The 72,089-nt window shown below is 38.0% G+C and overlaps 2 protein-coding genes across 5 annotated transcripts; one reads left to right on the top strand and one right to left on the bottom strand.

Annotated features, from left to right (window-relative positions):
• The first annotated feature begins 16,032 nt into the window (after positions 1-16,032).
• On the top strand, positions 16,033-49,526 carry LOC110465435 (fibrinogen-like protein 1). 3 transcript variants are annotated; one of them, XM_021521237.1, is made up of 5 exons: positions 16,033-16,321; positions 26,688-27,389; positions 43,607-43,726; positions 44,052-44,189; positions 47,425-49,526. In XM_021521237.1, exons 2-5 carry the CDS (start codon positions 26,819-26,821, stop codon positions 47,862-47,864), a joined length of 1,269 nt encoding a protein of 422 aa, XP_021376912.1. In that variant the 5' UTR covers positions 16,033-16,321; positions 26,688-26,818; the 3' UTR covers positions 47,865-49,526. The 3 variants fall into 3 exon arrangements, with proteins under 3 accessions (XP_021376912.1, XP_021376911.1, XP_021376913.1); XM_021521236.1 differs by lacking the exon at positions 16,033-16,321 and adding an exon at positions 17,605-17,899; XM_021521238.1 differs by lacking the exon at positions 16,033-16,321 and adding an exon at positions 23,256-23,439.
• Positions 44,346-62,542, bottom strand: LOC110465437. 2 transcript variants are annotated; one of them, XM_021521240.1, is made up of 3 exons: positions 62,490-62,542; positions 45,781-46,496; positions 44,346-45,358 (listed from the first exon to the last, which is right to left on the bottom strand). In XM_021521240.1, the coding sequence occupies exons 2-3, from the start codon at positions 46,445-46,447 to the stop codon at positions 45,273-45,275; spliced, it is 753 nt and encodes a 250-aa protein (XP_021376915.1). In that variant the 5' UTR covers positions 46,448-46,496; positions 62,490-62,542; the 3' UTR covers positions 44,346-45,272. The 2 variants fall into 2 exon arrangements, with proteins under 2 accessions (XP_021376915.1, XP_021376914.1); XM_021521239.1 differs by lacking the exon at positions 62,490-62,542 and adding an exon at positions 60,099-60,218.
• Between the last annotated feature and the right edge of the window lie 9,547 nt (positions 62,543-72,089).

Genomic DNA, 72,089 nt, shown 5'->3' with positions numbered 1-72,089 from the left:
TTGGATGGTCAGGTGGTACAGTGGGTATCGCACTTGCCTTTCACCAAGGCGGCCGGGGTTCGATTCCCCAATCGGACGTAAAAAAGTATTGTGTCACCTGCCCGATCACGAGAGTTTTCTCCGGGTACTCCAGTTTCCTCCCACACTAAGACCCCCGTGCTAACATCCGGGCCAACAAGAGTGATTAATACAAGTTGAAATAACTTGTTTCATAATTGTTGTAAAACAAATAAAGTTTATATTAAACCCCAACAAACCGATTATAAGTATCTGGTTACCTCACCTTGCCCCCGCCCCCTCCCCTGCCAACCAAATTTTAAAATAAGTTATGATTACAAGTCATAAAGACATCTCAAACCAAACGCACCAACATCACCCGCTCTCCCCCTCTTCTGCTATGGGATCACGAAACTGATCAGGCAGTATTCATCAGCACCTGGATATGAAATTTAAAACAAAATGTATGATATATACGCCATGGTTTAGGGTGGATATACTGTTATCTCCATACACCCGTAACCCCATACACGTGTGTTACACGGTCGCGTGTGGGAAGAGATGAAGCAATGAAATAAAACGAGATTCATTTTAGGAGTTGTCAGCAACATTCCGCAGCATTAAGTATCAAAATATACTATAAGTGAAATTATATCAATAACACGCCCAGAGTCCATCCGATACGTTATATAGGGTATCAGTGTTACAAAGGTCGTACGCTACAAGTACCCGTGACAATAAGGAACACACTAGGGAGTACACAGCTCAGCGTGAAGAATTTGTAACAAATATTGCTTTCGTTCTTAAGATGTTTTAAAAACTATGAAACATGATGATGCTACTATGGAACACAATAGTTCGCCTCAACCTAGTGTTATATTGCCAAGCAGGGCGTGACTAGGATACGTCCGCAGGTATCGCCAACCTCGAATCCGTCGTATTATCTCATCTCATTTACTCACAGCTATATAGTGTGAGAATCGGCTACGATAATCACGTCAGCTTTAGCACTATTTCACTGACATTTATTACTCTAGTTCACAGATCCCTGTTTTTCCATCCTACTAAAACTGTATTTATGAATGGAGTTGTCAATCAACTTGTCGAATTTATCTCCGAAAAAGACCGCATTAAAAAGAACTTAAAACTAACCTATTTGCAATTCATGGTAAGTCTCGTTTGCACGTGAGTTACGTGTGTGGTTTCGGTTCATTCATTCAACGTAATGTGCACGCTTTGGCCTCTGCCCCGCACGCCAAGCGTTCATTAGACGTTGAAGAGGCGGCAGACACATCAGAGGATGTTTGAGGTCAGATTTCAAGGTGCGCGTTTTATCGGCGACAACCCTTTGACTAAACGCTAACACGACCAGACAACAATAAAACAAATTGTTTATGAAATGATATTAAAGCCATGACACGGGACGAATTTAAATTCAACCATCAAAGAGATGAGCATGGCCGAGCCTGGATGTCGCACGGGAAGTAACTGTATCTCTGTGACGGCGTGTTCCGGTACCCACATGAATGGAGGAACGCTACACACGACTCGACACAGCGAGTGGCAATGGGTTCTATAGCTTGATTGTTGATACGTTACACAGAATGAAGGGGATACATATAGGAAGTTGTGGGATATTTGAGGGTGTGATTTCTAAATTTAGTCATCGGTCAAATAGCTGGTGCCCGATATCGTGTACAGTTCAAGTTCTTTATCATCAGAGTTGTTCGACAAAACATTAAAAGTAATTTAATCCCAAACATCCACCACACCGCCACACACTATACCACAAAGTGGATATTTATCTCAGCAAGTTAAAACCATACTCATGGATGTATTTAATTCGTTAAATACCATTACATTTTGCTAAATTTCATTTTCTCATGTCATAAAAACTTCATTTTTGAATAGACTTATCTACAGGGGTTCGGCAAGAGTAATTCCCCCTAATGGTGGAAACATTCCAATGGCAACTAAAGGAACTATTAACTGCTTAATTTTGTAGATTAAGCATCAGTCCTAATCCTTATAATGAACATATGATGGATTAAAATTATCGCTAAATACATTCAACTCACTTTGTTTGCATCATTTATATATAAAAACTTATATCATTTACATAATCAAATCGAATGACCACCGGCCTTATCAAGTTCCGTTCTCTCTGATTTTTTACTATGACGTCACATTCTGATTCGTTTCTTACAAAGTAAACAAAATTGCAATTAGTTTTTAACCATTGTATAACACGGGTAGACCTGGTCTGGGAACCGAGCCGGAATGTTTAAAGTACAGTGCTGAACTGATTAACTCGTCCCAATAACAATGTACCCTATTGTTAACAGACACTTAATACAGCTGTGTACCAGTTATTAGAGTTCCAGTTGTAACGTATTTGTGTAACTATGAAATACAACTATGCCGTTATACATATTTTAATCCGAGTAGATTAGGACTGCACTCGATGGCCGAAGCTGACCGCGACACCTGAGCTTTCATAATCACGAACGAGTATTCCTTACGTCTGTTCTAAATACCATTCTGACCACTCGTCTGACCACGGCGAGTGTCCAAAGTACCCCCATGAAACCGATTTATCAAAATATCCAGCTTAATGATTGGTTTTAGTATAATTTAATACATGCCAGGTAATCGCACGTTACGAAAACACATTCATTATTACAAATATACCTTTTCTGTTTTATCCTGATGTGACTGAAAATTTAATCTGTACACATTTTCAAAGTAGGGTTTTATTTTCATAATGTAAGATAAAATATACTCGATCTGGTCGTTAAGTTAACCAGACTACCACAGTTGGGCCTTGATATTAATATGTGGTTATTGTAATCCGATATATATAATTGTATTCTGTAGTTCAGTCGTAACCTCACCACAAATGTTCAAATTATACATATGTGTGTGTACTAACACGCTCTTGACCATATTCTGACCAATCCCTGTAACTTAAGTGACCACACCAGCTTAACCTTTGAATTGACAATTACCTTCCGTAAAACCGCTCCATCATTATAATACAGGGTGATTCACGTCCTGTGTCATCGCTTCCCATCTCTTATCTTGTCAAATCATCTAACTGAAAAATGTCACAGCTGATTCACGATTTATCATGAAAAATACAATAAACAGTTTTTGATATTGGAAAATCAAATCATCTCAGTTTCTGATATGTTTTCCGTTTTTTGACTACTGTCACTGTATAGGAAAACTATTATCCATGTGTTGTAAAGTGCCTTAGAGTAATTTTGCAAATTAAATGAAATATTATGATAATTATTTTTATTTAAAACTCACAATATGCCCATTATATTATTACCGGCATTCTAAGAGCAACATATATTCAAAATTCACGTGTATGAAATCCTGAATTCTCGTTATAGTGGGCTATTTATGTAACTATTATGTATGTCAAGATAATTATTACTATATAACTAAACTATAGATTTGTTTGCCCTTCGCTGGTCCCCTTCAGGTTCGGGAATGCATATGTCTGCTGTATCGATTCACTATTCCCTTAATGAATCTGCCAGAAAAGAATATTTCCAAATATGCATTCCTAATCACAATGATGTTACCTTAGATACCAATTATTTGACTTCAATATTATCTACAAACAACTCGGAGTTTGTACTGGACTCTTGCTTATTCATTCATTAAACAGTCTCTAGAACTGAGGAGAGTGGGCTTGCTGACAGTATAAGGTATGGACTTTGCAGCTAAAAATGTTGAAATCAAATTTTCTTTTTGAACTATGTAAATTTTGTTCATGTTAGTGTATATTAGAAATATAAGCAATCACTTTGCGACTTTTCTACATGTTCATGTCTATGTATGTATTTCACGGTTTTTTACTATTTTGCCTTCAAACTACTTTGTAGTTACAAATGTGCAAATACAATTTTGAATTTGAATTTGCTAAGGGGACATAGAAGGAACAACAATTGATCTGCTGCCCCCATTGTAACATTTTGTATCATAATATTATCTCACTGTTTCCTGAAAGCTTTTCCCCCCAAGTGCCTTGCTTGGCAATACTTCACTCATTGGGCTTAGTGTTGAGCGTTCGCCGAAGTGATGTAGGCAACGGGTTCTGTCCCCAGGCCGGGACATACCAAAGTCCTTGTTATGCCCTGCTTAACGTTCAGTATTTAGGAAAATGGTTACAACTTGTTGACCCGTTGGCAGCTTAGCGTGACTTGCTGGAATACTGTACCGTGTGCCTTCGGCATGTTCTTTTCAGTGAGGTAGCACTCTAAAGTCGATATCTTACTAATAACAACAGATACATTGTTTGTCTGATAGCTGACGATTAACAAATTGCAATATATATAATGTATGAAACAAGCTACTGTTAATTTATTTTAAAATCCCGATAGTTTGTCATGACAATTGTTTTGAGTGAATACAGGTCGAGTCTGCGTTCAAAAAAACAACGTTGTTCCAGAAGTTATCTTGGCCCGATCTACGCAGCAGATACATTCGCTCAATCATAATATTTTTTCTTTCTGTTCAGTTGATAAAAATGGACCACATTAATCGCTTAAAGCTTTACGACAGCAACATACGTTGACCTGACACCAAGTGTAAAACGGATCTCTATTATTCTAGCGCTAATTTGATTACTTGATGGTATTTATGGTATTTATGGCAAAGTAACCATGAAGTTTGACATATTTCAAATAGTGAAATTGCCATTGAACCCATCTTTATGTCATTCTATATGAACGTGTATTTATTTTGAAGTCGAATTATCCTCAGAGATATCTAAAGCATTAAAGGAAAGGTATAATCTTTATGGTTAGTTTGTGAAACAATTTTCTTTCTTGGGATCTAAGGACAATAAATATCACAAAGATAGAAAAAATGCAACTTTAAAGTAAAAGATGTGGAATGTAATTTTGAAGTTGCATGCAAGTGTAATTAACTGAAATCATTGATTCCAATTACAAGGTATGGCTACTTGATTTAAAAATGGGTTTTGAAGTAGTTGATGAAAGAAGGGGTAGGGAACGTTCTCGTTGCAAACTGTCTTCTTTAATAACACATGAATTGTGACGAATTCATAAAAATAATTTAAAAGAAATTTAGCATTAATCATTCACCAGTAAAGACAAGTAAAGTACATATCCATGTATAGGTGCCAGTCTTTCAACCCCCTGCCAGTGGTTTATATATAGATATCAGTCAAGTGTCAAAACATCTTTTCGAAATAAACCTGGCTGCCAGTTTTCTTACATTTTTATGTACTCTGTGTAAACATGTTCCCCATAGTCTAAATTATGTTATAAATCTATGAGTATATTTCATTCCATTTCCCCTCCCCCCCCCCCTCTTAATTGCAAAATAGAGAGACGAAATAGAAATGCTTTCTAAGTAAACGTAGCGACCATGTGTGGTGAGCACGTGACTGAGCATTATAGTCAATGACGAAGGGAGCCGGTTAAACTGCAGTTTTCTGGCTCGTGGAACATTCGATGTTTACAAGCTTATAGCAATAAATTTGATAATGTAACAGTCAACCACGAAATATAACGTGTACGGTCGCCTGGTAAAACAGAATTTTAAGTGGTATGAACCCTCCGTAATTTCAACTTCAAAGTGGGATTGAGACGCAACATAAACTTCCGGGAATGTTTGGAACGGCCCTGTTATATAACAATCAGGGCTAAGAGCTACAGCGACTCTGATTATACTCTGATGTCATCGACTCGTTTTGACTTTTAAACTTTGAAGCATATTCCGTTAAATTATACAAACCGGAAGTTAATAAGCTTTTGACCTTGTGCTAGAGAAAATAAACTGTAATATGATGTGTAAATTAGCAGTATGCGAATGTTCTGATAAATAAATGTGTCATGCCTTACCGAGCATATAAACACTTGTAGTGTATCGCACATCTATCTTTGAATCGGAGTCGACAAGATGCAATAACAGACATGGACGGTCTAATATAAATATCGTTCAAGGTCAAATATCATTCAAGGTCAAATGCTATTCAAGATAAGTATTCTTACGGCTCAGATTCGACGGAATCCCAACACGATTCCATTCTCATCGATTTGTAATTGAAACCGGTCGGGTTGTTCGTATCGGTCCGTTCATCCCGAGGTAAGTGCACGTTACGGAATATACAGAAAGCCGAACAAAAAAACCCATTAAACTGCTCCATATGGCACTGAAGTTCACAACTTCGGAAAGAAAACCATGCTTAAAGTGTTCCGGGATATATGTAGAGTACAGCGAATATGGAAAAGTGTCTATTACACTTTATAACGTTACAAAAAAATGTTTGGCTCATTCACTCCTGAAATTTCATAATTAACTTTTCCAACCAGACTGGCCCTAGAATATTTAACAATTAATAATTTTGATCACTTGGATGTCTGGTTCTAGGACTTAAACTAGGGGGAGATAAGCTAGTAGTGAAATGCAGTCGAGAAATTCTTCATTAATATTCCAACTTTTGAATTGGAATTATTCAAATGTGTCTTCTGGGGTAAATGTGTTAAAGTCGTATTTTCAGAATCCCATGGACTGACGGTTCAATTACAGATTCAACCACCTTGTTAGGTAAAATATTACCAGAAATACGAGGTAAGATTGCAGCAATTTAAAACGTAGTTTGTAGCATTTCACTACACCGTACAGTCATTTCACTACACCGTACGGTCATTTCACTACACCGTACGGTCATGTCGTCCACCAATGACTCATCAGTGGCACCACTCCTCAGTTGAAGCGTCCCAGAAACAATTAAATCTCTAAGGTTTCTGCAGGTGTTACCTACAAATAAACAAATGTTAAAAATCCAGTTTACCGGTCTGGGTTTCGAGAGATTCCCTGTCAATACTGACTCAGATATAATAGGTGCCACGTAATGAAAGCAACCTGGAGTTAACATGTATTGGATTGGGTTTCACTACTAACACTTCACCTCCTTAATCTTCTGGTCGCACAGTGAATATTTATATTTATTGATCCTGGGTTTACGTCCGCTTCACTACCGAGTAGTTCGGTTTACGCGGTTATCCAGCAGACGATCCGTTGGGTCGCGGGTTCGAGACCTACGTGGGGCAGTCGTCAGGTACTGGCCGTAGGTCGGTGGTTTTTGCTACGGGAACTCCGGCTTTCCTCCACCACCAAAACCTGTCCTTAACTGACAATAGCTGTTAATAGGACGTAAAACACAAACAAACCAAACCGCGGCCTGGCGCGGTTCACCCTTGCGTAAAAGAATGCGTCATTTAACAGAACAATTAGATACACGTTACAGGGTGTATGTAATGAACAGTTATTAAGTAAGCCATACGGTTATGCTTTTTCAAGATTTCTTAAATTTTCTTACATGTTTATTGCAATGTGAGTGCGTTCATATCATCGGTATTCGAAGAACAAGTTCCCAAACGGAAATACACTTGATTTATATATAAAAGAACTGAAATGTCGGTAATAGTGTTGCGTGCTCCAAGTTCAAATATGCAAAATATGACAAAAAGATAACTTTGAATAACCCATAGACTTTCGAAATAGCAAACGTGATGTTTTTTAATTGCAAAAAAAGAACGCATGCACGTTTCGCCGTGATGTTTTGAATGAACGTGCACGTGAGACCGTGTATTGTTTGCCCCATACAGAACGGTATGTGGCGGACATATATTGCCAGAGAAATCGATGATGGATTTCGGCGAATACTGTCAAATTCTATACAATCTCGGCACGAATCCATGACAGGTCTAGGCTTTTAAACACAATGGAATGTCGAGAAGATGCAGACATGGAAAAAATAAGCAATGACTTTTTTTCGACTTTAGTATGGAAGATTCAGAAAATTCTGGTCGTCTGGTGTAACGTCTGAGAGCTTCAATATGTATATAGCCTATCTGGTTAATGTAAGTACAGAACCACGTGGCTGGCACTTTGGTGATATCCTGGCAAGTCCATGCGGTGCCAATGTAAAATACCAACCACTTCCATGGTGCAAAATATCAATTTTTTATATTCATGTTGACTTCCCTTTATATTCGATTTCAGCTACTAGTAGTAAGAAGTTTGGGTTGTGGTAGATGTGCTATATGATAACGTACTCTAGTAGAAGGGGCACAGTCTGAGACAAGTCGACGTCAGCTAGATACACCGTACTACCAAAGGACCGTACATATTTTTGGTCAGCTTGAACACATATGCGCCATTTCGCAAAGAAAAGACGAGTATTAATAAAACTTATTTTAAAATGTTCAATCTCAACTTTTCGGGAAATAACAGCATCGAAAACAAGAGATTTCTACCTCGAAAAAGTAACCCCGAAAATTATCGGTCGCTATTTAGCGTTCAGAACTTTTCGTCTTTTCACGTGGAATTGTGTATCATTACGGGACGAAAAGACGAATGAACAAGATTAAAAATAATTGAATGTCTTCCGTTTGCCGACGGCCTCGTGCAGTGTAACACACCAGCACCGACGGACGTTGGGACAAACTGGAAATCCAAGGGTGACGTCCTCAATCTACATGTGTTATATAAATACTTGTGCCCTCTTACTACTTTCATTCAGTTCCATTACGGATTTTATGTACGAGACTAGGCGATCTTAACCGACTTTGTTTACCCATTATGCAATATATTAACGTTAAGAAAGAAACATATGAACTTGTTCACACCGTAAGCTGTCCACAGGAGTTTTCCTCGCTGAAATGTATCCGAACATCTTTTGTGTGTTGTATCCAATGACAATCATATCTTGTTTAGAAAAACGATAAAAAATCTAGATTTCCCGATGAGGTCCTTGTTACTGGACACGATCGTTTAGTAAACACGTCTATGTGAATTTCTCAAGTTAGTGGCGTGCTTATTTCTCATCAATTTCCTTTTACGACCCGCCATACAAAACCTACAGCACCCGTGACGGTGTACGGTAACCGCCGAGCGCTGTAATAGTCTCCGCTAATGATGGGGGTATCGGGTACCCGCCCGGGTGGTCGGGCGATGCCTACCCCACAGGTCTATACGGGACTCTCGCACGTGCTCACGTGCAAGCGGTGCCCTTATTTATGGCTTTGTCCCTTAGGGGTTGTAGCTGAGAAACGACAAATTGCAATATAAATACGATATTGTAATTATAGGTATACACAGGCATTTACGAGATTGTTGTATTAGTAGAGTCGCCTTGTAAAGTATGTCCTTTAGTGGAGTTTTAACAAAACAGTTGACAGTTTTACTGGCACCTCAATCAGGAACGTGAAATACACGAGCAACAACACACAATTACCGCTAACACACAAACCGACAGTTATGAACACTACTCGAGTCGGTAGAGAGTATTACTGGTAAATTTAGTAGACGTTATTGTAAGAAGATAGCATTGAACTTCATGTACATGTACATGTATGTATAAGCCTGACGGTGACGTAGTCAGTATAAACCAAACACGTTTCGCCGTCCTGTTGCAGATGCTGAACGGAAGTCGTATATTTCTATACCAAACCACAGAGAAAACAGAGGTAAGACTTGTTATTTGGGCTTAAAGGTTATTCTTTGCTGAATAGTACTGAATTTATTTTTACCGATATGTTTTTCAATCCACATAGGGTGATTGACTTTACGTAATCATTCTACCGGTGCGTTCGCTTCTACAGTCAAATCGAGTCCAAATTACAGAAGTGACATGAATGGTAACTGTCCCGTTATAATTAAAACTATAGTTAAAATACATTATATTGGTCCGTATAAAGGTTGATAATGATTGAACGGGTCTTGCGAAAGAAACTGATGTCATTATATTTATGATATCATAATCAAATTGCTCGCCAGACAGAGAATTTGGCAGGTTTATTGCTTTTCAACAACATGTTTAGATATTTTAGGCCTTTATTCTAAATCCATACCATCAAAAACAAAATGTCTACTCAATTGCGTCACATCCAAATTGATATCTTTGTTTAATGTATTGTGAAATAATCCCAATTTAGTAATAGTTAACTGCAAAGATCGATATCTCCTAATCTGCCACGGATTTCACACGATAACACTGGTGAACGTTGCACGGTTGGTTTCGTGGTATCTGGTTTGGAAATATTTGCGGTCAGTTTTGCGCGAAATGAGCCAATTTTTGAAACCAGCAACTAATTTTATTGTAGTTGTTTCTTTTTATCAGATTTATTTCTGTAAATTACGGATGTGAGTTGTTATTTCTGAGATATCATTTATAATACAGAAAGATCAACGGCTTCGCGAGCAATTCATGGTAAATATCAATGTAAATCTGCTTTCACTGCGGTTTCACTATCGCAAAAACACCAACCAATCCAAATACATTTATATAAATATGCTACAGTCACAGTAACTGGTCATTGGATCGATTTTCTGATTATGAAACGTTATTGACGGAACAAGACTCTAACAATCTTTGCCTTACATTGATTCGAAGCTATGTACATCAATTGTTATAGATTTTCCCGATACAGTATTCATAATCAATATGAATGCCAATTATATTCATCTCATAAAAACAATTAATCAAGGCGCAGCTTTACTTCAAATGGGTGTGTTAATCGTAAATAATTTGTTTAATGATTAGAACATCCATTTTCTTGTGAGAGTCAGTGGTATCATTTTTTATGATGACGTCATTATAACGATGACGTCAATCATTTGACTATAACATATATAGGTAATATTATATATTTCTTTGTACAACTCTTACACAAACCTATACCAAGTCAGAATGTTCTTATAGACAAAACATCATGAAATATTACACGTAGATATTCTCAGATCAGAAACTATTCCGGGTCTTTCGTCATACTTTTTGAGTAACCAGGGACCAACTAAGGCGTTACGTCAAATTAAATTATGACGAGAATTCCCGAATGGCTTTCGATTGACGTTCATCTCCTGTCGCAACTGGTAACCGTGATAGGTAACAAAATACGTGTTTATCGTTTCCATAGAAAACCGGAGAAACATCTGATGGAGTGTGAGGGAAAACATCTGAAATGAAAGAGTGTGAGGGAAAACATCTGATAGAGTGTGAGGGAAAACATCTGTTCTACAACAGACTTATCTAGAGATAAATGTACCAATGCCTTGACTCCATTTTGCGTAACATTTTGTTTCCAAGACGTTGTACAAATAGTGTTCTAATGTAACAACAGACAGGTGTCTGGTTTATAAAGGAACCAACTACCTGTTACCTGTAAGTATACCTGACACATTTAATACAGCAAAAGACATCCCTTTTCTAGTGATTAATGTGTAATTCAACAATACGGAATTTGAGACATCTAGACAAAGGACGTTCTGAGCTGGTTACCTGGTATATACGGGAGCGGCTGACAGTGTCAACCTTTTGTTCGCCATGACTAACGATTTCAAAAATATTTAAAGAATAATCTGATTCGTCATTCTTAAAAAACAGTTCTCAATTATTAGAATGAATTAGTTTATTTATAGCAGCGTTTACTCACAATCATTGGTGTTTTGAAAAACAATTGGCATTTAAAGTATAAAATTAAGACTGATGTAAGATGTTTTTATGGACTAGACCCAATTAAAATGTCATAAGTTTGGTAACGGTGCATACATATCAATCGATTATGGCAAAACATTGTGCCCGACTACACCGTGTGGTTAGGTTAAATTGAATTCACAATAGGCCGTATGTGATAGGAATGTCTGTGACAAAGAATTGGAAGAGAATTGTCTAATTTACAATCTTTGGATATTAACCCAATGCTTTTATATCAGCTGAAGAAAATATGTAGGAATGAAAAAAACAAAATGTTTTTCGCAATATATAACGACGTTATCGGGCGTTTATCTTTCCGACTCAATGCATGCCACCCAATTTTTGTCACCACGGTCAGAGCCTTCACAAAAGACCGGCATGCTGTCTGTCTTTAAACAGTTCCCATCGCGGTTTTGTTCTGTCCACCAATGAAATTGTTGACATGAGGCACCAACAAAATTAAGGAACCCCACCCTGTTAATTTCGCATTTACGTAAAAAAGGGCTATTGGCCTACATTCAGTGCGAGATCAATCTATCTAAAATGTCTCCGTGTCGTTTGTTTGTTTGTTGTAGTGTTTTTACGTCCGCTTCACTACCGAGTAGTTTGGTTATCCAGCAGACGAAATAGTAAGCGTGAAATATGTTAAGAAGCAACTAGGGTTAATTTGTCTCCATGTAGAATTGACGTCATTGCTTCGAGGGATTACTTCCCAGTGTGCTAATGCCTATTTGTACAGCTGGGTCAGCAGGCTTAGCTGTTTTGTTTAATGACACTACAATAACAATAGCTAACTGCATGTTGCATCTCAGTTCGAACCCATGACCTCTGAACCCATGGCCTTTCGTTTAGCAGACCACGCACTACCAACATATGTTTGTGTTTCTCTTTACTGCCATTACGTATTACTGCTAAAGTACAGGATTCACTTTAAAAAATACTCCGCTTCTTCACCTACTGATAAATATGCCAAATCATTGAAAAACAAATCAATTGAAATGTGGAATAATTCAAGTACTAGTTAACTTCTAATTAGAGGATGGGACTCCTTTACTTATGTTTGGGAAATTCAATGGCGAGAGATTATGAAACGTAACAATACCTAAGATTTTAACAACCAATCTTTTAACGTCAAGAGAGTTGCACTTGCTTTATCAATAAATCATGAAGTCATCTTTAATCTTTATATTGTGGATTCAATGGTTTATATAAACTTTATTTGATTTTACAACAATTTTGAAACAAGTTAGTTCAGCTTATATTAATCACTCTTGTTGGATCGGATGTTAGTGTGGGAGGACACCGGAGTACCTGGAGAGGCAGGGGATCCCATACCTTTTCACGTCCGATCGGGGAATCGAACCCCGGCCACTTTGGTGAAAGGCAAGTGCACTATCCACTGCGCCGCCCGACCACCATGGTTTCAATGGTTTATATATCAGTACTCGTCAGTACTCAGTAACATTCCCCATCTGTCCCCCATCCCCATTAAATTCTAAGGAATATGTAAATTCAGCCATTACATTGTTTTTATAGTGATATAAAATAGACAATGTACAGGGTGTCTCGCCCTAGAGAGTTATACAAGAAATTTCTAATGCGGGAAATCCTGGACAGACCTGTCTAGGGTAAGAGAGTACGTGTATCGCGAAAATCCAGGACAAACCTGTCTAGGGTAAGTGAGAAAGTGTACCACGAAAACCTGGACACACCTGTCTAGGGTCAGAGAGTAAGTGTACCACGAAAAACCTGGACACCTGTCTAGGGTAAAAGAGAACGTGTATCGCGAAAATCCTGGACAAACCTGTCTAGGGTAAGAGAGTTAGTGTACCGCGAAAAATCCTGGATACAAATGTCTAGTGTCAGAGAGTAAGTGTACCACGAAAAACCTGGACACACTTGTCTAGGGTAAGAGAGTTAGTGTACCGCGAAAAACCTGGACACACCTGTCTAGAGTAAGAGAGTTAGTGTACCGCAAAAATCCTTGACACACTTGTCTAGGGTAAGAGAGTTAGTGTACCACGAAAAAACTGGACACACTTGTCTAGGGTAAGAGAGTTAGTGTACCACCAAAAACCTGGACACACCTGTCTAGGGTAAGAGAGTAAGTGTATCACGAAAAAACTGGACACACCTTTCTAGGGTAAGAGAGTTAGTGTACCGCGGAAATCCTGGACAAACCTGTCTTGGGTAAGAGAGTTAGTTTACCGCGAAAATCCTGGACACACCTGACTAGGGTAAGAGAGTAAGTGTACCACGAAAATCCTTGACACACTTGTCTAGGGTAAGAGAGTAAGTGTACAACGAAAATCCTGGACACACCTGTCTAGGGTAAAAGAGTAAGTGTACAACGAAAATCCTGGACTCACCTGTCTAGGTTCAGAGAGTAAGTGTACCACGAAATTCCTGGACACACCTGTCTAGGGTAATAGCGTAAGTTTACCACGAAAATCCTGGACACACCTGTCTAGGGTAAGAGCGTAAGTTTACCACGAAAATCATGGACACACTTGTATATGGTAAGAGCGTAAGTTTATCACGAAAATGCTGGACGCACTTGTATAGGGTAAGAGAGTAAGTGTACAACGAAAATCCTGGACACCCTTGTATAGGGTAAGAACCTAAATTTTCCCCGAAAATGCTGGACAAACTTGTATAGGCTAGGAGCGTAAGTTTACCACGAAAATGCTGGACACACTTGTATAGGGTAAGAGCGTAAGTTTACCACGAAAATCCTGGACACACCTTTATAGGGTAAGAGCGTAAGTTTACCACGAAAATGCTGGACACACCTGTATAGGGTAAGTGGGTGGGACTAGAAAATCCCACAAATGTTGGATATCTCTGTCTAGGCCACGAGAAGAATCTTACTATCTCTACATTTAACTGCTTCCAACCTGTGATATTTCACTTTCCTCTGAAACAAAACGAGCGCCGTCCATGGTTCACATTATCAACATGACAATGAGGACGATGTGATTCTTACAAAGAGAAACGTCTCACAATTCTGTTCGTCGTTATTTTAGAGGTGATTGTAAGAGTAGATCTCTGAACTGCAGAAATTCCGTAGAGCGCGAGATAGCGTTCACGAGCTCTGCACAGTTTAGAATCCGTTTAGTTAGATTGAAAACACATTGAAACTATACAGTTATAATGTATAAATTTCCCATTCTTACCAGAGACGATTTTATAGCTGTTTGTTCTCTAGCATAGTTTACTTGCTTTGTTTGCTGAAACGGTCCTAAGTATAAGGTTTACATGCTATAGTCGTGTCCGTTCTAGTTATTGGGTTTTCGTCAAGGTTTTTGTTATTCATATAGATTGTATTATAGAGACATATTTTCAGAAAAGAATTTTAAAAATAGTTAAAAATAACCAAGGGTTTCAATTAATGTTGAACTCTATTCTAGTGTACTAGAAGAGATCAAAGAGACATAATAAATTATTATGATGATCGATCCCTGCGCAGGGTAAAGTGTGTTTTAAAGTACATCCTGTAACAGGGATGCAATCTTATCCTGTTCTCCGGAGAGCGCATAATACATCTACTGTTACAAAATACATTCCATACATACAACTAATTTTTTATTTTTGAAATATAGGAGTTTAATCACGGGTCGAGCTTCCTTAACTAGACAAAGATCGTTGTAACCGAACCCGCCGTACGATCTTATCGCCAACAAACTTATTACTACAGCCCCGTAATGAATAAGCATTCCACAGGTTACGTGTTTAATCATATTAAGTTTTCCACCTTGGGGTTCGTAAGGGACACAAACACAAGTTGTCACCATTTTTTTTTCTCGGGTCCATTATGAATTAAAATAAACCAGTGTTGGTATATTTCCTTAATGAACCCGAACGCGCTGATTAATTCAATTATTTGTTATATTTTATACTTTATTGTAGAATTTACTTAATAATAGTTTTATTTTACATATTCTATGAATACAAGGCATGTGCTAGTTGTTACAACAATCTCATTTATCAATGACAATTTTGTTTTGACTATCTATATTCAATATCAATAATTTGTAACTATAATTTAGTCAAAATATGTTTTGTAATGATAATATGCCGTGTATTTATAATTAAGTTTGTATACGTCGTCAGGAATCACTCCTAGGTCCTCGAGACATAATTATCAAATTCGTGATTATTGGCTTATTTTCCTAAGATTTTAGCTAGATAATCCATATTACCGCGGTGACAATTTATATTACCATGGTGTAATAAATGGTTAATGTTAAATTACGTTATCATGTTTTACGAGAAGTATCGCTGACACCAGTGCCTCTTTATCCCCAAACTGAGGGGCCGCGTCAGCTCCCTAACGATCTACCCCAATAAATCCATGTGTCAATCACCGGCCAACAATAGAACCGATAATATGTAGCGATAAGGCCAACGAGCTGGCATTTAAACATCTACCCAGCGCGGGTATATCGGGGGAGGCCTGCTCGTAAATAAAGCTTGTATTTGCCTGTATAAAGAATACTACGTCCCGAAATCACACGTACACGTATAGTAGCCACTGGGAGGACAGGTACGTCCATTCACGGCTTTGACGGTGCTTGTGTGGACCCGGACTTCAATTATTACGTAATTGATATACATGTGTGGACTGCTGACAGGTACCCGGGTTTCTTTACATAGGTGTTTGTATATATGTATGCTACCCGGAGTCTGACTGACACGCGTTGTGGGGCTAGCAGGCTTACGACATTAGGAATACCTATAGTGTGTGTAGCGTTCTTACATGGATTTCATGCCAGGTCGTCTACAGATAGCGAAAATAAGGTGGGTACATTTCTTAATTTCCAATCAAATTAATATGTAAGTAATTATTGTAACGCTGGATCGTATGTCAGAGAAAAATGTAATTTGTTAATCGCAGTGTTAATTTAACAAACTAATACAGCAACAAAAAATTGACTTAAAATGTAAATTAAGTGACGCCATTAATTAATTAATTAATTCCGGAACAAGTATTGGAGGAAGCATTTTGTTGAAATATGTCAGTAATTCTTACCTAGGTTATAATAGAGACCTGGAGTTTTTTGCGAAAAAAATACGTAAGGTGAGGATTGTCATTGAATGTAGATTCATGCTGCATTTTTATTTGTGGAAGTTATCGCGAGGGATTCTGATATAACCTGATATTTAAACTACCAATATAAGCGAGTTAAACACTGATTCAGTTCACTATGGATAGCTGGCTCACTTATGTCTCTAATTCGACAAACAGCAATAATTAAAAACTAAATACCACGTACCACAACAAGGTTTTACCAAAAATGACATAGTGCGATAATTCACAAGTTAATCCGACATACTGCAACAATTTATAAATAAAATCGACACACTTCAATAAGTTACAGTTAAAATCGACAGTCTGATATAATTTAAAAAAAATGACATCATGCAATAAATGATTTACAAGTTGAACCGACGAACCGTAACTTGTTTTGAAGTTTAGCAACATACCGCAATTATCTAAAGTAGCATCAACTAATTGGTTTTCTTTGTATATCTCAATTGCTCCATTTCCCAGTGAAAATATGTTTTGATTCGGAAAAATATACACGATGTTTGATTTCAGGGTATATTGCACTTAAGAATGTTGACATTGATAAAAACTCGTGCAATTCATGGACTGTTGTCTAATTGACACTTTTCATAGTCCCATTACTTCTGAAGATGGCTGAAAGTTAGTAAATAGTCACATACGTCACTATACATAATATCTGATAAAATACCACACTTTTCTTACGACAATCACGTTAAAGTAATTTCTCTCTTTCACATACTTATATGATAAAAACACTATATGTCATCATGCCTATAACTAACACCAATAATACAAATTATTTCCTAAAAGTTGTGATATTTCGAGGAAATGCTCTGGTAAGAAGTGATGTTACTATGTGTTCGTGACGGTATTGTGTCCGAGTCGGGGAGAGCAGGAGATGGAGGGGAGGGGGTCGTAATTCGAACCTTCGTAGGGGGGTAGGTGGTAGTCTTGTCTGCCAATGGTCTGTCAGTGTGTGATAGACGCAGCCCAGCCTCGTTTCAATCCCTCAGTTACAGCGTGTGTTTAGTGGCGGGATAGCTGCTTCAACAAACGCACTGCTCTAATACTTATTAATACATATACACACTCGGAGTAGCGAACTCTCCGACAACTTGTCAAGAACGCCGGCCAGTTTACCAGGATGTTGTTCATGAGTTGTTTCCGTGTGGTGAGGTCTACTTAAGTGTATACGTGGATACAATTTCCTCTGGAAAGCATAATACTTGGTTTTCTCACAGTTCGTGGTTGTAAGCGTGATACATTTGTGAAATATCATCTTATGTTTCTGGGTATGGACTACGAAGGTGAGTAGATACATCCGCATACTCTACGTTTGTGTGAAGGTTTATTTACTAAACCAGTTATAACATAAATATAAATAAGTTGCTGGACAGATACAATTTTTTTTATCTTCTTCTTCTTTTTTTTATATAAATTAGAGAAAACAGTTACATGTATGTCCAAGGAGTTGGATACTAATTTACATCTAAGTCCGTTGTATATGCGTTTATCAAACATTTATTGTTCTACACGTTATTTTTTTCTTAGTGTTTAATTTGCATGGTTTATAAGGTCTGATGTTGAAGAAGTAACTAATGTCTTTACAAAGGGGAATTGGTCTTCAAATGTATAACCACATCACTATAGGTTACTGAGGGTGCGACAGCGCGTTGACTTGGGCAGGACTCTGTGGGTGTTTCGTTAGGGCGAGATTAAGTAAATATTTCTATGGATTAACATAACCATAGGCAGATTAACCTGCTTAGAATCTGAGATTTACAGCTAAAATCTGTTGTTTATTTTTGCGTCACGTTAACGTGAACGCATTCCTAAGTCCGATTAAGGACCTGTGTGTTTTAATGGTTACACATTAGGTAATCGTGTTGTAATGACCTTAAGATACTGTAAGAGGAGATCAATGACTATACGTGTAAAACGATAACACATATCGGTAAAATGATACATTAATTACAAACACCAGTTAATACAGATTTTCACATGATAAATAAAATATAGAGCTTCAGCTTTCGGGGTGGCATATCTTAAGGAACGTAGACCGAAAACCTCATCATGTAAAATCTTAGTTCTCTGATTTCGACAATTTATAAACTGAATTAAAACATAAACCTTAAAAGCTTATATATAAGTTACTTTAAAAATAACTTATATAACTGTAGACTGTTGAAATTGGACACTATCATGTTAACTTTTTCACGCGGGACTGAAGTGTTAGGTCTACAAAGATCGACCATAGCACGGACTTTGAGCTAAGAAGTTGTTATGATCACGTAAATCTCATTATTGCTAACTGAAATAACAATCTCTGTTAAACAATTTTATGACATGAAAAAGTCTACTTTTAAAATAAAACTCAAAGTTTTAACACTTATAAATATTTTTATGTAATCCCATCCACGCTATTATTCCTGAAACTAAAATATTTTTACTGTATGTATTGCCATGATAATTTCGAAAGATACCTGTTAGTAAACTGTTTTTGTAAAACAGTTTCTTAAAACATAATATTTCTTCAATGGTGTTTCAGGTTGTATGCTTCTCACAACTTTCGTGGTATAGTCAGTGAGTAACATTGATTTATAACTTATATACCGAGAGGTCGGACAAGCTAGCATAGTAAGATGATTGCTTTACGGTCAACCATATCATTGTTAAATTGTACTTTATGATGACCTCTTGTTGCGCACAATAGTGTGCCTGAGTGATGATAAAAATCTCTGAATCTCTGACAACTCGTGGTATAAACATGTATTGAGAATCAGACACGTAAACATTGAGTCGGTTTCACATGAAGAAAAAATTAAGTTGAGATAAGTCACAGGTGTTTATTCATTAACTCAGTCTACCTACCGGGCCGCTAAGTGAAATTAACCGTACACTTAAATATCTCGCTGCTCTTATTAACTACAACTTTCCTTTAATTGGAAAATGTTGTAATTCATTTATGAATGTGGTGTTTGATATATTTCGTTGGATATTAGCCTAATAATTTGAATTCCGTTTTTTTTTTCTTTGAGCGTTTATTACATGTATATTACATAGTAAACGTGTTGATTTCGTGAGTAACCCCCGTCAAACATTGATAGAACAATTCGGAGCGTTTTATTACCACTGTTTGTTGTAAACATCCACTGGCGTAGACTCTAAATAAAAATGTATTTAAATCTTACGACAAAAGTTTTCGTTAAACATATTTGTTTAGTCAAAAGTATGTTCTGCACGCAATCTTGAACGATCCACCTGTTTCAGGTAGTGATTGATGATTTAAAATTGCATGTAGAAAACATCAATTGATAAAAATGGATGTTTTTATATAATTGTATATATTTCCTTTGAAAACTAAAGATTCGTTTGTCTGCACGCTACGTTTAGGAAAACATATACGTTACACATGTGCAATTTCTTAATTCTTTTCTTCATACCAGTCTGCATGAGATTAAAACCCCTGTCTAAACGCCTTTAAGATATATATGAGCCAGACACATTGATAAAAAGACACATAGAAAAACACACATTTCCGTTTTCCTTACAAATCCTGGCTTTTACCGAGTCTGTACCCTAACACTAAAGAAAATTGCGAGTTAATTTCACAAAGTCGCTGTCCAAGTCTTTAAGACAGTCTATATATCATCTTTGTCAAAATCCTTTTTTTTTCGTGAGCCGGAAGCATACATAACTTTTGTTCTTTTTGGCCTAAGAGGTCACAATAGAATCCTTGTCATAAGATGGTTTGTGCCACAGGAATACTGAAGCACACTCCTATAGCCTTACGGACACAACGCCTACATACGTGTCTAGTACTAACATGTAAGGAAAATAAGGTATTTTTCAATAGCAATAGTTTTAAAGACACGAGTTTCAATATTTAAACCGATCTCGCAGGATCTCCTGATAAAGAAGATATTCCGTCTTGGGACCGTCAATGTTTCGTATTTGTCCATCAGTCAACTTTTATCTGCGGGTTAGTGTACTTTCAGAACAAAATAAATTTCGTTTTATACTTATCCGTTGTATAATTTGGCTCAATATATCAAAACATAGATGTTGATATGTAAGAACGCGTCGGGTCCCTCACAACAATTTAGGAAAAGTGACGTTAAGAAACGATATAGTTACCATAAGTCTGAAAAGTTGACACCACAGGGACGTCTATCCGCCATTACGGTGGTATATAGGGCCCAAATCGGTACACACACAGAAAACGTGCCAGCTTTTGGAGGAAAGTGCACTCACGTTTGTGATAAATCACGATATTATCCAATATCAAGTGATCTTTCGGGTGATACAGCGGTGGAACCTTCGCAATCTAGACACACTCTTTATCACTCTTGACGATAATCAGTATACTGCAGTATCAGGAGAGATAGAGCGTAAGCAACATGGCTAAAGTAGGATTCAGAGGGGCCTCTGTAAATAAACTGGCCTAGTGACTTCATGAGAGTCTGACAGGGACTTGAGCAAGTCTTGTGACGTCAGCGATTATTTAGGTATTTATTATTGATAAATGGACAACGGTTATTTCAATTTGACATTCATGAAATCTTCAAAGCAGTAAGCTTTGTAAGAAGGGCTTCTAGATATTTCGAAAACAGATTTCCAGATATTTCGAAACTAACACAAACGAGTTTGGAAGCTGAAACTTTTTTTTGCTATATAAAAAGATATTTCAAAACTGAGTTCAGGGACTGGGGATACTAACAGCACTGTTTATTATACTTTAAACTGACTAGATTACTTTTATTGTACCGATTTTCCCCGCAGCAATAAATAGGCTGTATCCCCCAGAGGCGGGATACTTTAAAAATAAGTATTAAAATACTGCATGATCTAGCAAATTTATTCCATAATAAACTTCCTTTCATTGTGGCTGTCCGCTCCCTTTGAATCCAAACACGTGCGGATTGTATACACGACAAAAGTAATCCATTACACGTGCACGGCGTACTGCGCCAGCCATAACAAACCTTTGAACTCGCAGAGCCTTAGGGAACTGGCATTATGACACCCTTATCAAGTTGGCACACATCACCGGTCTTCCCGTGTACGCGCTAACCCGGCAAACACCAACATAAGGAACCGTAGACGGACGAGAATCCCGGAACGATAACAACGACCTTCAGATTCGAACGTAAGATATTTATAAGGCAGCGCGTGTCATAATTATATAATCATAATGCTGAGGGAAAAAAGATGTTAACGACAGGAATCTAAATATACACACCTGTACTAGTGTGATAGTAACCACGAACACAGTTTATTTCGATGATTTGTGCAGCTTGAATTTAAAGATGCTGAGTATATTCTTGACTGAGCTGTCAGAATTATTTGTAACGTACGTGTAGTTATAGATCATACTACCCACTAAATAGGTCCCGAGACTTTTGCAACAAATTGATTTCACAGGAAGATTGAATTATTTACAACATCCGAAGGTCGCGTTTAAATATTAACTACTCCCTTAGCAGTCGCTGATATTAATTGTCTAAGTGTCTGAGATCGATCCTCCAGAGTCTGCAATGTTGAACCTGTCCGGGGTTCAGCCTGCTGTCTGCCGTCGTACACACCGCGTCTTTCGACAGTTTTGATTTTTTTTCTTGTTTCAAATCACCATCTGAAGTTCATAAAGCCAATGACAAACAACCATTCCTATTCGCCTCTACTACGATACTGGAGGTCGTGTAGGCTAGTTATATGTCTATTCCATGGCATGTTCAATTTTCAAATATATTTTTGGGAACAAAAGCTGGTCACAGGGACGCTGATGCTCAACAAAAAGCTGCTTTGTAATACTAAAACAATTGTACCCCAGTTTTATGACAATGGGTCAGGTTTGTTCACCAGTTATATAATTGGAATTTGAGATAATTGAAGTCTGCATAGCTATGCCAGTGCACTGTTTTTGTGTCTATGTAATAGGTGTTAGTTACGACGTGTGATGGTCCCCCAGACATCAACCAAGTCATAAATGCCGACCCCACTCGACATGTAACCACGGGCGTCAGGGCGCACTTGTCCTTTGACACGTGTAATGACACAATAGCGTGTCGGATTCACAGACCCGCCACTCACCTCGAGGTTTAGAACGTATCATCGCTGGCACTATAAGCCAAAACAAGTCTATTTCTACCGAGACGATAATTTCACACCAACAAAAACGATGCAACGTTACTTATAAATGCGTTACGTCTCACTCTTGAATAACTGCAACCTTTTACAAGCGTCAGACAGGTCGAGACACTTTCAAACGTTCGCATCACCCGGTGTGCCACAGCGGTTAGCGCGGCGGTTGGTAGACTTTTTATTGATTAATTTCAAATCAAACCCCAGTAGACCTATATATTAACACTAACGAATAGGTCTTTAATTTTCTCCGATTGGTTTAGTCATCATCAGTTTATGTCCTTTTCTGTGTTGATCTATCGGTGTGATTCACACATACAGACTATGTTTCCTAATGGTTATACCATACGTACGATCAGTACACGTGCCGAGTATGGGAGCTGCAGAGGTGGTTATTTTATTGTATGTATGATTCATACACAACAGTTTAAATAATTTGCACGCTGATGGTATAAACACACCTATAGACGGTATAGAAGCGGCACCATCCTAGGCGTGTAGTCAGACGGGTAGCACCGACCCATTAAAAGTTGGCACTCTGGAACAGTAAAGGAGACATTTAGCTACGGCACACCCTAAACACTAAAAGTTGGCACTCTTGGACCAGTCGAGGAGACGTTTAGCTACGGCACTCTCTAAACACTAAAAGTTGGCACTCTGGACCAGGCGAGTCCCGAAAGGAGACAGGTAGCACCGCCACACTAAGGTAGGCACTGTCTGCGCCGACTTAACTCTACTAATGATTGGCGGTCTGGCACCTGGACGAAATTTTCTTTATTCACTATCTTCAGAATTGCGTATGTATTTCAAAAGGTCAACTCTTTTGTTTACTCTCCGGGAACGTTCTTTCGATAGAGTAGACAATATCTGTTACTGTATTGGTAGCTCCAGATGGGTTGGTACGACACTCTATAACGCTGTCGATATTATCTCTGCTCATTTTCATAAAAACGTTATCAAAGTTAGTTTTGAGATTGTAACTGAAAACAATATTATCTATATTCTAGCTTGCACTTTTGGTTTTTAGGGCTGAAACGGGAGCTTTACGCACATGCAAGATACTTTAAAATACTCAAAATTTGCGAGATGTATGCTTATTTCGTTAATTCGCAAGAGCCTGAACATCAAAGAAGTACATACTCCACTACTATGGCTATACGTCTCTGCGTAAATTGAGACACTTTCTATTGCAATATGTCTTTGTATTCTACCTGAGCACACATGTTGTTTTAAGTACGCATACTGTGTTTTGTACGATATAATGCTTATGATATGCCCAGACTCGTATCGACATAGTATATAGCTTCATCGCAAGTTTTCGTGCCAAGACATGACACAGATTGAAGCCCCGGTACAGACTGCACGCGGGCTACCTCCTGCTCGGCCCAGTCGGGGTAATGACGGCGGTATACTTTCCGTCTTATGTTGTCTGACGATGGGACATCATGCAGCGCGTTCATGTCTTGACCAGTTGGTACTTACATGTCCGAGGTTATAAGTATGTGTGTGGTAGAGAGATAATGAGGTATGGGTCACTTGGCACGTGCCGTACTCTGATGGCTGACCACCTTATGTTCTATCTGCTGAGAACACCCTGGTCGTACGCAATGCACCTGTGCCAACTCTTCCCATGTTGCCATGACTATTGTTCAACGGCTGCAGCGTCACATCATACAGTAATACAAGTTTATTAACAAGTATAATAAACAAACAGATGGAATCGATAGTTTTTCAATTTTGCATTTCTTTTTCAGCAATTGGGTGAAATATCCCACAAACATAATTGCGTTGTAGACCCCCTCCCAATCTTCTTCGACCCCGCGTTATTCGTTAAAGTCCAGTCCCACTCGGTGACACGACGGGGACCCTATTGGCCCACTGAGTACCACATGTGACTCTGTAGGTAACAGTGCCGTATACCACTTGTTAGTTCTGTCTCCACAGCGTACTTTATACCTTACCCACTCAGAGTTTGATGGGACTACTAGTACGGCGTTTAGTTCTCGTGTCACATAACTGACAGTCTAGGGGTAACAAGCTTCAGCTGGTGGTATCATTCTAAAATCAACATTTTAAATCAATGTTAGATAATAATGGTGAATAATTAGTATGTACCACTTCTTCAAACACTGTTGCAGATAACAGCTTCAGACAGGCTTTGGATTGTTTTGGGTTAGACTGGCTTCCAGACCTTCAGTTTTTATGAAGAGTTTACTACTAGATTATCTTGGTTTGAAACTGAGGATAAGACATCCAAGTGATCAAAATTATTTGTCTATTTTTTCAAAATAATTCAATATTCTAGACGCGTGCCCAGTCTATTAGATTGGAGCTTCGAACGGTGTAGGGTAATGGCGAAGAACTGCCACAGATGGGGACTTCAGAACTTTGTTACAGGGTCAGTAGGAACTTTGTAAGGCGGTAGATTATTAAAAAAAGTAAGTTTTTAAACTGAGCGTACATGACTTTTTAAAGATACTGAGGAGCTCAGATCTTCGGTAGCTTAAAACTGAGACGATATCATAATTCGCTGCCCCTCCCCCCTCCCACAAGCTACCAGAACTTTGACGACTGTATAGGTTGGAGATGTTCCAGTCCCTCCGAGTACACGTGAACTAGTACTGGTCACCATGGTGAAATACAGGACTTGGGTGCATCCGGTGCATCATACTTCGTCAGCTAAATGTTTAGAAGATATAGCCTGATCAGTTAGGTATGAATAACGTGACTACGACTTGATATTACCGACAACAAAAGACGAAATAACACACAAATCGTACAAAGTGGATGACCTTCGAACTTGTCTCAAAATGTTTATTAGTTCTAACGAAGTAGACTTCTGACTTGCTCCATCCACGGTTGGATTCTTCATCAAGCTCAGACTCGTGTGTCATTGTGTGCTAGTTCTGTAGTACATATTGGCAGCTTTTAATTAGTCATGTACACGGGTGTTGTGCCTGAGTACGCCATTGATCAAATATTTAGTAGTTGTATGTAGTAGCATTTAAAGTGACTAATTACCAGGTAAGTAAACCCCAGGTGAGGCGGCGCTGCCGATACATTGTTCACTAAAAACAATGTGAGTCATTCATTGACATGTATTTCTTTACATGTAATAGTACATTTCTCCACTCATTGAAACAAACCAATTCATCAAAAGCAATTCATTTCGAAAGGCAATCCCATTTAAAGAATACAACTTAACAAATGTCAAATGTTCATTTTTTAATTCAATATTAATCATCAAGTAAATGTATTGTATTTCCTTCTCACAAATTCCAGACCCCTTGGTCAGCTCCTACTGTGACGTAATCCCTGTAACCGTTTGAGTATAAATAACGGACGGCATTGTGGTGTTTGTATGTCAAGTACGAGATGTAAATATTCTCAGTAACGGCTACCTGCTAAGCTAATCTCCACTTACGTCACGCTGTTTTCTTCAGGTACCTTAGTATAACCACTCGAACTCGCCCTGTGTGTGATCTGTCTGCCCGAAATTATAAACCCTGGAACAAAAGACGGACATAATGACCGGAACATACGAATATCAATCGACGCCACGCATGTTGATCTAGGTCTAAGCAATAACAATAAGGTGTGATGATAACGTCGACTTACTCAGGTTGGAGATCAGCCGTATCCCGGGTCGCTATCAGGGCGGGTGCGTTCGATTGTTACTTTTAATACTCGTCTCCGATCACATAACAAGATGAACAGCGTGTTTCTAAACATCAAAGGTCTCTGTTACAATAGATTTTCAGTAGGATATATAACGTATTTAATAGTTTTGTTTACTTACATTAAAACGTATAGGTTCAGTTGTTTTCCTGTGACGTCACTGTGAGTCACAGCACCCGACCCGACCTGCGGACAGTCGACTATTCTCCATCGCCCACGGACAGGCGGGTCTGATTACATTAACTATTCAATTTCACTGTTTATATTTTTTTCCAGATAAACTTGTACCATGCGGAGGACCGCCAGAGCAGGACGATGTGCTGTGATGAAGTAAGGTGTGACATATAGAGACGAAAAATATAAGTTAGCTTCATTTAAACTAAGAAGAGGACACCATTTTATTCACTATGGATTTACGGCGAGTGTTACAAGGGATGTTGTGTTTGTCTGTGTTTGTTACGATGTTCTCCACAGTACCAGTACCCAGGAACCGGAAACGGAAGATGAGGCCGTGTAGGTGTAAAAAGTTATTTAAAGATATTAATGACGTTATTGATTCTAAATTTAAAACATTAGAGGAAAAGTTTGCGGAACGTTTACCAATTGTGAATGACTTGAGTGTTAATGATACGTTAAGTTTACAAGAAATGAACTCAAGAATGAGTCGATTATATCGGGACGTCCAGGCGACGGATGAAGTGTTACGGCGCGAAAGTCTCGCGCTTCGACAAGTGAAAGAACATATGCAAACACAGAGTGACACTATGGGGAACATGAGTGAGGGTCTTAGTGCTGTCGAAGCGATCGTCAGAAACTTAACAAAAGTTGTGGAAAATTTGAGAGTTATCTCTTCCAGTTCTATAAGTAACGCCATTGTGCATCAAACTACGACGATAACGGAAGTTCCTACTACACATGCGCCGCATCAACCAGAAGTACCATCACAAGTTGGTCCAGCGGCGATTGTTTATCCGAGACGTAAGTATAATTTCTTATTTTACAGTTATATTTTGTTGAATGACAAAATCTATGTTTCCCACACTGGTATCATCCGGTTCTTGGCTGCTGGGAACACTTTGACAGTGTTACATAACCGATATTATGATGGACCTATTCGCCACCCACAAACAGGAGGCTCGTGTTTCCTGTAAGCAATTAACCTCTATAATTACTTTACATTAGTCTTTCTAATTACGCCCCACGGATTGTACGCGTAACTGGTGAACTGGGGTGTCAGGACCAGAGCGATGCCAGTGCTCTGCCTCCTCTTAATCCCACAGCAACAGTAACTCACTCGGGGGATTAGGGTGCACGGATAAGCACCGGTTTATTGCGGTCAATGTTTGGATTACGAGCCCCCTGGCAAGTGTTGGATTTTGCTGACACCACGGGGGTTGTAGATACCAGTGGTCTGGAGTGTGTTTTAGTTGCCAGTGGAAGTCTGTTTACCCCCAGTTATCACGTCTAACAGGCAATGACTTTGGATATAAGTGCTGGTATTTCACTGACTATCGCCCAGAGTAATTGACTAGAATTTTTTAAAGATTTATATCTTTATAACATTTAATAGTCTTATTTGAAGATCTCTTTTGTCCTTCAATGTCTACACGAATTGTACTACACGTCACGTAAGGCTTAGATACAATTAAACTTTTTGGATATCTATACCAAAATATGCGTTGTCTTGTAAACTATTCAAACTTAAAATGAAAGTGTTTTTTTTTCTCTCTTTATGTTGTAAAACACGCGCTAAGAAGTTCATTACTATACACTATGTTCTCGACGTCGCTATTTCATACGCTCTTGAACCGATATGTTCATGTGGAATTCTGCAATACCGTGATAAATGTGTAAGTAATACGCCTTGAAGGTCGACACAAACCTCTAAACAATGAGTGTTTTGACCGACGGTCAGTACGCCCTAACACGTTTTATTGGTACTGATTCTCCATGCTACAACCGTCCAGCCTGTAATACGATACACACACTTTCTCTAACTCCGTTTTTATGGCAAATAACACACATCGTTTGCTCCACTTCTGTCTTTTCTCTCGGTTCTGACGGACTAATAGCATCTCCCCGATAATTACCCAAAGAGTCAATCGCGCATGTCCCAACATCTGCTGACACGCTTGGAACAGTTGTCTGCCTTTTGTAACCTTTCCTTTAGCGCTTAAGTAATCTGCATTTTGATTGGATGCAGACAACTTTGAAGGTTGTTCTGGTTGGTTTATTAGCATCACAGACCTACATGTCTTTGAACAACGATTATTATTCGGAAGGCCTCGCTGTGCTACCTATGACTTTTTCTCGTCGCTGTAGGTCCTCGTCAATGTTGTAATAACAGATGAAAAGTTCAAGTATTATTGTTGATATGCATTCATAAAAACGTGATTAATATGGCCCGACCGCCATAAACAGTGAACTGAGGGGTGCTCCTTTACGTAATTGTATGAATGGCATGAAGGATGAGTCATTCTGCTCTGATAGCATCCGGCGCAATTTTCTGTGTCGGATATAAACAAAACCTGGAAAACAGTCCTTACTTGTGATTTACAGAGCATTTCATTTAAACAAGTGCTACGATGTTTCGTAAACGTTAATCATATGTAGTTTCATTTTGGAAAAATAAGAGATTGACGCAGAGACGTATAATACGTATTATACATAATATACGTCTCTGATTGACGTTACTAATATATAAATTAACACTAAGATTGCCACCGACTTAAAATCTTCATTACTCATTTCTATTACTCTACTAGTTTGTTGTAGTGTTCCTAAAAACAAAAACAGGCGGATATGTAGAAAACGCTTTGGTGTAAACATTTGGATTTTAAATCAGAATCTTTAAAACAGTGCCAATTCTGATATTCGAAAAGCCGGAAACGGATGATTACTACGGACGGGAGTCAATTATTCCGGAAACCTATCGTAGGGAATCTCTGTGTGAGCTGTATGGGTATATGGGTCTCTGCCAGATGAGATAGGGTCAGGCTCGGGGCTAAACTTAGGCCTTGTACTGGAGTCCTTATCCTCCCTGATTCAGGCCTATCTCGTTGCCATCAGGGTACAGTGTAATAGTTTTAATTGACATAGTTGAAATACCCAAAGGTGTTAAGAGATAACAACGGTAATGTACATGTTTGATGTCTGTGTTGACATCTAATTTACAAAGTGGGTCTGGTCCGGAATGGTTTAAACTTCTTTATATATTTTTATCTCTCTGTGATTTCAGACATTTTATTATGAATCAAAATCAGTATAAGGCGTACTGAGGTACGCTAACTTATCAATGTGTCAACATATCCTAAAAATGGAAATTATAATCCTGTCCAGATTGGGCTAGTCGAGGTTTTTCTTGACGTAAAGGCAGTGACCAAATCTGTACAGGGAATATTACTCGGTTGAACCCAAACCCTAAAAGTTAATTATAAAGGGAATGCTTCTTCAGTAAACGATTTTATGTCCCTAAAAAGGAAATTTCCCTAAACAATGTTCTGGAGTCCGAATAAAACGATTTATAACAAATTAATTGATTAACTCGTCTTCAAGTTAACAAATGAAACGTACTTGTAAATTACTATCAATTGGAGTTTATTTAACTAGCCGTTAACCGAACAACTGTTATCAGAAACGATATCAGTACCGTGTTAATGTAATGTTTCCGGAACCGAGTAAATAGGAACCATGTACGTCAAGTATGGAGCTCGGGTTTTCACTTCTCATTTCAATGCAGAATAACACTACTTTGTATCTTTGATCTAAATTATGTGTAAAGATACGGTAGTGATATGTGTTACTGGGCGGTTGTTCAGTTTTACGGCGCAACTGCGGGCTATCTACTCTGCGTAAACAATCTGATAAATAATTGATATTTTTAGACTTTTATGTTTATAGTTTTTTGTCGTGCAGATCTGCTGAAAGAGAAATTAATGTTATCGAGTAAATCTTGTTTAAATATAGTTGTATTATTGTTAAATGAAGGGAGGTAGGATTTCGTTTACACAGAATAGCTTGAGGTAATGAAACTCTCCGGAATTACAAGATAACGGAACTCACGTTGATTCTAATGTTATCATGACCGATGTTATCACGCTGCTTCGGCCTGAGGGATCGAAGGGATATCCGGGCCCCTCTTCCCCAATTATGTTGATGAGATGGAAAGCAAAATACAAATTAAATAAATTTGTGAAGAAAATGGTTGCTATATGCACCAGTGATATGATGGTATCAGTTTTTGCTACTAACGACCAATAATTCCTTATATTTTTTTAAACGAAATGTTCGCGCCCTCTCCCCTCTCTTGAATTTCGTGAGCTCTCCCCTTCCGTCCCTCAATTGTACATAATTTGGAGGGTGATGTTGCTTTAGGCGTATCAATTCGCTGACGGCTGTAGCGTGACACACCTGATCGGGACAAATCACCGTTCTGTAGAGTCATATCAATCCGCAATCTTATCTAGTACCACATCTAACCGTCCAATCAGAAAGTTTAATGAAGCTTGCTGATTACTTGACGAGAAGGGTAACTTTTCCTCACGCTCACGTTTACTTGTATTGCACGTAACTAGCTTTATCGTTATTTTCTGAAACGCCCCTATTTAGCTACCCCTTCTGTATACCCACCCTTAGAATAGACACTCTGTTACGTTGTTGCTACTCTCAAATAGCTAATAGAAAGAAGGTATACCACCGAATCACCAATCAGCTACCGTTCTATACTCACTTCTTGCAAATGTAAAGAGCTTGTCAATACTTGGTCGCCATGACGACTTATTTTATGAATCCTGAAACTCTCAAACCGCTTGGTGTATTGACGCCTCTGTTTACTTTCAAAATTAGTTAAAAAGTTGTGATAGATATGCGATAGGCACTTGTTTTTCGATGATAATGTTTTATTCTGTCACTTTCATCAGACATAGTCATAGTCCTCGAGACGTAAACTGTGGTCACGTTTAATGAACTTGCACTGTTTAAAAGAAATGTGTCATTTGTGTGCTAAATTTCGGCCTTTGCAATCCAAAAGTGCATTTCAACGGAGCAACCACACATTGTATAATACAAACATGGATATCGGTCGTAACAGCTAAATACTGTTTTCAATGTGTTGTATACCGTTGGCCTATTACTCACACGCAATTACCCGAGTACGCAAGCTCACACAGGAGTATATTTACGAATGTTGACTAAACAGTAAAGCTGTTTTTATACATTGATATATAATAACCTGTTGCATGCCACATTAAAACTCGACAAATTGTAATCTCCGGCCGATCAAGGTTATGATACACCCGATCATATCTCAGTAAACGGCAAGTCTCACTCCCATGTCAGAACGAGGCTGGGGCATCCACTACAAGGCGAACTTTGTAACCAATCACATGAAAGAAACAATCACAAGTATTTCGAAATAATTTTTATTAACAAAAACTTAGCTATTAAATTGTTTACTTTACTTTGTTGGTGTATTGAAGAGATTGTATGTGTTAGATTAAAGATGATAGAAGAAGACGTTCCTTCTATTTTCTTAAACATGACATGTCGTGTCTAATTACATGGCTAAAAACATATACACCGTTTACTATAGGAACTATTCATAGAAAAAGAACCACAACAAACGATTTTATTACCAGGAAGTTACTCAAATATACAAGTAAACAAAGATATAAGCAGGAAATAATTTACACCAGTCTCTGCTGAATGCCATGTTTTATGATACGCGAGGGCAAAGGGAGGTAGGGGGGGTTGCTATCCAGACAGAACCTGTTGAAAGACTACATAAGTCCCAACACCTGTTGGCTAGCTTAGATCCTTGTCTGAATCAAACGCGCCGTGATTATGTTCCCTACTGAATAAAAACGCTCTGTGCTGTTTTAAGGTTTATTTCATCAATAAGTTTCCGAAAATACCTACTTGTATACACGAGCAGGGTTAACACGATACGAACACGGCAGGCCAATCTGGTGAAATTTGTTTGGATTTTCGCAATCAGAATCTTAAAATACTGTAAGGTTTATATAAGGGCCACATGGTTTCTGCGTAAAGTTTAGATATATTATGTGTAGTTGAAACTCCTTCAAGTAATAATATTCATAAAAAAGTAATACCAAAAAATGGTTTGTATTGAGATGTGTAACTTTTGTTGTTGTGTTATTAATACATAATATGATGAACAACTAGTCGCGGAACACGTGTATTATTAACACGATGGTCACAGGGTGAATCTTACTGACAATCGGAACACATGGCTGACATTCGGAACTGACATTCGGAACACATGGCTGACATTCGGAACACACGGCACCGTACATGAGCTGACCATCGGGAAAACATTGATTTAGTTTGCATACATTTTGTTCGCATGCTATACATATACAGGTATTTTAGCGCACAGTTCGCTAGAAACAAAGGCACGCTATTGACGACCATTCGAGATTGACGTTCGGAACAAATTAACCCGTACATGACTCCGCTACTCGGAGCACTTCATCAAAGCATTACATCATATACTCTGCTGACTAATTGATAAATAAACATTGACACATCAAATAACATCACACTGTGACTATAATCACCGAATTAATATTTTATCTTCATCGATGACACATTATTCGACAGTTAAAAAGGAAATTTTGATTGACAAAACGTGTTTTTATCTGTCCCTTTGGTGAATTGGTATCACAATCGATGACAAATACATGAATTGTCTCATTATTTTCATCGTTTATCATCTATCTTTAGGTTTATGTAGATTTTTTTTACCGTGTATAGGTGATTCATAGAATACATCATTGCGGTTTACGTGAGCGATTGTCATCTGTGTGCGCTTACTCAGTCGGTAAAACGGAACGATTTGCGAGCGATAAAGGTAACAAAATGGTGATTCTTCGAGCTCTTATCTTGAGCCATAACGTTTAGAACCTTCGCTAAAACTCATTGTTAGTTTCCCCATTGTTTAACAGTTTATGCTTTTAGACTGCTTCTTATTCATCTATCAATAGCCATAAGCTGTCGGATGCGTTGTACCGGGACCGATATTTTTTATTAACACCAGGTAACTGTATCCGGTATTATCTGCGCAAGGGTGACCGAGGATTTGTTAATGTTTAAAATCCGGACACGGTTTTCGATCCGGAACGGGATTGAATAAACATTTAACTGATCTAAGCGCAACACCTGCCTCGGTATACTCTGGTCTGTAGTTGTGGAAAACAAAAGGACATTTATCCGGTGAGAAATCTTTTGAAATACATGAGAAAATCCTCGAAGCTTATCGCGAGCGTCAAATACTGTGGTTAGAAACAGTATACTTCATTGACAGTGCTTATCATATATACTGTGTTCTGTGAACATGATTTCTTAAAAAAAACACGTTTCCTGTGTTGAAACTCGAGATAAAATCAATCTCTTCGTTCGATTTCATTTCTTTGAAGGCGTTCACCGGTTCTTGTCTCGTTAAACATGAAAATAAACTCGTGGTTTTTCTTTTATGTAACTTCAGCGGTGTATAAAATTGCAGTAAAACGCTGGTTAGGTATTGTTTTGTTGTACATGGTCGAAAGGGAATGTTTCAAAAAGTGCACCTCACCTAACTTAAGAGTTCAGCTGTTTGTAGCCATTTTGATATACAAACTTGGCTTTGTATACAGTATTGATAGTCTTTATGCTCACAGATTTCAAATTTTGTTGAAAAGGGACTTAAGGCAATAAAGCGGCCATTATCACAGATTGAAGTAACAGACGAGAAATCACAGGGTGAAAACATTGACATTTACTGATATTTGAACTCGTGGGTCTGAGCTTCCGAACGGACACATTAACAAATACGATACTATTGAATTAAGAGCACCAATTACACGCCTGTGCGAATTAAAGTAAGTCGCGAGTACTTCCTGTTTTAAACTTCAAATGTAAATGTTCATGATAACAATCTCTAACTTCTGGTGAATTTACTTGATTAATTCGAATTGTCCTACTCAATAGGCCTTCATGTGGAGTTTAGTTGTTTTAGGCAAAGACAAAAGTAAGAAAATATGCGTGAAAAAAACATGCTTTGTGGTTCTTCTTCACATTTACACCATTACACAAGAATAGGGGGGGNGTGATAATTAGTGGTCATGTGACAGGACGTTAAGCCGACCCATTTAATCACACACTAACGAAAACATTCAAGCTAATTTAATTAAGCAATTATTCGTACGTTAAATGAGATCGGTACATCACAGGCATAACTAGCAATAAAAACTACTATGAACTTGACAGAACATTGCGTATCACTGTCTGTTCGGGTATAGGTCATAGATTGTGACTTGTTGCGAAATGATTGGCTGCCTAGCACTTAGTAATTTCTTCCGGTTATCTCCCTTTTATCCATTATCTCATGTAGTCGTAATACTTTATGATGTCAGAGCCGACATACTACACAGCTTAAAATAAGTATACCAAACATAATATATAGAGCATCGCTTTCATTTAATCATAAACTCAAAAATGCACCACATTTCTCACTGTTCTGACGTAAATAAAATGACGTTACTAATAATCAAATCGACGCTGCGTGACCATGCAATTTATCCGGAATGAATGTTTACTGTAAACGTAGGAAACGTTCCCTGTGTTTCCGGAGTGGATTTTGACGAGCTTCATAATAAATTCACTAAATATTTGTGGTTATGTGAAGTATACATTATTCAGAATGTTACCGACCAGTTTCCTGCGATCACCACTTACACCATGAACGTGACGGAATATTTACAAAACTTCCTCTTCGTTTTCTCATTTAGTCACGCCGAGTGAAAAGAACAGGATGCGGTGTAACGTCTCGTGTTAGTATGGATTTTTATAAAGTAGTGTGATTTGTCTAATTATGCTGTATTTGTATTTAATTCATTCTTCCTGATGTAAATTTTCATTCGTGGCATCAAATAAGTACATCTTACTTAATGTCCCTTGCACGGAGGAGGTTCAACTATAAACGAAGTTTTGATACATCGTTCTGATATTTTAAAGACTGACAGCCTGGCTGGCCTGTAACTCGGACTTACACTCATATATTATGTTTTAGTCCTATTACTTGACAGGTTAATGGGTCGATAACGCAAAATTTTCGAAACATATTTTTGAGAAATATTTGAAAAGCTAAAAGCCGTTTTTGCGCCTTTGGTCTCCGGAAGATCACTCTGGATCCACCAACGGTAAATGAAATATATATATTGTTTGAGATGTAAATTTTGGCCCAAAGACATCACTCGTCTTCAGACTATAATCCTATCTTATCGTGTCTGCAATAGTATGTGGTACGCAACGGTTACAAAACAATCGTGTTATTAAAATAAAGCGATGATAGATGATAGCCATCCAAACCTTTGTGATTGATGTCCTATAAACATGGCTGTCGGGGACGGTACACATATGCTATACATATTAAACTCTCGCTGGGATGATATAATACAACACCAACCCCGTGTTAATCTTACAGACAGAAAACATTTAAAAGTAATAGAAAAAGGGAGCGATATTGAGTAAAAGTTTGGATGACTTTGTACCCTATGGAGTTGTACGTATATTGATTTTGGCGGGCACGCGTATGCCCCACGAGGGACAGCGTTGTAGTCGATAGTGGATCGCAGCCGATTCTAGCAGTATAACATGACATTTTCTGTTCCGCTGAAGGATATTTTTAATTCATTTTCTGTGACAATTAATGACGGTTGTTTGTCGTTAGGGTTACGTCTGGCGAGATAACTCCGGCGTGGACAGTTTGTTGTACTCAATACTGGTGGCGGTGTGCCAGTCCTGTGGACAGTTTGTTGTAACTCAATACTGGTGGCGGTGTGTCAGTCCTGTGGACAGTTTGTTGTACTCAATACTGGTGGCGGTGTGCCAGTCCCGTGGACAGTTTGTTGTAACTCAATACTGGTGGCGGTGTGTCAGTCCTGTGGACAGTTTGTTGTACTCAATACTGGTGGCGGTGTGCCAGTCCTGTCGTTATACCGATTACCTGTGTATTTAATTGTTGTCATTAATTAAGATTGCAAATATTGTGTCGTCTTATTTGTTACCCTCGTCTGAAATAATTGATGAAGAATGATCTATTGACACAGTACATTGCACGGCCTATACAATCACAGTTCAACACGTCCGTGTCTACTTGTTTCGTGTTGGAGCCACGGTACTTGCCCTGTTCTTTGGTATTTCCGAGAATGCTCCCACTGCTACACGTGCATCTACCTCGTGATCCCCACTCACGAGCATCCCCAGCACGCGCTGTCTACCGGCGGGACTTTGTTTACTTACAATCAAAAGGCTCCAGAAGCGCCCTCTACGCGGGGCCCCAGGTTGTTTTTCTTACGATTGCTGGCGGAGAGGTTTCCAGCGATTGTTAGACTTGCTGTCATTACATGTGGATATGGAGGCCGTTTTCTATTATGAGTATTCAGTAAGTAAAACACACTGATTCAGGTTTAACCCTCCAGCCGACCGGATTTAACAAAGAGCGAATTACTTCTAATGCCTGAGAGGTTTACACTACTTACGGCGGACGTCAGTTTTGGGTCACACGGTGCGAATGCTTGCCCGGTTTACGGAAAGTGGGGAGCAATGACGTCACAAATTATTATGCTACTTAATGTGAAACGGAATAGTAACAAGAGGTGGTGCAGAATGCACGCATTCACCCCGGCTCAGCCCATCAGGCTAACGGACAGGCACACGATATACCAACATGATGGTACATTTATTGCCACTTCTCTACAAGCCAATTTGAGGGGAACATTGTTGTGTAACCTGGTAGACACAATATGAACATAGACACCTGCTGCTGTAGAGAGAACGTTCAGAAAAAGAGGTTTTCGGAGTTTTCTTGCTGCTCCATATTATAAAGGGGAGTAACTCTCCCTGGTTAGCGAATAAATGCTCTATAGGTGACGATAAAAAACCTCCTTATAAAATCGTTAATCTCATTACCCTTATATTTGTATTACTCATCGGCCTTGCCTTCCTAGGGAGAGTTATCCGCCCTTAACGCAAAACTCAGGTGCTTGTCGAACCAGAAAGATTAAACAATGGCGGCGATAAGAGGGGAGATAACGCAACTCATCAGGAATCGGAAAGGATGAAGTCGGAGATACACGACGCCCAGGCGATGACTGGAGAAGGACTGGTAGATTAACAGATACCATTTTAATCCTAATCTTAACTACATAATTCGCATAGCCGTTTATCGTGCAATGCCATTCGATTTAAAGTAAGATTAGAATCGTATACAAATTAGTTAAAAATCTTGAATATGTGGCAGACAGGCAAACCGTACACGCAAAATAGATAGGTTGTTTCATGTAGTGGAGATAGTATGTTTCATGTAGATAAAATGTCGCTGTTTATAACAATGTGAGGGAGGGGTACAATAGTTTACATTCTGTAATGACAAACTAACAGGTAGCCACTCCATGACACATGTTCTCCGACATGCAGACACGCGCGCGCGTACATAACATACGTGTACATCAATTAGCAGTAACCAGTCTGTCGTGCATACCTGTCTCGCAAATCGGGAATACACACAGAACACCAACAATACCAAACATACCTGCTACATATGTTTCATCAGTCAGTGTTAATACCGCAACTTTGTAATAAGATTTGGCATTTTATGTATTTTTTATTTTCACAGGACACTTAATTGCATAAAAAAACCCCGCAAGAACGTGTATAAGATCACATCTTTATATATTAGTCCTGTTTCCCAAGCTGAGGGCCGATGTTCCGTACTTATTATGGAACATAGTTGCGGTCTCGGCCTCGACGAATTCCAATATTCCTCATGCTTTATCGTGTTCGGAGTCCACTGTGACTCAGCCTGTTAGATAACATGAACGGTGTTTTTCTCGATCATAATTAACTCATAACTAGCCGAGGTCGTGAGATGGTACCCTCAGTCAGACTGATACCGGTACAGCGCTGATAAAGCAAGATATCGTTGACTAGGTTGACAAAGTAAAGTAACCTCAACCCAGGAGGTTTGGTTATCCGGTGTATCATAGGAACGAGGTTGACTTCGAAACCTCTTGGGAAGAGGTTGACGGTTATCATTTGTGATGTCACCACGTGGGGTAATGTCACGGAAGTCATAGACCAGGTGGGGTAGTTTTCGGGGAGGAAATGGGGCGGAACAGGTATTTCATTATTACAATCCAAACATCAAAAGCGATGCAATAAGACTTCAAGGCAAATAATGAACACCCCCAGACCGCAACACATGTGGCGTAGGGACAGCAATTACACAATTAACCGTTATTGGCCAGAACAACTAAGCTTGTTTCCTAATAAGTAAACTTCTGTTTGTAAAGCAACATTGAACAGGTGCGCTGGTCCTCTGTACCTCCCCGAGTAATGACTAACCACTGTGTCTGATGATGTATGCGTGTACATGTCCTCGTAACCCGATAATACATCGTTTACATTAGTTGAATACTTTGTTTAATCAGTGTTGCTTATTTCGTGTGTGTGGATATTTTCATGTATATAATCCCACATCTTAACATTATTGAATTATCTCTGCTACCAAAACGAACATGTATAACACCTGTAAGTATCGGGTTTGATTTGGAGTTGCTGCAAGGTGACGCTGTCGGGAGCGACGTAGTGCATGTCTTTGTTAGGACAGTGTGTCATTATATTTTTAGTAATCAGAATTCTTCATCACTTGTGGAAATCTATAAAAGAAGTTTTTAATCATTTTTCATATAGATAAATTCCTATCTGTGCAAATTCTGTGAAGATGAACACATAGTAGAAATCGCGTGTTTTAGGATGCATGAATGCCATTACGGTATTGCATCCTGTACAGAAAGCAGTTTTTCCATACATTTTACAGTGTGGCAAATAGTTGGGGAATGCCACGAGAACACGAGGAAATATTTCCCGAACAAACCACCTTGTTGTACCGGGATTGTTTCGTCTGAAGCCATCGTCTGCTGTTCCCATCAGCGGCGGGATAAATGAGTAAACCTCCCTGTGCTTACTGAACCGTGTCCGGCGGTAGATACTCAGAGTGCTGAGTGATTCTTTGCCATCATATATCGTTTCCTATTTTTATCAGCAGAACAGCAGAACGAGATAAAGGCGAATGAGCTCGAAACCCGTTCTCATCATCATCCATGATCATCAAGAGTATGGTCATGCGTGCACCGGAAGTGAATCTTCAGAAGGTGCCATCTTGTTCTTACAGAGGTCACTCTCGTGCCTTTGGAGAATTCCGATACATTCCGAATGACATTCCATCTGCAAGTTGTTATGTAACACAATGAAACATCAAAAGAGAAACTAACTTCGGGACAAGGTTCGAATTACCAACAACTTAGCAAGGCCGCCATTGTGTCGGCACTGAAGGGTGTATGGAGGGCCAGTGACTGCTGACTAACCATGATAGTCACAAAGGGCGATATTTTGGAGTATCCAGTGGACTTAATGTATAATCTTAGGGTTCCTAGGAAAAGGAATCTCCTCTTTATATCAATGAATTAGTTGATATGATACATTGTGTAATGCGAATTTTTTACAGTTCCTTTACCCATCGATATTAGATACCATTCAAGAACACAGATATCCTAACACAAGTCGGTCGATTCAACACGTTACATTGGTGTCCATTTCTTAAAGTTAATTTCAGCTTTAGTGCACTGCGTTATAAAAGGGAAATGGGTAAGGTCAACACTTACATTATAGTGATATATTACAACAGAATCTAATGAAAAAAATCTGCTCCGTCGAAATCACTTAGGTTTTATCAACCGTAGGACACCTTCCTGTAATACCAGGGCCCGTATTCATGAAACCGTTCTCATGCTCAAGACAGTCTTATTTGGTCAATGATTTGGGAAAACATTGAAGCGAATTAAAGCAGAATACTGTTTTCAATGTTTATGTTTGACTTTTGATCGTTTGACATGATTTTAGCGAGTTACAAGAAAGTTGGTTTGAGCAGAGATTGTGAGCACGGGCACGGTTTCATTAATAGGGCCCTAGGTTTTTATTTAATGTACGTGTACCAGCCTCTGATGCCACACAACGTAACACCGAGTGTAATGCCATGTCGAAAAGTAAACTCACGACCTTACCGACCTTTCATGAAGTTTTATTTGAAACCACAAGGTATTCAAATTTCACCATTTAATCATCAAGACCTAATTATCTATACATAAATAACATCACCGTCTGTTTTATGCACTTTATTTATCAGTACTGTACACTCGATCCATCTATGGTGCCCGATATTAAAGTATGGTTAGCTGCAAAGGTTGCAAAACAGCACTAAAAAACGTGGAAGTTGAAATGCAAATGTTAAATAATTGCCAATGACGCCTAAATTCTGATGCGTTTTGTGTTAAAGTGTTATAAATATTTTGAATTATAATGTTGTACATTAAAGAGTAATCTTTATTTCTAATAAAATAGTAATAACGTTTTTTGTAAAGCTGACAGTACTTTGAACAGGTGGTCCCCGGTTGACGATTACGAGTTTCAGTGGCTGGGTAGATAACGATAGCGAAGCCGACAACGAGGCGAGATTTATTGTGGTCATGACAACATATATTTCATTCATTATACAGATTAGGGGATAAATAAGGCGATGAAATGAATCATATTTTTGAATCACTTTTTCTTGCCCTCTGTTTTGAATGGTCATATATTGAAAGGTTTTCTTTCATATGTATTTCGGTGAATTTTATTTTGACAAAAAAACCCAACTAAATATTTATTTTATCAAAATGAACTGAATCTATATACATAGAAATCAAAGTACGGGACTTTTAAGCGGTTACCATAATATTTACTATAAAAATAGCACTAGTGATGAAATATGAAATAATCACCCGTATGGTTCAATCAGATAGCTCCTCCGCGCTTAGATAGGCGACGGACAGGATCACGTTCGGTTTAGGCCTAACAATGGCCTCCTTCAAATTTTACAAATATCAAATTTCAAAATCACATCAGAATTTAAAATATTGACGATGAGAACCTTCCGTATCTCAAACAACTTTACTAAAAATAGCTGGGGAGGGGTCGGGGTGCAATCCCCTGCGGTTCTCCTACAGCGTCTACCAGGAGTGGGTGGTTATCGTGTCTATTCAATTATCTTCAAATTGTATAAAGACCGGGTGTGTTTAATAAAGAGTATTTCCGGCATAGGATACAATTTGTCTTTACAATTTAGAAATTCACAACTAAGTTAAATAAACATGACAATCAACCATCACGACTTTACGGGCATATTTTCTTACATGACAACGTTCATGTTTTATCCGAAAAAAACAAGTTTCTGTTGGAAAATCTTACATTTCCTATATGCGATAGTGTAAACAATTGCCACGAACCATAACGTCACAGTAGAAAAAAAAACATTCCTGTTAAAACAACTATTAATCAAGGTCCACTCAGTCGATTTAGTCATTGATTAGATTTTTCTATATTTATTGATATTTTTAGTCTTTTCAGCATTGTATCGTCCGGTCAAAAATTTCAGCGATCTTACATATTATGGTCATTTCGTTGTTAGACCAGAAAAGACACGATTTTATAACAGGAGTTGGCTACTGAACGATGTAAGATAAAGGGAGAGAACCCAGTGTAAAATCATGTATGTATGTGTAATAATATGGTGACATAATACTGTAACGCTATTGTTTATCATTTCGTTACACTAACGAAGCTGTGAAAATAATTGCATCTCATTAACTTATTACCCCAGAGCTTGTAATCCTTAAAGACAACGGTACGTCACAATAGAGAATGGTGGCCCAGCCAGGCACCCTGGGCCAACATCTGTTAGGCCTATTACCGCCTCCTCGAGTCTCTGGCCAAGTTCCAGTCGCCTTCCTCACAACTCAATTACCCTGGAGTTGCTTGATTCTCATCAGCTTGCCAGATCCACAAGTTGTTTATTTCTACTTTTCTGTGATCATCTCACATTGGCGCGTGTCAACGTGATGGAATAGCCGCTCCAGGTTATTGTGAATAAAGCTGGTCTTGGTTGATAAAGCGCTTGTTCACATTATGTTTTCCCGGCATAAACAAACTTAATTGTTTAGAAACTCTGTCAATGAAGCGTAATCAAAGTGATATTGCACCGGCGTGTAGTCGGTCAATGTGCATGGCGAGGTGCACGTAATCTGGAGTACAGTATGACCATGTATTGCAATGCGATTCGATCGAATTACCTCCCGTTGTATGTAGGTTAGTAGGATAACTTGAAAAGAGTTGTTCACAGAACCGAACTAGATAATTCAAAATATTCGCGTCACCAGTAACGGTTTGTTTTGTTGCCGACATATGTTGTAACGTATTTTGTATTGATTATATTTATAACGGTGATAACAGAATCGCTATATTCTTAAAGACATTAACACATATAAAGTGTATAGCCAGCACTGGTGGCGGTTCTATCAGCTCTATCAGCCTTGCCGAGAGAGAACTTTGGAGTTACAGTTAGGTTGTTTCATTATGCAGAGAAAGTTTCTATAAAACTTCTGAATGCTGAATTAAATTTGTGTGATTTTTTTCCAATAAACAAGCAGTATCGCAGAAATAGAGGCTATGTAATCTGAGGAAGGTGTGAAGTTTATGAGATTCTTTCGCAAAAACATCGTCAAATATCGTTTTCCAAATATAAACTCCCGTTAAACAGCCTCATTTTACCGCGGTTTGATAAGGATCGGGAGTTTTTGTATGAGACTATATTACTCCCACACCTGTCTGCAGTGTCGGAAATTAAAATTATACAAGTAAAAAAACAACGAGCTTGAAGATGTGTCTTGCCAGCTAATCTAAAAGCAGTTCATAATTCATTTAACGCAACTGCAGAGTAATCGTATTACTTTACTACTGCAACAGGTTCCGACGTCTGAAGGGGAAATGAAAATAAATGATCGCTATTTACCAATAAAATGAAAGCTATAGTCGATGAGGTCGTTAATCAGCGAGTTCAATAACAATATACATGTATCATTGTATAGTTTCCGTAGCCATAGTTATTCTAAAGTAATGTCATAGTTACAAAGAAAACGTTTTTCATAGTTTGTGTATCTGATATTCAATGTTGTCATGGTAACGACGTTCTGTATGTTTGGTATTACTGTCACAGTTACACCGTGTGGTAATTGTAAACAATCTGATGTGTTGCTGTGTTACAGATTGTCATGACGTGTACCGGAGTGGTGGACTACGTTATGAGGGCGATTACTACATCATGATCCAGCCAGAGAGAGCCCCCGCCCCGTACAAGGCACTGTGTAAAGCCAGGGAGGACGGAGGTATGTCTCAAATATCTTTAATACGAACAAAATATACCTTTAACCCTGATTAGATTATTCCTGTATGAAGAATCAAATAATGTATAAAACAGGTAGCAGTTAATTCTTAAACTTATTTAGAACGGTTGTCTCCCTTGTCGTGTTACGATTTTACGTTTGTAGAAATTGTTTACAGGCTATTGCGTAGACGTTCGTTTTTGAAGTTCTTCTCCAAATATGACAACAGGTATTAGAGTCAATAAACAAAGATAAGCAAGCTTGGTAGTGTTAACACCTGGTTGATATTCATATCACCTTTGACCTTTCCGATGCTCTATTCGTACAGGCTGGACAGTGATACAGCGCCGACTGGACGGGGCAGTGGATTTCTACCGGAATTGGACGGAGTACAAAAACGGTTTCGGGAGCTTATCTGGCGAGTTCTGGATAGGGAATGACAATATTCATCGTCTGAGCAGCCAAGGTACGTAGTCAGAAAAATGGCCGAAATAAAACATATATGGGCAGATAGACAAATATGTGAACCAATGTCATCACGAGATCCAACCCAACAAAACCTCTTGAGTCTCGATAGCGCTACATATAGGTAAAAAAGGCACATACAGACAACACATCTGCCTTCTATTTTAATGCTTTATTGCAATACATTACATAAATAATAAAGTTCGTGATTGGAAATACATGGTTATTTCCAAGGATAGCTGTGTTAATAGTTGTGATGAGTGACGCCTCACTGACACAAAATGTCACTGAAAGAGCTTACCAGACATAAAATCTAGTAGCATTGGTAGCTCCAGTTTGTTTATCCATGTTTTTTGCTTATTGAACTACACAACATGCGTTGTTTTTTTTTGAAAATAGCAACAATAAAACAGTTACTGTAACAAAATAGTAAGCTACACATAAAACATGGCCGACTTCCGGTACAGCGCGTAGTGATACAGAACTAAAATAGTACCGGTATCTAGCGTATTTAGATAACGAACCATTACCAGCGTGTCTGAACAACACTTCCCGTGTAGATTCATACGCCGTTCGTGTCGGAATCTGGGGAAACATAGGTGTACACTTCAAATAGGAGATAAATTTAAACAACGTTAATTTAACTACTTTGTACGTGATCAAGTCTGGCTCAACTATATCGCCAGCCCTTACAGCTAAATCAGTATCCCAACATTTAAAACGATTGTATCTAGACTCCACGTACATACACATAACATGTTGCATAATTCAAAAGCAAAATCTATTTATCTATAATTCTGGAAGTGATAACAAAGAACCATAATTTATTTTGGGGTACACAGCCACTTTAAATAGATATGTATCTATAAGGCTTGTTTGTGATATAACTGTATCTGTGTAACAATTGGCAAGATGAACACATTCTCTATACAGTCACTACTTATAAATAGTTATCTACACAAATTCTTTTTGTTCACATTCTTAAAGCATTAAAGAACTTAATGGTTTTTAATACTTTTCATATTATCCGACTTGCAAATTACTGTGATCTAATGTGAGATTTATCTCCCCTTTGGTTGTGGTTTTATCGATAGGTGTTATCGTGTTCTCGTGTAGCTTGTATGTCCCTTTTACCATACTTCACGTTAAAGTTGTATACCCGACCGTCTTCTGAAATGGAATAAAAAAATATATAAAAAAACGAATTACGATCATTTTAAACATCTGCATACGTGTTTGCTTATAATAAAACGTGAAATAAATGGTCTTCACATATGTTGCGAAAACATATTGCCTATTTTTAAATTATCGTAAAGATTTTTTCAACACTAATGCCAATGGGAAGCTTGACCTATGGTAAAGATGTACCTTCCACTTGGATACATCAAAACCCCGGAGTATCAACTGAGATTAATAATCTGCAAATTGAAAATTCATAAAGAAATGTAGGAAGTGGGTTGAACAAATACGTATTATGCCTGTAATAATTAATATTGTGTGTACCGTTAGGAAACAGTCAGAACAGTTTAAAACAACACCACAAATGTCACTTTAAAATAAAATACTATGATACTTATATTTTTATAACTTACTCTGATCCATATAATGTCCTTGGAAGTGACGAGGTTTATCTTGTATTCCCCCGCCTCGTTCTCTTTTGTCTATAAAAGGAGTAGAAGGTTCCGCTTGCTGGATATTCGACTTCCGGTTTGCCACATGCGTCTGTCTCTTTGCTGAAAATCCGGTAAGAGATGGCGCCGATCCAAATTGGCGAAAATCTGTTCCTTGGATTGGTCTATATTTGCCCTGTGGAATATTTTCCGCCGGCACGGGGGCACTGTACGGGGCCCGTGCTGGGGCCGGAGAGTGCGTGGCAAAAGGAGGGGCAGTGCGCGTGACATTGTTCTGCCACTCGTCATCGTCCTCCCCTATCACACTTAGTCCCGACTCCTGATCAAAGTCACGGCGCGCCCTCTGACGGCCGTTGCCACTACTGGCCGACCAGGGGTAGGTAAATACATATTGTTGTGCGGGCTGGATGTGTCTGTGTTCCACGTGTGGGCAATTTATATGATCATATAACATAGAGGGAATGGTCTTCTGACTGGTGCGCGGGAAACATCGGCAAATGTCGGGGTCAATGTCATCGTCGTACACACTGTTTCCGTCCGCATCAAGTTTTAGGACATTGAGCTCCACCCGATTTTGGTGTGTATCCCGGAAGGAGTAGGGGGCGCCTCGGTAGCGGCTGGTGTACATGGCGCTGTTTAGAATATAGGTCTTACAGCACCTGTTTTACGTCACATGCCTGCAATCAACAAAACATTAGATAAATTAACTAAACTAAACTATCGACATTTTCTTACAAAATTTATATGTTTTTAAATATATAGGGCTGGATACATTCAAACAAGTAGCCTTTTTGTAGCCAACACAACAGAATTACAAAGAATAGTATATCCTACCCGTCAATAGTGTACCATTAGCCTCCTCATGTGACTGGGCACGGAATGGTGACGCACGGCCGCCGTCCTTTATATGCTATAAAATCGGGCTCTCTATCTACGAATTCTGTTCAACAATATTGCACGAACAGAAGATAAACATTTAATTGATAACGTCTGTCTACTTTTTACACAGGTATGCGTACCTCAGTGTTGAAGAGGTCACGTAATTTACTACTGAACAAACTAACACTTAGATTTTTATTATACAATTTTATTTTCGCTGGTATAATGGTGTATTTGTGTTTAATGTTTGTCTCTCAGCTGTGATTAATGAGGGCGTTGAAGTCAGTAAACACGATTCTGTGTGTCGAGGTGTAGCCCTGACACTGTTGACTCGGCCGATACTTGTTACGAAAGTTTAGATTTAAATCAATATAAAATATTAACGATACACGTTGGTTTAAACGTTGATAAAGATACATACTTGAGTAAATGTATTTTGTTGAGTGAGATTGATAAATTACACGTAACGGAAATTGTCCTAGAGACTGCTCTAATATCCACATAGAGGGACAGCCATATCAATGCCTGCTATAATTAATTACACACATTTGGGAGCCTGAAGTTGGTTCCAGACCCTAGTTCCGTTTAACATAATGGGAACTGGTATCTAGACCCTAGTTACGTTTATCATAAACGGAACTAGGAACTAGGAACCAACTTCAGGCTCCCCTCACATTTTAGTGAGTTTTTTTAAACGAACTGTAAAATTATTTCTTTTCGTTACAGGTAAATTTAAACTTCGAGTGGAGATGGAACAGTGGAACGGAAGTAAGTACCACGCCATTTACGACTTTTTCCGTATTGAAGACGAAACAAATGACTACAGGCTTCACGTGAATGGTTACCATGGAACCGCCGGTGACTCGATGACGTCAACTCGAGAGAACCACGATGGCGTTCGGTTTAGTACCTACGATACGGACAATGATCGCCGCCCGTTTGACAACTGTGCAATGCATTACCGTGGAGGCTGGTGGTATAACGATTGTTTCGACTCAAACCTCAATGGACGCTATTATCAGAAAGGATTTCACAACAATTTCTTCAGACAAAATGGCATACATTGGAACAGCCTACACAAATATTCCTCACTCAAGAACGCGCAGATGATGGTCATGCCAGCGTCAGACTTTACTGCACACAACAAGGTATCGCCAAGAGCATGAGTTCTGTGACGTCATCTTTTCTATGCTAATCGCGTCACCTAGTCATTAGCAATGCAATAGTGTACACGTGTGTACATCTGATGTGCAGATGACGAGAACATTGCAACGGACTCGTTTAACAAAGATATTGTATAAAACAGGTTGTGAGAAGGAGACTGTTGTTCTGAATCTGCTCACGTACACTAAAATATCTGGATTATATACTGAGGATGCCCAAACTCACAAGACAAGAAACCATAGAATACTCATACATGTGTCAGTTTGGGCGATATGTGATACTCGGAAGAGAAAGTCTAGCTTCCTGTTATTCATGTGTGTCTTACTTGGATATACATACTTCCTGTTTGCTTAACTGCTTATACTGACTTCCTGTTTTGAGCGGACTATTCGACGTCTGGGAAGGACCAAGTTTGTGATTTCCGGTCACAATCGGATTTGATTAATTACAATTTCTTCCATAACCTAACGTTATTAATGTCGTCCATTTGTGGAATAAAATATCTACAAGGTGCTAACTACATACCAATGGACGCTGTGCCCGTGGTGTATTACTACGCAAACCTAAGTACTCACTTTATGTTTCCGCGCCAGTGTCGTAAAATTTGAGTAACATGGTGCTGTACTGTATAAAAGCTCATTTTCATGCAGATGTGTTTGTTGATGGTTCTGACCGGAGTCACAGTGACCTATTTTAGACGTTTGATATAAAACACGTGACAGCAATATTGAAATCACAACAATATGATATCTACATGTGATTACATTGCCCTATTTAAAACTTTGGCCATTGGCGTGCTGATGGGGACTGGACAGTCACATGATGTGACCGTTACATAATTAAACCCAAGTGGAAAATTTAAGAGTTATATATATGGAACCACACTATAAGAAATGAAATGGCAAATTATGTTATCATGTTGTAGAATGTTATTGTAGTTCTACTTAACTTATTAACGGACTATCGCGACATAGACGTTTGGTATACTGACGAAGTGTCAGGTGTCAATTCATACCGTATTTATGTCCGATTGTCTACACACTGTCTCTTCTTTTTACCCATTCATTGTATATTTTGAACATTAAATGTAAATACGTGACAAAGTGTTAAGAGAATGATACAAGAAGCCGTTATATACCCTGCACTATGGAGTAGCCGTGTGTATATACTTAAGGGGGATGTATATATTTATTGTCACGTGCACACGCGACCTTATGTTAACAATGACGTTCGACTTTTGGATATTATTTATTATTGATGATATAGTTGTATAATGTGATGTCATATGTTGATGTTATTCAACAAAACTATGATATTTTCCTTGTCTTATTCGGTATTGTCGATTTTTCTTACTTTTTTAAAATATTTTAAAATTGTATTTTATTTAACACAAAACACCAACTTGTGGACCACATGATTTTATTATCTCTGTAGATTGTACCACGTAAATATCGCCAATCAGCTAATAAAGTGATCAATTCTCATAACTTTATTCCAATCTTAACTTTATTCCAATTTAGTTCAATTTATTCTATAAATACACTTAATATGTGAATCTTCATTTCCAATATTGTACAAGTTTTAATCAGCGTTCGCTAAAGTACAACAGTTTGGTATAAAGTGATGTGCGCTGTTCATTTCCCAAGGTCACCTGTCCTTGCCAATAAGTAACCAAAGACGCCACTCCAGATCTCCTTGTTACCGTAAGTACAGGACGTTAGAGCACTTGTTTAATTGTATGTCAGTCACATGACCTACTCTGATCCCTCTTACATATAAAAATAATACAGTAAGTGAAGCGATTAATATCTCTATGAACTTTTGTCGGCGGTGCGGATTTCTTCTGAATCTTTTTCGCTTTTTTTTTAAGTCGAACGATCCGTTCCCGGCCTATTTAGAGGGATGTACTATCTTAAGTATAAAACGATAATTAGACTAAAGATGAGTGACTATTGTCACCCGTACAAAGGTTTATATAGGCCAGTCTACAAAAACGTGTATATAATTTCACTGGTCTATTGTGCCCACTCTCCGATAAAGGTGATCCTATATCAATGTATAAGATCTTAACTAACCAAAGGGAGACAGTGTTCTTGTTTGTGTATAGAGTATATAATGTATACGTGTAACATACAGCCAGTTTCTCGTTCTGTTTTTGCATTTCCATTCATATTTTCGTGTAATATCATCGTTAATTTATTTCCAGACATTTGTTGATCACGGATCATGTTCATCACCTTAGTATAACCCTGTGCACCTGAAAGCATGGCATTTATTGGAAAGCAATAACAATGGGGTCGAAATTCGTTAATCCAGATGTGCCCTTCACCCGAAAATCTCTAAAACGATCAACTAGAACTGTGTTCTGCTATACAGTACTTTTTTAAATATTAAACATTGTAAAAGTACTTTATCAAAATAATTCCACTGACTCCTTGACATCTTTCATCCGGGTATTTCGAATTCAGACAAAACCTCCGGAATAACGATCCTCTTTTGTAATTCAAAAAGCAAATGTTTGTCTGCAGAACACACGTTCGGAATATTGAAATTATACTATACCAGCTCTGGGTGAAGTTATTTTGGCGCGATATTAACAGAGCGTAACAGGGACAAAGATGACGGAAAGACAGGGTGTGTATTTGTCTAGTGCTGGGAAATCTGACACAAATACAACAAAACAACTTGTGTTTAAGATAGTTGAAACATGAATAAAAATTAAAATGTACTATACAATGATGTATGTGTTATATGTATATGATGTCATGACGTAATGACCCTGTCTTATCCTGTACTTATCATGTGCATTCCCGTTTTTGCTATGAACTTAGACATCTTTCTTGATCTACATTCTGTACTTAGACAAGGAACAGTTCACACTAGAAATTGTTCTGGAAAAAATAAACCACCTCACAATACGATCATGTCATTAATTTTGGCAGACGTGTAAAATGGTAGCACGGTTTGTGCGACAATTGCATTATAGTTTATGGTATCACATGATCAATAAAACGCAATAAAACTCAAAACACTACATGTACCAGTTTATTCTTGAATATTGAAATCACGTCCATCTGTCCCTCTATCTATGTAAGTTCAAAGGAATATTGAAATAATTAAAATAAATTATAATTATAGTCACCATCAGTTACCTATAGGGTAGGATACTTACAAACCACGGAGGAAACAGATTGCAAATGTGAATAAAGATAAATTGCTTTAGAACACATCTTTTATAGGATTGGAGAAAAAAATACTCTTCACGATGAAGGTATGCCAGAAACTCGAGACCCTTAGGCTGAGGTTCCTTAGTGTCTAACCCGCGGTTTTGAGATGATCGAGAGGTTGGACCGGTGTGGCGGTGTGGTTGGGGTGCTATCCGAATCGAGATTGTCAGCACCGATTCATAGTTAAACATCAAGATGGCAGCGCCCAGTTGACACATTTTGGGAAGAATGTAGACCAAGAAATGTCACGTTAACATCTTCGAAAACAATATCATAATGTTGCAGTTTTGTATGAATCCTGAACTTTTGTAACAGAAAAGTAGGACGTCAGGATTGGTGTCGTGAACAGCAGTTCCATTATAGTTTAAGGGCCTTTCGTCGACAGGATTCCTGATATACATTTCATATGTTTTATTACAAGTTCCAACTTTTTCCTGGCTAAGCTGTTGTTCCATAGCAACAGACAAATCAGAGGTCTTTATGGAGACACAACTCATGCTGTTTTGTCATAACACCAGACGTTCCAGAGGGCATGGAGATATCACCAGGTCATAAATACAGACTAACCTAAGGGACCAAGGGAGACAACACCCGGTTACATTATCATAAACCGAAATACGGACTTACCGGAAGGGTCTAGGAAATCACCGCCCGGTAACATGAACACCTGGTCTCAGAACAAACCTACCAGAGGGGCCAAGGAAGACATAACCCGGTCACATTATTATAACAACAGACTAACCAGAGGGGCCAAGGGAGACATAATCCGGTCCCACTATTATAACAACAGGCCGAGGGAGACATCACCCGACCACACTATTATAACTACAGACTAATCGGAAGGGCCAAGGGAGACATAACCCGGTCCCACTATTATAACAACAGACTAACCAGAGGGGTCGAGGGTGACATAACCCGGTCACATTATTATAACTACAGACTAATCGGAGGGGCCCAGGGAGACATCTTCCCAACACATCATAATAACAACAGACTAACCAGTGGGGCCCAGGGAGACATCACCCCGTCACATCATAACAACAACAGACAAACCAGTTGGGCCGAGGGAGACATCATCCGATCACACTATTATAACAACAGACTATTCAGAGGGGCCGTGGGTGACATCATCCGGTCACATTATTATAACAACAGACTACTCAGAGGGGCCGAGGGTGACATCACCCGGTCACATCATAATAACAGCAGACTAACCAGAGGGGCCGAGGGAGACATCACCCGGTCACATTATAATAACAGCAGACTAACCAGAGGGGCCAAGGGAGACTTCACCCCGTCACACAATTATAAAAACAGACTAATCAGAGGGGCCAAGGGAGACATAACCCGGTCACATTATTATAACAACAGACTTACCAGAGGGGTCGAGGATGACATCACCCGGTCACATTATTATAACAGACTAACCAGAAAGGTCGAATGTGACATCACCCGGTCACACTATTATAACAACCGACTAACCAGAGGGGTCGAGGGAGACATAACCCGGTCCCACTATTATAACAACCGACTAACCAGAGGGGTCGAGGGTGACATCACCCGGTCACACTATTATAACAACCGACTAACCAGAGGGGCCGAGGATGACATCACCCGGTCACATTATTATAACAACCGACTAACCAGAGGGGCCGAGGGAGACATCACCCGGTCACATTATTATAACAACCGACTAACCAGAGGGGTCGAGGGAGACATCGCCCGGTCACATTATTATAACAACCGACTAACCAGAAAGGTCGAGGGAGACATCACCCGGTCACATTATTATAACAACCGACTAACCAGAGGGGTCGAGGGAGACATCACCCGGTCACATTATTATAACAACCGACTAACCAGAAGGGTCGAGGGAGACATCACCCGGTCACATTATTATAACAATCGACTAACCAGAGGGGCCAAGGGAGACATCACCCCGCACATTATTATAACAACAAACTAACCAGAGGGGCCGAGTGAGGCATCACCCGGTCACACTATTATAACATCATATTAAGTAGAAGGGCCGACAGATACACAATCAGAAAGAAAAAGAATATCAGAGAGAAGCGAAAATATTATGTCATGGTTTGGCACAAAAATCAATAAACTTTCCCTCTGAACTGAAACCTTTTAAGTCTGGACAACACTATAGTGAACTATTTTTAATCCGGACTTTCTTTAAAGAAACCCCTTTATAGTCAAAACTACCGAGTTGCAAATATCTTTATTCAATAAACAATACAGTTAAAACCTGTTGAGTCTTGATTACAGAACAGGGATTACAACATTCCTGTGTCCTTTTATAATTTCCAAAACATGAGGGTCGATGTTTTGTATTGACGGTGTCTTGCAACTAAAACTACCATGGAGTCGATTTATCTCCCACACTATCCTATGCTTATACTGGCCTTGAGATGTCTGGTCATATTGGTCTAAGGGCAGGAAACTTTGAATTCGGATAATGATAACCGGATGTTGTTTTGTGATTAAGTAGGAGAAAATAAAAATGGACGGGTTACAAAATGTCATTTTGTTGGTCTAAGGGCAGGTTACTCTGAATCCGGATAATGATAACCGGATATTGTTTTGTGATTAAGTAAGAGAAAATAAAAATGGACGGTTTACCAAATGTCATTTTGATAGTTTTCCCTAACCAAGAGAGTATCTGACAAACTTTTCGAATTCTCCCATTAAGTGATTTAACTTAAAAATAAATAAAAAAAAATTAATAACACAACAGCATGCGTGTGAGCAATGTACTCGCCAGGGACAGGTTCAGTAATACATGTATTAAAATACACGATCCTGATAGTGTAATGGTGGAATTCTTGTTATATCCCCGATATCACATTATGTCAAAATTATGAATGTGTCGCTGCTGCTGTGCGTGTTATTGTCAATAATGGATGAGACGTTATGTACTCTCGGTGATCTACCCCTCTAATGTCTACACAACAAAGCACCACTTTACCTAATAGTCCCTGTGTTACGCAGTCTGTCGTGCAATGTACTTTATACCAGTTGAAAACTTGATAATTGCGCGAAATGGGTAATATTTTACCTAATTCACAAAACAGACATTTCCCCTGATAATACTTACCCTACTCATTACTTCGCTGGCAGACTATGGTACCCCTAGGACCATTTTGGCAGAGATGGAGAGAGAGGCGGAAGAGGAATGTGTTTGTGGAAATTCACAATAATGTTATCCTGATGTCGAGGTCAGTCATACGTAAAGTGTCTAATTCATCACTATTATACAACCGTCTACGGCGGCTCTCGTTTGTTACCGTCAAAACAGGTGACATCGAATAACAAACTGATTACACGTACGTCCCGGGATGATAGATCATCATTTAATGTTCTGGCACGCGATGCTGATGGTGCTGGAAACGACATCAGTACTTTTGGATGACCCTTCCTATACTAAAGGCGCCCTCTACGTCCAGAGGGTGGAGAAAACTGCGTCACGATATAAACTTGCTTTACCATTTGTTAAGAAGTGTCCCCTACATCCGGATAGTGGAGAATACTGTGGCATGATACTTCATTTGTTAAGAAGCGCCCCCTACATCCGGATTGTGGAGAATACTGTGGCATGATACTTCATTTGTTAAGAAGCGTCCCCTACATCCGGATTGTGGAGAATACTGTGGCATGATACTTCATTTGTTAAGAAGCGTCCCCTACATCCGGATAGTGGAGAATACTGTGGCATGATACTTCATTTGTTAAGAAGCGTCCCCTACATCCGGATTGTGGAGAATACTGTGGCATGATACTTCATTTGTTAAGAAGCGTCCCCTACATCCGGATAGTGGAGAATACCGCGTCACGACATTTGCGCTGCCCTTTGTCGAAAGACGCCCTATACATATCCAGATGTGGAGAATATTACGTCATGATACTTCATTTGTTAAGAAGCGCCCCCTACATCCGGATTGTGCAGAATACCGACGCTTACGATATAAACGATATTACGATATATTAAAATACCGTATAACGCCGCCGATAGTACTTCCTGTACTATCATCTTTTTTAAATATCTTTACCGATTTGAATCAGGTTTAAGCATACACGTATATATTTATTCAAACAAATAGCAGCAAAAAAGATGAGGCGCAAGGTATTTCAGCTAATTATCAAAAATAATAGGCCAACTTAATAATTGTTTCACATCAAAAATGCAAGCTATCTAATAACGACACAAGAAAAAGTATATGGCATGGAAACAACTTATTTATCAAACAACATCCTAGTTTTTATAAGGATATTTTTCACATTTCCAAGCTGTCTTTGTCATTCTATTCCTACTGTTAGGCGCTCGCTTCACCAACCGGAAATGTTCAAAACAACAGAGGAAAAACAACCAATAACTAATTGCTGTATGGCATGTTTTACTGCAGGAGTCAAACAAGCATTGCTTCTTTTTTTTCTGCCGAGAAATTAATCATTACCAAAAGCAATGCATACATATTATGTTCATTTGACTTAAAAACCGAACAAGTACGTTTCATTTATTTTTGGGGACATAACTTTCATTGTATTTTTTGTTTGTTTTTTTTTGTTTGTGTTTTACGTCCTTTTAACATGTATAATCATTTAAGGACGTGCCGGGTTTTGGTGATGGAGGAAAGCAGTTCCCGGAGAAAAACCAGCGACCTATGGCCAGTACCTTGCGACTGCTTCACGTAGGTTTCGTACCCGTGACCCAGTGTTGGAGGGCAAGTGGTAGCATAATGTCAGACGCCTTAACTTTCATTGTAAACGTTATTCGTTATATTTCATATGTTGAAATATGATATTTATGCATACATGTATGTAAATACATACGTCACTAATTGTTACGATACTATAACATGCTCAACACATACCACAAAAATGGGTTCCCTGTCCGAACACTTAATAGTACAAGTAGGCCATATTGTATCGTATTCAGCAGACACTATAATTAGCTGATGAAGTTATCGCACTTTCAAATCTCCCTTAAAGTTTCAGTGTATATCTGCTACAGGAAAGAAAGAACTCAAGTAACTCTCTTAGCACGAGGTCAAAGGTCAGGTGATTGACACGATAAGACATCGTGACCCTGTATGACCTTTGTACCCTATGTCTAGCCATTCATTCTAGTGACAGGACATGATGTTCCAGTTTATTACCGTTAATAGCGTCCGAGACCGTATCTAGCCCAATTGTGTTGAATTAAGACAAGAAATCAAAAACCCGCTGTTTGAGGCTAAATTCTAACCCAATGACCTCTAGTGTGAGTTCAAATCCTGACTCAATAACCTTTAGGTCGAGGTCAAATACTGACCTCGATACACCGAAATATACTATTTTGGGTGAGTTCGATTGGGGAATCTAATAAATGATCTTTCGCAACTATAGTACACTTAGTGAGCTTATTTTATCAATGATGGATCCAAGCTGTCGTGTCTTGATAACTATTTATATAAAGTAGGTGTTTAGGGATATATATGGGTTCCCGCTAAGAGTATACGTCAATTACTCGGAACCTGTACTTTCCTTTTTTTGATATGATACGATAACGCTCGCTGAAATTAATATCCAGACATATATCTAAAGCAACATGAATAGGTTTGAAATGTTCTGGGTGTTAAAAAGATGAAGTCGAAACTTAGGGATGCTTGCATTTCTATTAGTTTGCCTGTCAATTAGACAAAAGTATTTCTATCAATTGTTTAAGCAATCAAGTGATGACAAACACTTGTCATATCATCCCATATGTTGACAGGTCGACTCGTCATACTATATGTTGACACGTCTACATTTCATACTATGTGCTGACAGGTCTACTCGTCATACCATGTGTTGACACGTCGACCCGTCATATCATCTACATCCGTAGTCATGTCGACCGTCATTACACATACTGTGTTGACATATCAGTTTGCAATATCACCTTCTTTGTTGACACGTTTATACTGTGCTGACACGTCGACTCGTTATATCACCTACTGTGTTGACACGTCGACTCGTTATATCCCCTACTGTGTTGACACGTCGACTCGTTATATCACCCACTGTGTTGACACGTCGAATCGTCATATCACCTACATCCGTAGTCATGTCGACCCGTCATTACACATACTGTGTTGACATATCAGTTTGGAATATCACCTTCTTTGTTGACACGTTTATACTGTGCTGACACGTCGACTCGTTATATCACCTACTGTGTTGAAACGTCGACTCGTTATATCCCCTACTGTGTTGACACGTCGACTCGTTATATCACCTACAGTGTTGACACGTCGACTCGTCATATCACCTACTGTGTTGACACGTCGACTCTTCATCACCTACAGTGTTGACACGTCGATTCGTTATATCACATACAGTGTTGACACGTCGACTCGTTATATCACCTACAGTGTTGACACGTCGGCTCGTCATATCCCCTACTGTGTTGACACGTCGACTCTTCATCACCTCCAGTGTTGACACGTCGATTCGTTATATCACATACAGTGTTGACACGTCGACTCGTTATATTACCTACTGTGTTGACACGCCGACTCTTCATCACCTACAGTGTTGACACGTCAACTCGTTATATTACCTACAGTGTTGACACGTCGATTCGTTATATCACCTACAGTGTTGACACGTCGACTCATCATATCACCTACTGTGTTGACACGTCGACTTTTCATCACCTACAGTGTTGACACGTCGATTCGTTATATTACCTACTGTGTTGACACGTCGATTCGTTATATTATCACAGTGTTGACACGTCGATTCGTTATATTACCTACTGTGTTGACACGTCGACTCGTTATATCACCTACTGTGTTGACACGTCGACTCTTCATCACCTACAGTGTGGACACGTCGACTCTTCATCACCTACAGTGTTGACACGTCGACTCGTTATATTACCTACAGTGTTGACACGTCGCTGTTGTTTGTACTCCGTTGGTAGTGACAATCGATTCGTTATATAACCTACTGTGTTGACACGTCGACTCGTCATATCACCTACTGTGTTGACACTTCGACTGGTTATATTACCGTCAGCATTGACACGTTGACACTTCATAATACCTAGAGCGTTGACACGTCGACACGTCACCAACTGCGTTGACACGCCGCTCGTCGTATCAAAATAAGTGTTAGCACGTCTACTCCGCAGACAATTCCGCATGAATGTAATATCGATACTGTCTTGGCTCGATTGTTGAGCAAACTGAACAGATTTCTTGTCGACATTGTACGGCCTTGAAGGTTGGCATGTTTCCACTAATTACAAAGCTGTTAAAATCCATCAAAAACACACAGACAGGCTTTTCACATCGTCGTTGTTCTCAAACGGAATAGGATTTTACGTAACTCGGTAAATGATGCCAATCTTTAGCAAATTAAAAAGTTTAAAAATATATATTAACGATTGTCATTTACTCCAAACGTGCAATTTGTTTATAAAATAAAAATACTGAAAGGAAAACACTATGATGTATCACATGGTGATGGCAAACATCCAAAGCAGAACAAATTAAGAGAGGTTAGCTGCTAGTTCTATCAGTTAACTTTTAGCTGTCGATGTTAAAAAAAAAACTATCGCGCGAACAATAATGTGAAACTGGTGGACTGGTAGAAAGCTGCTGCTGCTGCTGATGATAGTGAGGCAATATAGATGACGCTACAACTCTGAAATAATGTCTGAGGCCGACAATGATGTATCGTACACAGACAGTTCTAACACGTCGCCTAACTTGTCTGGGACACATTAAGGTAATAACCCCTCCTGTCCGCTCGCGCCGCTTCACGCGCTGACACGTCATATTTCTACAGTAGTGTAATGACGGCTTACTTAGCACAGCGCCGCCAAGCGATGACAAGACGAGTAATTGTCCCTACCGTTGTTATTACACACCAGGAGACGCTAAGTGTTTACAATAGTTGCCCCGCTCATCCGTTATGTGATGGTTATGTCGGAAACGTTTTATAACACAGAGTTAAGGATTTTTAAAATCAATTTTCGATGATTTATGTATTTTAACACATGTTTATCGATCTTACACCACTGTATAATGCTTTCGGCGTACAGATGTACATCACAATGTAACATCCCAGCAGACAGAAATTCAATGTGTGAAACGTTTGTGGAGTTTTATGTTGCTTTATCATCGGCGATGTGAAACAGCATGCGACATTCTTTTCCCTATCTCATAAGCTTAATTCATATACATGTTGGACAAATCTTAAACTATAAAAGAAAAAAATCATGTAAGAATAGAGGCCTCCATATACGGCGGGGCGGGGTGGGGCGGGGCGGGGCGATATCACGTCGTGACCACACACATACAGGGTTTTATCTATATACCATCGTCCGGACAATTGAGCTGACAATATAGACATTATACCGTACGTGTTCGGACTAACGACATGACACTGCAATGTGTCCGGAATACAAGGCGACACTGTATTGTGTTTAAAATTGCATAAACATAATAACAAAGCTTAATATTATCATAAAAATGTATATGGAACAGAACCCTGCCCTACATGTATCCAGATAAACCGTTATGTCCGATAGATTTTGGTGTTATTACAAATGTACGACCACTCTCATTCCATGGAGTTCAGAAATAGGGTCCTCATTTAACCTGTGCGTAAGGGCTGAACAGGACTCACGATACTGTTAAACAGCACATGTGTCTACGACGACCAGCGAGAAAAACATAGATCTTATGTGTATGTGTATGCGGGTGCATTTACAATATTACAGGTGACAAGAAACAAAATAGAGATTAACGCGCGTTATTCATTTTGTCTGCAGTCCTGTTCCGTGTTAGAGGACCATACCACGAAATTGAATGATGTTGAATGCTTACAACTAAACATGGCTGAATATGTTTGACTTGAACACATACTCAAAGTAAACCTACATTTTAACTCTACATAAACAATTCCAAAAACTTGAGTTTTTATCACTAAGTATACTGTTCTATACCTATAATTTGCGTAAATACTTACATGTCAAATGAGGTCCCGGTCAGACAGTATTCCTTTACATGTTTAACTTTTTAATAATCCCTCAATATGCTTCAACCACGTTTAAAATCCGTATGATTCCTACGCCAATATTTTCTTGAGTGATTTATACATTAAGAATTCTGATGTATATACATATACCTTTCTATTGGGATAGCGAAGGTTTCCGCCTCAGACTTTACACAAAGGTAACCAGCGAATATGGGGAATAAACGGTGAATGCATTATGACACTTTTGAAATTCCTGTGAATAACTTTCTATAACGTTCTTTGTCAGCTTTTGAATGCCTATAGACCTTACACTGGTGAAATGAGTATTTAATAGTTTGGTCACGGCGATCAGTAGGTTGGATAATGTACGAACCTGCACACGTATACGGGGGCATTTAATTTGGCGCCAGATCAGAGTATAGAATACGGGTACAAAGGTATGTGTGAATAAACGGCATATTAGATATAATTAATATCACAGCGGTGTAGTATAATATACCGCGCTTCATCAAAAGTCCAGTATCACTTACATAGTTAATGGATTTTTTTTTATAGAAGTATGTTTACTGTCTAACTAAGTTGTCAAAACGGGGGAGAGGGTGTCAAGTCATCTTGTTAGGGGGCGAGAGAGGGGAAACGGGGGTGATATTGTCGTAGTCCGTCTGTATTTGATGTTTATACACACTAACAGCTATATAGTGCTCAAACCCTGTTGTTTGTACTCCGCTTATAGTCACAACGCCCGGTTGTTTGTACTCCGCTCATAGTGACAAAGCCCTGTTGTTTGTATTCTGCTTATAGTGACAAAGCCCTGTTGTTTGTACTCCGCTTAAAGCGACAAAGCCCTGTTGTTTGTACTCCGCTTATAGTGACAAAGCCTTGTTGTTTGTACTCCGCTTATAGTGACAAAGCCCTGTTGTTTGTACTCCGTTGATAGTGACAAAGTCCTGTTGTTTGTACTCCGCTTATAGTGACAACGCCCGGTTGTTTGTACTCCGCTCATAGTGACAAAGCCCTGTTGTTTGTATTCTGCTTATAGTGACAAAGCCCTGTTGTTTGTACTCCGCTTATAGCGACAAAGCCCTGTTGTTTGTACTCCGTTGGTAGTGACAAAGTCCTGTTGTTTGTACTCCGCTTATAGTGACAACGCCCGGTTGTTTGTACTCAGCTCATAGTGACAAAGCCCTGTTGTTTGTATTCTGCTTATAGTGACAAAGCCCTGTTGTTTGTTCTCCGCTTATAGTGACAAAGCCGTGTTTTTTTTGTACTCCGCTTATAGTGACAAAGCCCTGTTGTTTGTACTCCGCTTCTGGTGACAAAGCCCTGTTGTTTGTACTCCGCTTATAGCGACAAAGCCCTGTTGTTTGTACTCCGCTTATAGTGACAAAGCCGTGTTTTTTTTGTACTCCGCTTATAGTGACAAAGCCCTGTTGTTTGTACTCCGTTGATAGTGACAAAGCCCTGGTGTTTGTACTCCGCTTAGAGTGACAAAGCCTTGTTGTTTGTACTCCGCTGCTTGTGACAAAGCCCTGTTGTTTGGACTCCGCTTATAGCGACAAAGCCCTGTTGTTTGTCCTCCGCTTATAGTGTCAAAGCCCTGTTTTTTGTTCTCCGCTTATAGTGACATAGCTCTGTTTTTTGTACTCCGCTTAAAGTGACAAAGCCCTGTTTTTGTACTCCGCTTAAAGTGACAAAGCCCTGTTTTTGTACTCCGCTTATAGTGACAAAGCCCTGTTGTTTGTACTCCGCTTATAGTGACAAATCCCTGTTGATTGTACTCCGCTTATAGTGACAAAGCCCGGTTGTTTGTACTCAGCTTGTAGTGACAAAGCCCGATTGTTTGTACTCAGCTTATAGTGACAAAGCCCTGTTGTTTGTACTCCGCTTATAGTGAAAAAGCCCTGTTGTTTGTACTCCGCTTATAGTGACAAAGCCCGGTTGTTTGTACTCAGCTTATAGTGACAAAGCCCGGTTGTTTGTACTCAGCTTGTAGTGACAAAGCCCTGTTGTTTGTACTCAGCTTATAGTGACAATGCCCTGTTGTTTGTACTCCGCTTATAGTGACAAAGCCCTGTTGTTTGTACTCCGCTTATAGTGACAAAGCCCGGTTGTTTGTACTCAGCTTATAGTGACAAAGCCCGTTTGTTTGTACTCAGCTTGTAGTGACAAAGCCCGGTTGTTTGAACTCAGCTTATAGTGACAAACCCCGGTTGTTTGTACACAAAAGTCATGATAAAGTCAAACCCTGTTGCTTTTACACTCTAGACAACCGTATGTCCATGTTGTGTATATTTATGTTTAGACATATTTACTAACAATCATTTGTGCCTCATTGAATACAAACGTTCAGGAAAGATGTATGAATCTACTACCAGTACTTACATTATAATACGTCTTGTTAGTGTCACTGGTCTGGCATACTACCAAGCTGAAAGTCTGTTTGATATAAAAGTCCTCTTCTCTCACTTGTCACATTAACTTTAAAAAATGCTATAGAAAAAGAGTAAACAGGACATGTTTGTATTTAATATTGACTTGGAGATTAGTGTAAAGTTTACCTTACTTTAGTATATGTATGATGTGAGGCAGCGATCTATGTCGACATCAATATGTTGTGAGGCAATATTAAACATGTTTACAAAAATTCCCGAGGTTTCCGGGTCCTTTGACAGACATTTTAAATTGAACTGTCGAAATTAAAGTTGGTGAAATTAAACACTCTATCATTTTATTTATTTATTTTACAAATGTTATAACGTCTTCTCCCTTTAAAATGACATATATTACACATACAATAACGACATCTAAATATTTAAAGTAAAAAACGGTTTGTTATGAAGTTACCGGTAAATAAAGGTGCCGGAGTGACCGGTCGTTTAACTTATAAGTAATGACCCAGAACTAATTACAGGGGTTCAAAGGTCGTAAAGCTGTTTCTAAGTGAAGATGATATCAATGTACTTTATGAGCTGTAACCAGTATTTTTATATCACATCTATCCTCGTTTAATCTGGTAAACAACACCACACACGAAATAAACTGTAGTCTGCCGTATGTTACCAGGTTCAGTTCACTGTAGCTTTAAGACACTATCAAATACGAATTAATATCTGTATGGCTTTTCGAAGAAAACGAGTGGTATTAATTTGGGTGTGACCGTCTGTCACATTTTAATTGTTGTTCAATAACTTCCCTACAATTGTTAATTTTCAATATAATTCGATATGCAAATGTATACTGGCAAGTCTTAGGCAAGTGTGATCGATCGTCATTGCTATGCATGCTTATAAATAGGAGGCTATTCAATTTTGATTTATTTATAATTTTCCATGCAATAAATGTCTTATAAATGTTTCAAATTCAACCAAATTCGACACTTACATTCATAATGGTGTGTCTCGGGATAAGTTAGACTTTCAATGTGATGTACGCACCGTGACAGATCCTACAACAGGCAGCCACAGCCACATCATAAGTGATCTGATGAATACATAAACTGATCATATTATGTGTCACTTGTTTCTTTTGCTTCTTTTTGCATTAATTTTTTATCAAATAAGTCAAATATCAACCATAACTGTATAAATCCCACCATACATATGTATGACTATGTGTGTAAAACTAATTATACATATATCATATAGGTAACTTATTTGATACAAATGTATAACTTATGATTTTGCTATATCATCAATATATTATATATTACTTCACCAAAGCTTAGTAATATGTATGTGTTGCTCTTGGATTATAACATGTGCAAATTTTCTTTTACAGTGGAAACTTTTATAAGTAAACTTACCTTGGCTTCCATCAATTGAATACATACATATATGTATATAGATTATGAACATAGTCATAATTTTCAGACATTATCTAGGTATCACAAAATGTAAACACTGAATATTTAATATATATTCAATTTATTTTTCCAAATATGTATCTCTTTATCATAACCTATACTGTAGAACGTGCATCCCTCATACTACTAGTATAATGATAATATTTACTACAGAAAAAGTTGTTATCTAAATTGTATGTGTTATCGTTCCTGGATCATAACATGTGACAATAATATGCCTCTACAAAAGTAAATATATAGTTTATCTAATTAGTGATGTTCTACCGATTGATAATATGTATATACAATTGTATATACAGCCGATATATGTTATATCCATGTAACCTTTCAATCAAGCCCCTTCATTGTGTTTATTTATTGTATGTATTCTATATATACTATAAAAACAAGATGTTTTCTGTATCCATTGACTGCTTGGCCTTTCGAACCATGTGACCATATGATCGTGCTATATACAAATGTACTTTATAAGTATGATATTGATTGGTGTAACTAATGATATAAACTTCAGTGAAGTGGTTATAACAAAACATAAAGCCACATATAGTTTTGCATTTCATGCCATAATTTCACATACCTGAGTTACAAATATAATCCCAAATACATATTTTACTATCGGCCGGTTCTTGGCCAAATGTAAAACAAAAACACGTGCATACTGTCTTACAAATCGCATGCTTTTGGTCTACCCCTTCCAATTAGCAGGTCAATATTTTGTATTATTAAATGTTATACTATTCTCAACATAAATAGAATGACCAGAACTATTTGAGTCTTAACATTCTACAAGTAATTACCCATGATTATTGTACATGGAAATGTCAAATATAGGACTCCCATTATAATTATATTCTCAATCAAAATACTCTATGTCAGATATATCTCATCAAAATTCATATAATAATGCTGGTTGGAAAGGGCGTACACCATAATTGAAGGCAAACCAAATCCTGTTCACTACTATGTTTGTGACGTTAATATCTATTTTTAGTCTTACCATGCTGTCTCTGATCATGTTGATCCCGTATTGCTTGTTAAGGTAATGAATCAGTTTAATGATGTTTATACCTCGCATACGGTCTTTTTACTTACTTTTCTGTTATACTTTCCATTTAATGTACTGTTTTACTCTACTCTAAGTCCACTCAGTCCACAGTCGAATTCCAGAGATTGTCATTATGCCTATCGTAAGCTTGTTTACACCAGAAACCTATTGATGTGTCCTAATGTTTACCACTCAACTGTCTTTGAAAATGGATAAATATAAGAATATCGTAATTATATTTATTGGGACACATCTATATTGTGAGGATTATTACTATATCAACACATTGATCATCCGAGCATTTGCAGGTAAAATTACATACCCTAGCTATTACTTTACATATTGTTTACTTTTTGATGAATCACATTTTTTCAAACTTAAAAACATTGAATATCTTTTATGTACCATTAAAAATATACTACTTCTTTGCAATGATATTGAACTAAATCCAGGACCCCAATTTAACATAGAAATCTCACATCTTAATGTTAGATCTCTCAGAACCAAACTTGATATCATTGAAGCAGAATTACATGAAAGTGACATATTATGTCTTACTGAAACACACCTTTCTCCAAATATAACTGATGCTGAAATAACACTTAACTCCCATTCCCATAACATTCACAGACTTGATAGAAAAACTGGACCTGGGGGAGGAGTAATTATTTATCACAAAGACACAGTACATACTGAAAGAAGAATTGATCTTGAGCATGAAGATATAGAAATGATATGGATTGAAGTATTATTCAATAAGCAAAAAATATTATTAGGATGTATTTATAGACCTGAATCAAATGTTGAATATTGGGATAAATTAGACCATGTTCTAGATAATGCATGTAACACATCACTTAACATCATAATAACTGGGGATATAAATGTAAATATGTTGAATATACCTACTAACCACCATTTAAATAGACTAATGGTAAAATATAACTTTACAAATCTAATTAACAAACCTACCAGGATAACACAAACTACTGCCACTGCTATTGATATTTTATTCACTAATAATATTAATCTTATAAAACATAATACAGTGAATACACCAATATGCAGTGATCACTCTGTTATTCATTTTACCTGTTCATATTCTGTATTTAAGCAAAAGTCCTACCAGAAAACTATACTAAACTATGACAATGCATATTTTGATGAAATGAATAGAGCTCTAAATGAAATAAATTGGGAAATACTAATAAATACTCTTGACTCGAATGAGTTTAATAAATTTTTAACAGATTCTATTAATAATCAAATAGAAGAATGTATACCATCCAAAATTATAACTGTTCGCCCTAATGATAAACCTTGGATGAGGAATATTATAAGGCAAAAAATTAGACAGAGAAATAGATTACATAAAAAAGCTGTAACTAACAACACTGCAATTAATTGGGAAAATTTCAGAAAGGCTAGAAATGAAGTAGTAGACCTTGTTAGAGAAGCTAAAAACACTTATTACGAAAAATTACAACAATCGCTTAGTGACCAATCTGTGCCTCCTAATAAGTGGTGGAAAATTGCTAGATCTGTCATGAATTCAAATAATGTATCAAATTGTCTTCCTCCTCTTTCTGAAAATAATAACTTAATACATCATCCATTTGAAAAAGCAGAATGTCTAAATAACTACTTCAGCTCAATATCAACTTCTTCTGAAAATCTTGAACCCCTTACCCCCCATGAAAATACTTTTCCCTTCCTTCTAGACAATATCATTATATCTGAAGAGGACATTAAAGATCAACTGTGTTTACTTAATGATAAAAAACCTCCTGGCCCAGATGGCATGATACCCAAGATAATAAAGAAATTAGCACCTTCTCTAATATGTCCTCTAACTTTACTTTGTAATAAGACTATTGAATCTGGTATTATACCTCTTTCTTGGAAAACAGCTAATATTAATGCAATATACAAAGGTAAGGGTGCTCAAAATGATGTCTCTAACTATAGGCCAATATCTATTACATCATGTTTTAGCAAAATTGTTGAAAAAGTTATTTTTAAATATATGTTTAATTATATGAATGAATGTGATATCATAACGAAACACCAATCAGGCTTCTTACCAAGAGACTCGACTGTAAACCAGTTATTATCTATATATGACACTATTGTAAATAACTTGGATCAAAATAATGAAATCAGATTTGTATTTTGTGATGTAAGTAAGGCGTTTGATAGAGTTTGGCATGAGGGTTTACTTTTTAAATTGGAATCGTATGGCATAAAAGGGAAAATATTACAATGGTTCAGTAATTATCTTTCTGATAGAAAACAGAGAGTATCAACAGAGGGTTTTTATTCAACTTTTAAGCATGTCAAAGCCGGTGTACCCCAAGGCTCGGTCCTTGGTCCATTTCTTTTCTTAATCTATATTAATGATATAACAGAATGTGTAACAAGTAAAATAAAACTTTTTGCAGATGATACTTCTCTCTATGAAGTAATAGACAACAATCAAAATGAAATTGCAGTGAAATTAAATAATGATCTAGGTAATATTAATGCATGGGCAAAAAAATGGGATATCAAATTTAATTCACTAAAAACTGAATCTGTAATCTTCTCAAGGAAAAGGGAACAAAATCATCCAGATATCTTATTTGGTTATGAAACTGTAACTAATAAACAAACTCATAAGCATCTTGGTTTAACTTTTAGTAGTGATGGAAAATGGACATATCATATTGACAATATTTATGAGCTAGCTTATAAAAGAATGAATATATTGAGAATGTTAAAACACAAATTGGATAGAAAAAGTCTTATAACAATATATACCTCTTTTATTAGACCAATACTTGAATATGGGGATGTAGTATGGGATAACTGTAGTAACCAAAATAAAAATATTCTTGAGTCAATCCAGATCGAGGCATTAAGAATTATTACAGGATTGCGTAGAGGGACCTCTCATTGTAAGCTTTATGCAGAAACTGGACTTGAATCACTTTGTTGTAGGCGAAAAAATCATAAATTAGCACTTATGTTCAAAATTTTAAATAATGAATCGCCTAAGTACTTAGAAGACATCATTGAACCATACCTTCACAGCAATATAAATGTAAGATACCCACTAAGAAATAGCCGTATTTTCAATCCCCCTTTCTGTAGAACTGAGAATTATTTCAATAGTTATTTTCCCTCAATGTGTAGAGAATTTAACCTTCTATCTGCAGAAACCTTAAATGCTACTTCCCTTCAACAATTTAAAAATTTCATCAAATCTGATAATATGAACAACACTGAAGAAATTGCTAGCACATTTAAATACTATGGGCCAAGAAAATTCAATATCATAATTTGTCAGCTGAGAAATCATGCTAGCAACCTAAATAGTGACTTATATATGGATCATCTGAATGAAACACCAGCATGTAGATGTGGACATGAAAATGAAAATGCATTTCATTTTATATTTGAATGCCCACTCTATAACAACTTTAGAATGCAATTAGTAATCAAAATTTCTCAATTTGGTATAACTGGTAATCATGATCATTTTAATCTAAAAACTCTATTAAAGGGATGCTTAATATGCAGCGCTGATATTAACATATCCATTTTACAAAGTATATCTGACTACATTTGTCAAACTAATAGGCTTGATATGTAATCTCACTCACAGCAAAACTTTACATTGAAAGTGATGCTATTATTTATAGTGTCATGATCACTCTGCTAATAAGTATTGATACTGGTGTATATCTATCTTCACAACATCTCTGGTATTCGGCTGGACTGGATGAAATTTATGAGTGTACTATTCTATAACCTGTTCTAACTATTTCATAGTTACATGAATATTCTATAGTGCTTTGTTAAATACATTTTAAGAGAATCAACTCCAATAATATATAATAATAACTACATTTTCCTATATGAATCCATATCATATTCTGAAATTTTACAAAATGTCTATTTCTTGGTAACTTATCCTATATATCCAGTGGGTGGATGGCCAATGTGTTTATACACAGGGACTTTTGGGCCTGTATCCCTTGGATCTTATGTAGGATGGGTTGTCAATAAATATACATGATTTATTTAATTGTTAATATCTAAAACATAAACAGAAAATGATTAAACAAAAGTTGTAAGATGTTCATTTCACAAGCTAAATTGGAGTTATCTCCCCTGCACTGTTTAATTGGATTGTTATGACAGAATATATGTAATGTTTGTAAATAAGTTTGGAAAGGACTTAAATAGGCCTAGCCTGATGTCCAATCCAATTGACATATAGAAAGTCAATAAAATCTGATGAAATGAAAAAATGTACGCACATTTACTCAAGAAAAGGGAAGTTAATCAATTCTGATCGGTTTCACATGACCGACCACGTGGGTGTTTCTGTGTGATCGATCACACGCTATGTGGAGAACATACTTTCTATGGACAGACCTATTGTTCATATGATTATACATTATAATACATATTATCATACTGAACCCTATTTACATGGTGGTATGTTCTTGTCAATGGGCACGACGTTTATAACGGACACATGTTTCAGTCAATATTTACTAGTAACAATAGTGTACTCTTTAACGCCTCCCTAAGTCAATACTTTGTACTTTTATACATGTCATCGTCTGACAGATTTCACCAAGGTTAGTTACACTTAACCGTTTGTGTGAATGTGTACCTTAATAACGCGCATACGTATCGTGTTTGTATTGACCTTGACAGTCTTTCTGGTTGACCCCAAAGTAGTGACATAGCAAATTGATGTATAACAATAAAAGAAAGGTTCAAAGAAAATTTATCAGAAAAGAAACCGACCGAGAGTTGAGAAAGAGGCCTCCTGTGTGAGTTGGTGAATCTAGGGCTCCAAACTCCGACGTTTGTAGCCAAGTATGAGGTTATGCATACAAATGAATGTATGATAAATAGATAAATGAATAGTTGGTGTGAACAGAAATATTTCAATTTCAATTAATCATGGTTCAAAAGATAGCCAATATCTTTCATGAAATGGACGAAAAAACCCTGAATCCATCAGGCACCAAACTGGGATGCGTCTTTTCAATTTAAAAGCAGACCCCTTTCGGTCTTTTAAATGGAGAAAGCAAAATGAAACGGGAAAATATATAGAGCCAGTTTGTTAAACATAGGTACATGTATAAGATACTTGTAGGGCTTATAGGTTGGCGCTGTCCATACGTGTATAGCTTTGGTTAGTACAAGTCAAACACACATTTGTGTTTGTTGATATAATTACGATATCCTATCCTTGTATGTTTTGATTTTGTATGAGGTTAACCAACAACAACCTAATCACCTAGTGCTTGTTAGATTTTCAGCTGTTTGAAATAAAAATTAAAGTACACTATACATAAAGATATATTCATATTTCAGTTGTCAATAATTGGTAAATTACAAGGTTCCCGACCACCCTGTCTATGTTTGTAAAGGGTTCGTCTAGAGTTGAAGAGAAAGGTTTTATTAGGTCTGGAATGTTTTTCTCGTGCAATTCTAATCTCAGAACTCCTCTCTGTAAACGTACACTTTAATGTCGGCGATGTAAGCCCGGGGGTATCGAGGCCAATGTATCCTCACTCAACACAACTGCCGTCTGGGTTTCGTTAACCCTAAAAACAATATATAAATACACAAAACATGAAACAAACACAACTTTAGAATCGTCAAACCCTGCCAGGTATTTGTCAGTTAACATTATGGCGAGTCGGTGAGGATGGATTTAGAGAAGTTAAGAGAGGGCGGGGCACCGATTATCTCAGGAAGAACTTCAGGTAAACGAATCGTCTAGGTCTTTTTTTGTGCCTTCAGCCTCGCTGCAATTATAAATAAATGCTATTATATGCATTAAACTTGTACGTCTGTCTTCCGTTGTGATTTCTTTAGCATATACAGCATAGTTCTCCCTGATGTTCGTAACAAGTTGGAGAGAATTTCAACTGGAGAAGTCACGCCTACTAATAAAGTGCGTTTTATGTAACACACCTCGTCGTGTGAAGTAATGGAACATTCCAGTATGTCTACGTTATATGTTACTACACAATCGCAATACAGACTAATTACGTTAGTCGTGCCTAGCTGAGAAGTATAAGTATGAGAAGAGACATGACGTCATGTACTTTAAGAAAGTGTTAAAGCTTGACAGAGATATAATCTGAAACGTCGTAATCAGGAAGTATGTCTCTTCAATGTCCGGTTAGCAGAGTTCAAACGAGAAAACACCCACTTCTGCAGAGGGCCCACATTACTCGCCACATGCAATGTCATGCACACTGTTGCAGCAGCTGACTGATATTCATGGACTATGAGTTTACAGCAGTAATTGTGATAAATACTCACTGTTTGTTACATTTCTAAGATATTTAATGAATGTCCATCCGTAATAATTTAAAAAAATACATTGCCTTTATAAAACACCATGATCTAAACATGATTCTACTTTGGTGAGATGCGGACGGGTTTTATGACTAACATAGGGAATGGATAAGAAGTCAGTACTCTATACATTACATTACCAAGGGTGTATGCGAATACACGTGTATCCCCTGACCATTGTCGGGTCTTCAATATCGCCATCTTGACGTCATGTCTATTGCAAACATCAATGTATGTACAGGGTAAAAAAGAAATCGAAACCAACAAAGAATCCGGAAGACATGCAAAGAAAATGCTCCAGTTTAATAATAATAATAAAAAAAATCAATACAATGTAGGATTTCCCTCCCTTGGCTTCTATATGACATCAACTAAGCCTGTTGACGTGCTTTCAATTAACTTACATATACTATGTATATTCCAACATATAAAGTTATATTACTTAGTTTAATGTACTTTATATTGAACACATGCAAACTTTACCTATATCTCATATGTATACTCACCTGTATATCTACATACATTTTTTACTAGAACACAAAATAATTTCGACAAAATAAAGCCAGACCCTCTTTTTTCAAAACATACAAGAGACAGACAAAGACTAACTATACATTATGAAAACACGTTTTAAATATCAAAAAACAGCAACGATTGTTTCACATCATACTAATATTATGTGAAGTCATATATAAGATAT

Source organism: Mizuhopecten yessoensis, unplaced genomic scaffold (genome assembly GCF_002113885.1).
Source record: "Mizuhopecten yessoensis strain PY_sf001 unplaced genomic scaffold, ASM211388v2 scaffold11077, whole genome shotgun sequence".
Taxonomy (NCBI): domain Eukaryota; kingdom Metazoa; phylum Mollusca; class Bivalvia; order Pectinida; family Pectinidae; genus Mizuhopecten; species Mizuhopecten yessoensis.
Note: the sequence above shows the minus strand (reverse complement) of the source record. Positions and strands in the feature narration are given on the sequence as shown.

Excerpts from the sequence above, each read along its gene's own strand:
- LOC110465437 (XM_021521240.1), bottom strand. The coding sequence starts at position 46,447 with ATGTACACCAGCCGCTACCGAGGCGCCCCCTACTCCTTCCGGGATACA. Across the intron at positions 45,359-45,780 it reads AGGACATTATATGGATCAGA|AAGACGGTCGGGTATACAAC; the intron begins GTAAGTTATAAA and ends ATTCCATTTCAG.
- LOC110465435 (XM_021521237.1), top strand. The coding sequence starts at position 26,819 with ATGGATTTACGGCGAGTGTTACAAGGGATGTTGTGTTTGTCTGTGTTT. Across the intron at positions 27,390-43,606 it reads GGCGATTGTTTATCCGAGAC|ATTGTCATGACGTGTACCGG; the intron begins GTAAGTATAATT and ends GCTGTGTTACAG. Across the intron at positions 43,727-44,051 it reads TAAAGCCAGGGAGGACGGAG|GCTGGACAGTGATACAGCGC; the intron begins GTATGTCTCAAA and ends CTATTCGTACAG.